The sequence below is a fragment of the Camelus bactrianus genome, chromosome 12 (genome assembly GCF_048773025.1).
Source record: "Camelus bactrianus isolate YW-2024 breed Bactrian camel chromosome 12, ASM4877302v1, whole genome shotgun sequence".
Lineage (NCBI taxonomy): Eukaryota > Metazoa > Chordata > Mammalia > Artiodactyla > Camelidae > Camelus > Camelus bactrianus.
This window is the reverse complement of record NC_133550.1, coordinates 6821170-6893258: the sequence shown is the minus strand read 5'-3', so window position 1 is coordinate 6893258 and position 72089 is coordinate 6821170. Positions and strand designations below refer to the sequence as shown.

The 72089-nt window shown below is 40.7% G+C and overlaps 1 protein-coding gene across 1 annotated transcript; it reads right to left on the bottom strand.

Moving 5' to 3' along the window:
- Positions 1–29409: 29409 nt before the first annotated feature.
- LOC123614432 (17-beta-hydroxysteroid dehydrogenase type 6-like) lies at positions 29410–60963 on the bottom strand. Its single transcript, XM_074374569.1, has 5 exons — positions 60847–60963; positions 48462–48794; positions 44208–44466; positions 40843–41006; positions 29410–38522 (listed from the first exon to the last, which is right to left on the bottom strand). Exons 1-5 carry the CDS (start codon positions 60938–60940, stop codon positions 38419–38421), a joined length of 954 nt encoding a protein of 317 aa, XP_074230670.1. The 5' UTR covers positions 60941–60963; the 3' UTR covers positions 29410–38418.
- Positions 60964–72089: the final 11126 nt, after the last annotated feature.

The following is a 72089-nucleotide window of genomic DNA, read 5'->3' as shown; positions in this document are numbered from 1 at the left end:
TGTTCCAGAATTAGTGGTAATGGTTACACAACCTAAAAACCACTGAACTGTACAGTTTTAAAGGGTGAATTTTGTGGTATGTGAATTAAATCTCAATTAAAAAGTAAACAATAAGTAAATTTCACCAGTTTACTTTAGAAATAAAAACAGAAAAATCATGAATCAAGATCTATGCCTATAAGAGAGAACCCAAAATTGCACGTGGAAATAGCAGGTGGAAGTTTCTCAACTATATACTGTGCAAATAAATTTGATAATCAAATAGAGAAGGTCAATTACCTACCCTAACCAGTACTTAGCAGTGGCATTGGGTATGCGAGACTAGATTGGGTTGTAAAAGAGGTGTCTAAAGTATTAATTTGTAGTTTAACTCAGACAGTTATTTCTCTCTCTACAGTCATTTGGGCATAAGCAGTTCAGGGTGGTACGGCACCTTCAGGATGTCGGAAATCCTGGCTCCTTAGACCTTGTTGCATCTCTAAGTGTTGCCCTTGTTAAGTGGTCCAGTTTGACTCATCATCAAGTCTTCACTCCAACCAACTGAAAGGGAAAAACTGGAAGTTGTTCCCTGTTGTTCCCTAACTCTCTCACTGAGACGGTCTGGGAGCAGCAACGTTTCAATATCAATGAGAACCACTAGCATCCAGATCTTGGCTTTTAAATACCATCATCCACTAAAAAGAAACAAGATAGTGATTTCAGGGTTGATGCAGGGAAAGTAAAAAAATGAGTCTGGAACACATTTTTATGCCAGGAAGTAAGAAAATGCTCAGAGATGATGGGAACATGACACTTAGCCAACAGAAAGTGGTTTGAAGGGGGTCCCACTTGTTACATGGATGACAAATTGAGCATCAATAAATATTAAAGTTAGTAGAAAATAACCAATTGAATAAAATAGGAAACCATGACCTCATGTTGATATTAATTAGCTAATAAGTAATAGAATGTTTTCATAGTTTCACAGTTCTCTCACTACAAAACCCTTGCTAATTACAAAGAGAAATAACGCAACTTTATAGTAGAGAAGACAGACAACACCTGAATCAAGTGATGAACGTGAACCTTGTCAGTAACGGGACAGGTAGAAATCATGCACCACCTGAGGGGATGCAACGACAGGAACGTAGCTGCACCTGTGTGATATTCCTGCCAAAGATAACATATGAATCCAACCTTGAGGAAATCGCAGACACAACCAAATTGAGGGATGTTCTACAACATAACTTGTCTGTAATCTTCAAAATGTTTAGGTCATGAAAGTCAAGAAAAGACTGAGGAACTGTTCCAGACTGAAGGAGATTAAGGGACATGACAACTAAATAAACAACATGTGATTCTTAACTGGATTTTGCCTGCCAAGAACAGTATTAGGACAATGGGCAAAACGTAAACAGGGCCTAAGATTAGATGGTAGTAAAGTAACACTGTTAATCTCATTATGATATTGTGGTTGTGTAGAATGATCCTGTGAGTAGGAAACACAACTAAAGATTTTTAAAGAAATTTTAAAATTTTCCTTTTCTGATTTTTCACTGTTAGTGTAAAGAAATGCAGCAGATTTCTGTGTATTAATCTTGTAACCTGCTACATTGCTGAATTCATATATCAGCTCTAGTAGTTTTTGTGTGGAGTCTGTAGGGTTTTCTATATACAGTATCATGTCATCTCTGTTTTTCAGGGCTGTGAAATCATATATCTCATACATTTGACTCTTAGCTTACTATTTAAATGGTAGTGATATTCATGTGTATAGGAAATCTCCAGCTTAGGAGGACCCTAACATATGACCATCTATTTATGATGGCTTGATTTGTTGGATACCCCATTTTAGACCTAGTCTTATTGAAAAGAAAGGCACAACAGTGGTGACAAAAGCTTGCTTTGTAACTGTTGACTTTATTAGGACCAGGCCAGTGCAATCAAAGATAGCAAGAAATCATATACTCTCATTTGTATAGTGGAGTAATTTGATAGGATGAAGGTATTATCCAAGAAAGCAAATTCCCATGTCTCCAAACATTGCAATAATTCCAGCACAGACGTTATTTTCTCTTTGAAATACCTAAGATCATGCCTGGATGAGGCATCAGATGAATAAGTTGTCACTGTGAGAAAAGTGTGGTTTTATCACTACAGAAACAGAAACGTTGGCAAAACACCAGAGTTCTATTAATCCATTTAGGCAGCCACGGATGGGACTTGGGGTCAGGAGACCTGCCCTACCCTTAGCTAGGGATCCTCAGAACTCAGAGAAGTGAGCCTCTCTCAGTTTCAGTTTTCATACTGGTAAAGGAGGGATAATAAGGGAATGCCCGCCTCAGAGCATTATCACATGAGCTAAGTGTTTTTAAATGTGGGCATGGTGTGATGAGTACCAGGCATGAAGCAATTAGAAATTGCTAAGAGAGACACAAGGAGAAACAGTTAGTTTTAGACTAGTTGAAGCATAGCTTCCCAGAAGATCCTCCAGTGGGAAAAGAAGGACCCATTTCCAGGCACCTTGGCCTACTGTCTCTTTGAACTCTTGACATTGACCTATGGGACAATATTATTCTCATTTAAGAGATGAGGAAACAAACTCAGAGCAGTACCTTTGCCTAGAGTTACACTGTTGAAGGTGGCAGAGCTGGGTTCTGACCACAACCCTTTTTGACTCGAAAGCCAGATTTCTTAACACTCAACCGTCTCTCCCCAAAGCTGGGGAGGAAGCAGGCAGAGCTGAGAGGAAGGGGAGGAGAGTGATGTTGATCTGGGGCAGAGCAGGAGTCAAAAAACAAAGCATGGACTAGGGGAACACTTTCACTGAAAGAGGTATCCACTGCCAGAGAGTCTGGGCAGAGGTAGTTAAGTCCGGGTATTTCAAAAGTTTAGAGGAAGAGGACTAAATTATTTAATTTAATAATTTATTTGATAAACTGATTTAGTGATTAGCTTATTTAATTTTTGGAAGACTAAGGTTTTGGTTTTTTTTAAAAACACTGCTAGAAAAAACCTGTACATCTAAAATAGACCACCACTAACAATGTGTGATTCTCATTAGTAGCTGTGACCTTGCCCACATCTTTTACACCAGGTTGTTAAGAGACCCTGCAACCCTTTACATTTTAATAATTTTCTCAGTGCAGTCATCCCACACTGTGCGATCCAGCTAGAATGTGAGTACCATGAGGAAGGGGCCCTGTTTGGTGTACAGATGAATCTTTAGCACCCAGAACTCTGCCTGGAGTATGGGAGGTGCTCACCAAGCATTTTTTGAGAAAATGAATATGGAAATTTATGAACTAAAATATGGCATGCTCTCTGAGAACCTGTTGAAGTAGGGAGCTACACATTCCTCTGGTTCTTTCTCCTTTCAAGAGGAAAATCTGACTCATTGCCCCCATGTAGCATCAAGTGTTTAGATTGAAACTATAGACTACACAGCATCAGCAGGCCTTACTGAATTTGAAGTAAGACAAAGAACTAAGTCTGCCACTGGTGTCGGTAAATAAGACAGAGGGAGAGAAGCACTTGGCGTCCCAGCCAGCAGAGTAGTGGGTCCGAGGCTGAACAGTGGTCAGAGCGTGCTCCATGCAGTTGGTGACCAGGCTCAGATTCTTCTGTCCTTTAGAAACAAGTTTATTAAAATACTGGCAATCTGTTATAGAGGGACAATGTTAGAGCTGTAAAAACACATTAACATGAAAAGAAGCAGGATAAAATACAAGGTACAAACAGTATTGGAGGGGTGGGAGAGTGCAGGACACGAAGAGGAGGGCTCTGTGTTCCAGGTCTGATGGCTGGGTGGTGGCTGCTGGAGGGCTCTGTGAGAGAAGGCAGGCACAGGGCTCGGGGCACAGGCTTTGCGGCTGTGTTATCCTGTACAGCAGCCCCAAGCCACACGTAGCAATTTAAAATAAGAAATGAGGCCAGTCTGATTGAGATGTTCAGCAAGTGTAAGATTCACATTGTGTCTCAAAGACTTAGTACAAAGAAAGAATGTAAAATATCTCAATTGCAATTTTCACGTTGATTATTTGTTGAAATGACAGTATTCTGGAAATGGTCTGCTCTGGATTAAATTCATGTGTCCATTGGTTTTTGGTTTTTTTTTTAAATGTGGCTTATGTTTGTGGCTGGCATTCTATTTCTATTGGGCTAACATCTATAGCAACATTGCCAGGGTTCAGTTCATCACTTTGCACTGTTTTGCTGAGTGATCTTGGGAAATCACTCAACATTTCAGGCCTCAATTTCCTTATCTGTAAATGAGGACTAGCAGCAGCACTTTCCTTCTAGGGTTATGAGGACTGACTGAGTTAGTCCTTCCACAATGCCTCGTGTGTGTTGAGTATGTGTTGGGGCTCAGGGGAAGCCGGCAGCCTGGGCGAGGCAGGAGGGGCAGCAGCAAGTGAGCATAGCCTCGTGCTGGCATGGAGCAAGCAGTCAAGAAGTTTTCTCAAGTTAATAACTTTGCCGTCCCTGCGCTGTGGGGACCGAGGAACTTACAGCCTTTGAAGTGCTTGTCTCCGTGACTCTCCTTCACCTCTGGGGACGCTTGGCCCCAGATCCCCTTGAGTACACCCTGTCTATTGTCATGGCAAATGGATGTTTTAAACTTCCCAGGTGCTGTGTTAGCGACGTGAACAGCAAAAGAACAGAGCTCCCTTCTGAAACACAAGGCAAGGGACTGTTAACCAAGGAAACAGCATCATTCTGTGACCTTATCAGTCCCACCCCTTCTTAAACTAGAATGCTGCAGGCAGTGTTTCAAGAAAGGCATTTAGGCCAAGGAAGAAAATGAAAGAGTACACCCAAGTATCTGGGGAAGATGTTCAAATAAAATTCAAAAGGACAACGCCCATAGACTGCTTTCTGAGAAGCTTCAGATCTGGGCCGGAGGCACTGGTGCTGCCTCTTCCTGCCCACCTCACACCTCTCTCCCACAGAGCCACCCTCTGTGACAGCTCCCTGAGCCCTCACGCCCCGGCCTCCTCCTCCTTACCTACTTGCTCAGTTCCTTTGTGAGGCTTAGGCCTCCTTTGGCCTCTGCTGCACAAAAAGGTAAGTCACCCCCTCATCATTGCCTCTATGTACCTGCACACACCCGTGTTCATATTTGCTGAATACCCACTACAGAAGATTTTCTCCCACAGAACTGAGTTCAGATTCTTGTTTGACCTCACACTTAACTGTAGAGAATCACATTTAACACGCAGGCTTTCTGTAAGGAGTAAATGGAACACTTGGCACAGAGCTTTACCTTTAAATTAACCCGCCAGTGTTCATTCTCCCCTCCTGAGAACCATCAGTCAGGTTTAGTGACTTAAAGCACCTAACTAATAAGGCAAATAATGTGTTAGTAACAAACTCTTAACATTCCCATGTGGGATATACATTATATACATAATATTCATATATATATATATGAATGTTATATATATATGTCTTACAGAAATACATTAAATTTGTTTGAAACATATAGACATCTTATAGGAACAGCAATAAAACAAAGTAAGTCAAAAGAATATGAAAAGGAATATATATGAATATATATGTATAAATGAATCACTCTGCTGTACACCAGAAGTTAACACAGCATTGTAAGTCAACTATATTTCAATTAAAAAAAAAGGCCTAATACATTTTTCACATTCCGTAATGTATGACCTTATATTATCGAAAGATTTAGACATTCCATTCCCAAAGTCCTTCATTTCAGTCAGCACCAATAGATCTGGAGCCCAGGCCCATCACTCGCAGATACACTCCCAGCCACAGTCAGGTCTTCCTCAGAGGCTGGTCCTTGCCTCAGGCTGTCAGAAGAAGCTTCTACACTGTATTTAGAAATGCAGTCCACCACCCAACACAGACATTCTCCCATTTGGGCTAGAATCATTGACTGTTCTTCCTCTGGCCTTTCTGACCAGGGGAAGAAAGCTCAAGGTCACCTCGACGAGGCTAATCAAGTTCACATTCAAGATCTTTAAGAAGTCGTCTTTGGTCAGCCATTGATTTGGGACAATAGGCGGGGCAATGCCGGCATTGTTCACCAAACCCAAGAGGCCTGGTAAAAGCCAAAGAGTATTAGTTAGAAATAGGAAACTCATTTAAGAATCATTTCAGTGTTCAAATTACATTCTCTTGAGGAAGATAAACAATGAATTCAATAAACTGGTAAGTTAGTTATAAAGTATGTTAGAAAGTGGAAAGTAGTAATGGATTAAAAAAACAAATGAGCAGGTGAGGAATGTGTGCCATCATATTGAGTCAGGTGGTCAGGACAAGCTTCCTTGAAAAGTTGAGAACTGAGCAAACTTGCAGAAGGAAAATGGGTCAAAGGGACAATCTGGAGCAGGTAGTTCCAGGGGAAGAACAGCTGCAATAAATACCTTAAGGCCGGGGGATGCCTGGCCTGTTGGAGGAGCAGTAGGAAGACCAGTGTGTCTGGGGCAGTAGCAATAGTTGAGAAATAGTAGAGAACTGGTCAGGGGAGCCATGGGATGCCAGGTCATGCAATGCTTTGTACGCCATTTTAGAGTTTAGCTTTTACTTCAGGTGAAAAGGGAAACCACTGCAGGGTTTTGAGTAGAATTGCGAATGATCTAATTTATTTTTTAAAAGGTCATCTGTGTCTGCTCTGTTAAACTGACTGAGGGTAGACAAGAGTAGGTACAGGGGCAGCTAGTAGGAAGTTACTGCAGTGATCCAAGCATGAAATGATGACTGTTAGAACTGGATTGGTGGCAACAGCAGTAGCAAAAAGAACTCAAACTCTCAACAAATTTTAAAGACACAGTATAAATTTCTGACTTTTTGAATATGGTGAGGGAGAGGAAGAGTGATTTTGCTGAAATGAGCAACAGAATAGAGTTACCACTAACTGAGATGGGAAAGGTTTGGAGACGGGCAACAGTCAGGAGTTCAGTTCACTAAGATTAAATCTGAGACGTCTCCCAGATATTCAACTGGAAATATGGAGGAAGCTTTTGTATATTTGAGTCTGAAGCTAAGGAGAGAGTTCTGGGTTGGGGTTGGAGATATAAGTATAGATACCTTGGATATCCAAAAATTGAGGCCTGAGGGCATTCTACATTAAGGATCTGGGGGAAGTGGAGAAACCAGCAAAGGAAGCTGAGTGGGAACATTGAGGGAAGAGGAAATACATTCTAAGAGAGTGGTGTCCTGGAAGCCATAGAAAGGAGGTATATCAAGAAGGAGAGAGAGAGAAAGTGGTCAAATGTTGCTATGGCAAGTAGGGTGAGGCCTGAGAATTGACCTTTAGATGTAGAAGTTGAAAGTCATTGGACACGTTGTTAAAAGCAGTTTGGGAAGAGTGTTGGGTGTTGGAGCATGATTGGAAATGCTCCGGTAGGAAATAGGAAGAGGGGCTGGAGGCAGTGAATATAGACAGATCCATAGAGGAATTTTGTGGCAACAAGAAAAAGATTTCATGGTGGTGATGGAGGTGACAGTTAAGGGATGGGAAGATGGGAGAAATAAATAGTAGAGAGTAAAAAATTAATGATTTAAAAAAAGAAAGAGAATAGAATTGCGGGGTGGGGGGTGCTGAACAGGCTGAGAGGAGTATGCTCTAGAGCACAAGTAAATGGCCTGGGTTTACACAAGGGGAAGGTAGGACAGGCTGTGCTGGTGCAGGTGATGGTAGGCAGATGGAGGCGGTAGGAAGAGTCCTGGGGAAGTTATCTTCCAGTTGCTTCAGTTTTTCTCAGTCAAGTTGGTCATCAGCTCAGAGCTAGGATAGGAGAGAACAAGTTGGAGGTATGAAGAGAGGAAAGATTTGAAATGGTTGTTTGGAAATTAGGACAATGAATGGAGTATAACCATATGACAATAGCATAAAAGCCCACTAAAGGTTTGTGGTCATGAATTTTTCATAAGACTAATCACGTGTGGATTCAGGTTTCTCCATCCACAGTCAACTCCGCAAGGTCAGGCATGGGGAAGTGAGAGGTGGTGGTTGCAAGAATGAGTTGCCGCATGCTTCTAGGAGTGAGACCAGTAGGCCTCAGCCCCGCTGCCCTGTATGTGCCTTGAAAAACTTGCAGAGTTCAAAAAGTATTTATTTTTATAATTATTAAGCTTTGGGTGCAATATCCTGAAGCAGGGTGGAAACATGTCTCAGATATTACCTTTCTCACTCTCCCATACCTGAGAGATAATGGTACTACCCTTCCCTTCCTTTTAAAAACCGATTGGGATGTGATTGGCCAAAAGAGAGTGAGGTCATAGATAATTTCAACTCCTTTCCAATCTGTCTTGAACCCCATACATCCTTTGTAATTCAGATGTTAAGTGTTAATAAATTGCTGCACTGTTCCCATGAATTTTGACCCAGCCTGGTAATTTCACACACCCTGACTAAGAATTGCTAATGTTAGGCAGTGTGCAGAGTGAACTGGCCCAGACAACAGGGTCCTGGCAAAGGGACAGTGACTCAGGGAAAACAGATAAACATATTGCAGTTTGCAAAAATAAACATTCGTTCATTATCTCACAATTCCTGGTCTTCTTCCCACTACCCTCATAACCCAAAACGACTGGAAGGAGAGGGATTTTCTCTCTTGCTTGGTGAAGATGGCCCTCGGGTGCTGACTTTCCAATATCAGTATTACTTTTTCTTTGACAATTACTGTATTTCCTATTTTCATTTTTTAGAACTTTGTGGGGTTGTGGGGAGGTGTGAATAGAAAAGAAGTGACATCTACCACAATTTATACCCTTGGCTTAAAATCCCAACAGAAGCCACTTTCCGCTAGAGAGAGCCTATGCTCAAAAGGGAGAGGGTGAGGGATCTGTGCTGTGTCTGCACTGGCAGACACCACACAGGGAGGGTTGACTGATTCTCACGTGCTGGTGTCATCCAGTCTTACAGGAGACCATATGCGTAAATAGGGCATCCGTAAATGTTTTTTAAGCCATCAGTCCTTCTCTCAAAGGATTTAAAACTGCTTGTGATAAAAGTTATGTTGGGAAAGGGGAATACATGAATAATTATTACAATCAAGATTAAATACCGTAAGAGTCAGAAAAGTATATGTAACTAGATTTACAAAGAAGGCTTTATGCTGGGGTGGGGGTGGGGGGTGGCCTTTAAAGGAAAGGCTCCAATTCAGCATTGCAGAAAGAAGAAACCGTGGACATCAGCAGTCCCCAGATGCATCAGATTTAGCTCCTTAAGTGTAAGAGGCTTATTTCTGAACTGTTGACCTTGTGAGGTCTTGTGGCTTCAAACTTTCATTAACACGTGCAGACTTGTCTCTGGAAGAGCCAAGCCCCTTTTTCATTTTTCTCTCATTACCACTTCACAGGAGACACGCCTCCTGGGGCCTAAGGAATGTTTAGGTGTTTTTGGAAATGCTGGAGGCAGTAAAAGGTCTTTATTCACACTAGGATCTTGAAGTAAAATGGCCAAATAGAGCCTTTATTGAACTAAATGATTAAAAAATGTGCGCCAACCTCATTGATGCTTCACTGTTCTGTAAACAATTCAGGAGTTAAAATTCCTCACATCAACAGATTTCTGAGTGTGTGTGATGATTGCTATAGAGTCACAGCCAATCACCAATTAAAATGAATTATGAGTAGTGCTGATGGTTAGTTTTACTTTTAGCACTAGTTTATTTTCAAATAAAACTTTATTTTAAAATTTACTACTATCTAAGAGAAAATCTTTTTTTTTCCTATGTGGGTATGGGCACATTTCCATGCATTTGACTTGGTGTGTGATGCGAGACCTCCATGGTAAATTGCTGGGCATCCAGGCTGAAGCGAGGCAATATCTTACCCTCTTTTATTCGGCCTCAGTAGCTCCGCAGCTGAGACAGGAAATTTAACCAGTTTTCATGTCATGAATTTAAACCAGAAAATAATGCTGCTGTCAGCAATTGTGAACAAGCATTGTTGTAAAAGTCCCAAAGGAAGACATTTAACTCCCCCACCCCAAAATTGTCCCAGTGCCTTATACAAAAAATGGTAATAAAGTGTTGTCTTCCTGCACTGCCAGGACTGGAGCCCTTGGGAGTGGGAGGACCACACAGCGTGGGCAGAGGGGATTAATTCTTGATCTCCTTCTCAGAACTGGGAGTGGGAGGGCTCTGCAAGGAAGGAACATGCAGGAGAATTTGAGAGTGAATTACAGAGAAAGCAGCAGTTCCTTTATGGTTAGCGCAGCACAGGAGGAGGGGCCAACAGCATGCCTTTCCTTGGCACAGCCTCTCCTTCGGGGATTCCCTGTGCTCCCACTCAAAGTTTTTGCCCAGGATGCATTTGGGCCAAGGCCAAGTGAGTGCAGGAAAGGGAGAAAGAGTCAACACCTACAGCTGCTAGTCTACTAGATGCTCACTCAGTTGTCCTTGGTGGGTTCTCTGCTTCCAGTTCCCAAATGGTCTGCCATGGACTTTCTTCTTGAAGACTGGGAAGTTTGTCTGCTCCCTTGCCAGAGGTCAGGCACCTGCTTAGGCTCACAGGAAACCCTCTCTGTTCCTTGTCTGGGTTTCCTCAGAATCTCATCCCAGGACTGATAAGAGGGAATAAAACACAGGAAGATGTTGCTCTGGTCTTGTGATCAGAGTTTCGGTATAACTTGATCTAACTTATTTTCTCAAAATTGCCTCATCATAAACTCACCTGTGGGCACTGGTGAGCAGTAAAGACATTCCCAGAACCCCTCCTGGATGCAGTAGGTTATTCTGATTTTCACCATCTGCTGAGTTTGAGAAAGACAGGTATATACTGTTTTCAGGAAAAGACATATACAGTGACATGTAGGGAGCATGAATGGCAGCCTGCACTAAAGGAACCAGAGTTAACATTTTTGCTTCGGATTTTCAGAGGATACTACACCTGCAAATTAAAGTTTCTACACCACAGTCACTCTTTCTTTTCCTTCATTGCCCTTCTACACTAGAAGGAATCAGTAGAACATATTTGAAGATGTAATAGCCAAAAACTTACCTAACCTGGGAAAGGAAACAGACTTCCCAGTCCAGAAAGCACAGAGAATTCCAAACAGGATCAACCCAAAGGGGAACACACCAAGACACACTGTAATTAAAATGGCAAAAAAATTAAAGAGAATATTAAAAGCAGCACAAGGGGAAAGCAACAAGTTATGTACAAGGGAACTCTCATAAAGCAATTATCTGGCTTTTCAGCAGAAATTCTGCAGGCCAGAAGGGAGTGACATGATACAGTCAAAGTGACAGAAGGGTGAAACCTACAACCAAGAATACTCTACCTATCAAGGCTGTCATTCAAATTTGATAGAGAGATGAAAAGTTTTATAGATAAGCAAAAACTTAGAGTTCAGAACCACCAAACCATCTTTACAAGAATGGTTAAAGGGACTTCGTGAAGTGAAAAAGAAAGGCCACAACTAGAAACATGGAATTACAAAAGGAAAAAGGCAAATATACAATAAAGGAAGTAAATGAACCATATCAAAGCTAGTAGTAAGGTTAAAAGACAAAAGGAGTAAAATCATTTATATCTACAATAAACAGTTAAGAGGTACACAAAACAATTAGATGTAAAAATGATGTCAAAAACAATAATCATGAGGGAAGGAGAGTACAAATTCAGGGTTGCTAAAATGCATTTGAAATTAAAAGACACAGTGCCAGAGAGATATGAGCAATATGAAGAAGCAGAATAACCACTCCCAATTAAAAGATCAAGAGAAATCCCCTGAAAGTACGAGCAAGGAAATAGACACTGATGGTCTACTAGATCAAAACTTCAAAAAAGAGCTGATCAAAGTACTGAAGGAACTAAAACAGATAGTGTTTAGAGATATAAAATATGTCAAAAATGAAATAGAAGCTGTAAAGAAGAACCAAGCAGAATTAGTAAACTCATTTGCTGAGATGAGAGCTGACCTAAAGGCTGTGCAAAGCAGGCTAAATAATGCAGAGGAACGAATAAGTGACCTAGAAGACAGGACAACAGAAAGCACCCAATCAGAACAGCTGAGAGAAAAACAAATAAAAAACAATGAAAACAATATAAGGGACCGATGGGATAATATAAAGCATGCCAATCTACACATAATAGGGGTTCCAGAAGGGGAAGAAACAACGAAGGGAATTGAAAAGGTCTTTGAAGAAATCATGACTGAAAACTTCCCAAACCTAAAGAAGGAATCAGATATCCAAGTACAGGAGGCTCAGAGGGTCCCAAACAGGAAGAACCCAAACAGACCCACACCAAGACATACCATAATCAAGATGGCCAGAGTCAAGGATAAAGAAATGATCCTAAAGGCAGCAAGAGAAAAACAAATTGTGAGTTACAAGGGAACCCCCATCAGGCTCTCAGCTGATTTTCGACACAAACTCTACAGGCCAGAAGGGAGAGGCAAGATACATTCAAAGTCCTGAATGAAAAGAAGATGCAGCCGAGGATACTCTATCCAGCAAGGCTGTCCTTCAGAATAGAAGGAGAGATAAAGAACTTCACAGAGACAAGCAAAAACTAAAAGAGTTTAGCAACACTAAACCCATGCTAAAAGAAATATTGACAGGTCTACTCTAAATAGAAAAGAAGCAGGATGCTACAAAAATGAGAAACTCATAACTGGAAAGGAGATGACTGCCATGAATTCTGAATAGAATAAACACAGAATTGTAAAAGAAGACATCTAAATCACTGAGAGTAAGAGAGGAAAGCAAGGAAAGCCACTGTGGAAAACAGTATGGAGATTCCTCAAGAGACTAGGAATAGACTTACCATGTGACCCAGGAATCCCGCTCCTGGGCGTATATCCAGAAGGAACCCTACTTCAAAATGACACCTGCACCCCAATGTTCATAGCAGCACTATTTACAATAGCCAAGACATGGAAACAACTTAAATGTCCATCAACAGATGACTGGATGAAGAAGAAGTGGTATATTTATACAATGGAATACTATTCAGCCATAAAAACTTGACAACATTAATGCCATTTGCAGCTACATGGGTGTTCCTAGAGAATGTCATTCTAAGTGAAGTAAGCCAGAAAGAGAAAGAAAAATAGCATATAAGATCACTCATGTGGAATCTAAAAAACAAACAAACAAACAAAACAGAAACAGACTCATAGACATAGAATACAAACTTGTGGTTGCCAAGGGGGCGGGGGATGGGAAGGGACAGACTGGGATTTCAAAATGTGGAATAAATAAACAAGATTATACTGTATAGCACAGGGAAATATATACAAGATCTTGTGGTGGCTCACAGTGAAAAAAATGTGACAATGAATATATATATGTTCAAGTATAACTGAAAAATTGTGCTCTACACTGGAATTTGACAGAACATTGTAAAATGACTAGTACTCAATAAAAAATGTTAAAAAAAAAAAAAGAAAAAGAAAAAGAAAATATAGTGTATACGAGAAAGTTTTCCTAAACTTTAGCAGCCTTACTTTTAAAAGTTGTTTCTAGATGGCTTGTATCATGCTGCCATCCTGTTATTAAAGTTTAAAAGGCACAGGGAAAGCTGGGACACAGGAAGCACAGCATGTAATAACTTTGAGAACATGAGCTGCAGAAGTAAAGCTGGTTGCACCCTCACCCATCATTACTCAGCGTCTGGGTGTACCTTTATAATAGCAGCTTTGTTTGTCTCATGCAGTGGGTCTCAAGGGGGCTGCAGGGGACGTCAAAAGAGATTGTTCCTTGAACATAATAGTTGCTTCATAAATAGTCATTAAGTGAGAAAGCAGAGACAGGTGCTTCAGAGCTTTGCAGATATGAAGAGTTGTTCACTGAGACGTGCTGCAGGTTTTTGGCATGGGTGGAAGAGATAATAAGATGGTGGGTTTATGTGGAATATGCAGGACACAGAGGCAATTTGATGGAAAATAGTGCCATGAAAAACTTCTATGTGCTTATGTAACAAAGTTACCCAGAGCTGACGTCTCTTTATTTAGTCTACACGCAAGGAAATATTGTGCCCCCTAAATTTTTCTTACATTCCTTTTGCTTTTATTTTTTTGAAGTAGTGTCCATTTAACAATACTAAGCTTCTTGGAGCCAGGCACTGGGACCACAGAGCCAAGGAGGCAGGATCCCTCCTTTGGGAGAACATATTGTTAAGACTACAGCAAGCAACTATAACCCTGGGTGGGGTGACAATGGCTGGTACTGGGACAGTGGGGCTCAGAGAAAGGAGCCGTTACTTAGAGGGGTAGGAGGAAAGAAAAGAACTTTGGGGAAGGTTTCTTAGCAAATGTAACAGAGAGATGAGCTAGGCCATGGAAGTGAAGCAGAAATTTGCTACCAAAGAAATTGTATGTGTTTATAAGCAGCTACTTGTGTGTGCTTATAAGTAGCAATTGACAAAGTATGAAGCAGGCGATGAATCAAATATGAAGTTGCCAAAGACCATTTTCAAGGATTTTAAATCAGTTAAAAGTTATGCTGAATCACCCTCCTTGTGGCTGGAGGTTCTTCAGGCTGGTCTTTTTCTGAAGGAGTTGTGAGAAAATAAAGGAGAACGAGTCTCCATACGGAAAGAGGAGTAAGGAAGAGGACTTCCTACTCTCATTTGAAAGAGTAGAAAATGATGACTAACAGATGATGGACAGAAGGGAGAAGGCCTAAGTCCACACATAATTTTTCAAGAGGGCCTTTACTTGCTGAGCCCCCTTGTCCCGTTTGCCACCCCCTGTCCCTTTCCTCTGGGAGGCCCTGCCAGACCCCGGCTCCTACCCTCTTCTGAGTTCTCACAGTACTTGTTCCTGGATTCACCCTGTGGTGCTTTGCACTGTACATCTTCTTGTGCACACTTGCTTTGCTGCCCTTGAGGGCTAAGACCTGTTTTCATTTCTCAAGGTCTCTCCCAGAGCTCCCAAGGCACTGGGAAGGCAGCCAGGGCACAGATAATTACACTGGCCTCTGAAGTGGCCCTCTACATTTAGCTTCCTCTGCCCCAATTTTCTTTTCAGAATGCTTTTTCATGACAACCTCAGTTGTCTTCCTCAAAAATTTTAGGTGTCCATCAACTATTAGAGAGTAAAAAATAGTCATTAAAAATCAAGTTGTAGAAGGATGAAGCTTACTGAATAGGGAGATATTCATGCAATATTGTTAAGTAAAATGTGGATTGTGTTCAGTATGATCCACATTTTGTTAAAAAATGGGCTAAAATGACTGAAAACATATAAATCAAGATGCTGACAGTAGTGAGATTTCAAACAATTTTTATCATCTTTTGTATCTTCCAATTATCTACAACAAATATATCTTACTTTTGTAATCTCACAATAAATTTTTTCAAAGACAAAAAGTGACCATCAGTAGAAAAACGGAGAAATACATTGCAGTATAGTCATAAAATGGAAACTATTTAGTAGTGAAAATGAATGAACTGTCCTGTCTAACATCAGTGGATTAATGTTAGAAATACAAGGTTAAGTGACAAAAGCAAGTTTAGAAGACAGTAGTATGAAAAGATTTTTATAAAGTTTAAACACAAGAAAACAGAAAGAATATGTTGTTTAGGAATGTGTGTATATATATATGTATATATGTGTGTGTGTGTGTGTGTGTGTGTGTGTATGGTAAGTACACAAAGAAAAAGGGGAAAAGACAAAGTTCAGGATGATGGTTACCTCTGGGAGAGGAAGGAGCTTGGGATGGGAAGGAGTCATGTGGAACTTCAATAATACTGGTAATATTCTAGTTCTCAGATTGGTGGAGGCCTCATGGCTGTTTAGTTATTTTGCTTCTGAACTTACCTATGCACACTACACATATTCTCTTGCATATGCAAATAATTATAATTAAAAAGTGGGGGGATACATAGCTTGAAAAGGATTTTGACCTGCTGCTTCTTTGGCCCCCTGCCTGAGACTTTCACCTCAGCTGCCATGCAGCACCGCCAGCGGCCAGGGGTAGCTGAGGGTTAAGAGGGTGAAGCCAAGCTACAGAACATGAAAGCCTCAGGGAATCTCAGGCTCTGGAGCACTCTGGAACGGAGGAGCTGCGTCCTGGCCATGAAAGGAGGCACTGTGGCATTTGGGGAACAGGCTGTAGCAGGTGTTTTTTCCTTCTCTAACTCTGCTGACTGAAGATCCTGAAGCCTTCATCCAGCTTCCTTCACATGGCTCCCCACTCCTTAGCAGAAAAGACTGGCCTCCTCGCTTTCCCTGTATATGCCAGCTCACTCTTATCCCCATCTTTGTTCACGCCATCCCCTCTGGATCGTCTTCCCTTCCCTTTTCTCTCATGGGCCTCTAGGAAGCCTGTTCTGACTCTTCTCACCCCAACTCCTTCCTCCCTAGTTTGCTCCCTGTGGAACTCACAGTCTACACCATGCACTTCGGCACTGTGCAAGGATTGAAGCTTGTTTAAAGATGAAAAACAAAAAATGTGTATAAAGGGCCTAGTGTTTAAAACATAAGATAAACTCAAAAAGAGTTGCTTTAGTTGATTGATCTAGCTCTGTACCCTAGCTCTGGTAGGCATGTCTGGTTTTGCCCCCACATAAACCCCAAAGCAGAACTCAGAATCTCACTACTTTCCCCCCAAAGAATCCACTTACAAAAGAGTAGAGTGGGCAACACAGCTTTTACTGAGGATTTTGTAGGGGGGAAGATGGAAGTTGTTTACATGCCTTGAAGCAAGCAATTTAAAATCCAGAATAGGCTGGTTTGACTCCCCCAAACCTCTCCTCTGCTATCTTCATCACAGGGGCTTCTCGGCCTGAAGCTCTTCCCCCTGCTTCCAGCCTTTTGACTTCTTCCCATTGCTCTTGGTGTCTCCCTGGAAACATCAGCTTCTCCATCATGTAGATTAACTTAGTTTGGTCCCATTTCCTGCCCCAGGTGGCAAACCCAGGTCCCTCTGGGTGCTCAGCAAACAAAGGGTCCTTCAGTTACCCAGATCTGATCTCCTTATGGGGTCCGTATGCCCTTTTTTGCCCAGTTTACTCCTATTGCCCCAGCATAACTATTAATACCCTCCTTCATACTCTCAAAAATGGATTGGTTTGGACGATAAATTATATATTCCAAGTTGTAGATAACTTTTCTCCCTTAAGCAGATAGTTTTTAGAGTCTACCTGGTTTCTCAGATGAGACTGACAACTCTTTTAGGCAAGGAACTCAATCTTTATATGTTCGTATCATGTTTCTTGGCGGCTGTTCGATAGGTACTTGTTAGATTGGACAACACGTGTCAAAGTGTTTGAGCAGGACTGTGCAGCTAGCTGTGTGCGGGCTGAAGGAACCTTCCCTGAAGAGAAAGTTTATGCTGGGGAACCCTGGGGAGACAGCAGGTTGAATGGAAAAGATGGGGCCTGCAAGGGGCAGGAACAGAATGAAGATAAATGAGACTGTGTGTTTGTGTGCATGCGTGTGTGCATGTGCGTGAATGCAGACAGCTCCTAGCACAGTGGCATGTAGTAGGTCTCTACATTTGCCTTTTGTTGGGCAGTTTCCAAAACGCTGGTTAAAAAAAAAAAAGTCTAACTTTAAGCCTCAACATCTCTGTGAGGTGTGTATTGTTTTTATCCCTATTTTACAGAAGGTAAAATAACAAAATAACTTTGTTTTAAATAATCAATAGCTAGATTCTTCAAAAAAAAAAAAGCAGTTTAGAATTTTGCATGAACAGCCTTCATGGAAATGAAAATAAAAGAAAGAGAAGAAGACACTTTAACACCCCAAAAATCAGAGTCTGAGCTTTTCCACATTTCCTTCTAATTCTTGTCACTTCATAGACAGAATTTTAATGTTTTAATTATAGTGTCAAATAATGTTTTATTTTCACTTAATAATCTATCATTCTACACAATCTTTATATATTTTAATAAACTGTATTATAATTCATAGTCCATGGAACTTCTAGTAATTGGACATTAGGACATAACAAATATCTGTGATTGTAAATAATGTTGCAGTAAGAAACACTGGGACTATAGATCTGTTGTCTTTTGTATTATTTTCTTGGGAGGAGGTCAGGGAGCATAAATATTTTTATAGCTTCTCAACAGGTAGCTGAAGAGAGAAAAGTTCCTTTAAATTATAGTAAAGGAGCCTGAGGTCTCCATAGATCCATGTATGTTCTGTCTCACGGTACGTAATTCTGTGGCCCTTTATCTAATGTTGTTTTAATGCTTTTGTCTACCAACATGCATGGATCTCTATATGATATAGCTGTTAAGTATTTGCTTGTCATATTTGCTACCACGTCCATGTCCCAGAGAAGAGATACACTTGTGACCAAGATACTTAAGGTCTTTCACGTCAAATTAGTGGGAACAAGAAGAGGGTAAGACTGGAGAAAGGGGAATCAGAAGGGTACACAGACCTAAAGAGAAGGTAATGATGTTAATGTTCTAGAGAAAGGAGACTATAGTGGGAATAATAATATCTTGCATTTGTGTAGTATTTTCCAGTTTATAGAAAACATGAAGAAAGTCTATGATCTTATTTTGAAATGGAGAGGAAAAATGCATCCTAGAGGCACTGCAAAGAAAGAATGAGTGGGTTTTGGTGATGTTATACAAAGCGGTGAGGAAGGACTCCAGTGATTTAAAATGGACCAAGTGTAAGTATCTTGAGCACTTACCATATAGTTTTCTATGAAAAGGTGAAAAGGTGTTTCTTTTTACCAGTGTCATCATTCTCATCTATAAGATATGACTTGTGAACTTTTGTAAATTGCTTAGTGTGTATATGTGAAAACAAGTTTCTTTGCTTCTATTTCTTAAAAGATAAAGTAATTTGGAGTTAGGTTAGAATATAAACTATCTGACAAAATTCAATAACGCCAGCTAGGAAAACACCTAGCTCAACTTATATAACACTTACATAACACTGACACCTTTTTACAAACATGGTATGTTGACAAATGTATTGAAATATGTGGTTCTGATAACGTAGGTCATGGGTCACATGGCTCTGGGCAGAGATATCACAAGGCACTATTTGAACTAAAAAGACTTAAAATATCAAGATGTTTATCTTGAGTGAGCAGGTTAATGTTCAGAATTAATGTTTTCACAGATTAATGTTTTCACATTATTTCAGAATAATGTACTTTAGGAACAGAAAAGGAGTGGATTTGAGAAGAAACATTCCAAAGCATCAATGTGATTAAGACTAACATAGCCACAAGCTGTATATTAAATTCATCCACTAAGTTTTCTAACCCACGTTGGCTGAGGTGGAGCTGCCTTTAAGGGCTTCTCACGACTGGGTTCTTTCTCTGTACCTTTTCCCTCCCGGTGAAGCCAAACTCCTGTCTTAGATGTCTAGTTACTTCCGCCTATGGTTTCTCAAGGGGAAAGTCTTTTCTGTCTTTAATCCATGTCATTTTAAGTCCAAAATCTCATATCCCATTTGAAGATTTGGAACCTAAAATGAAAAAGTCAGAAGAAGGAAGTCTCCCCTGGGATGGGAAGAGTGGCCAAGATAGCAGAGTAGGAAGACCCTGAGCTCACTTCCTCACATTCACTGAGACCACGAGTATTTACAGGTAACTATTGATGAGAATAACATGAAGACTAGCAGAAAAGATTTCCCACAACTGCAGTTATAAAGAAGGAACCATACTGAGATGGGTAGGAGGGGTAGAGACCTGTAATAGTCAAGAGCCACACTATCCGGTAGGTGACTGAGGAATGGGAGGGTAATCACAACTGCAGAGGTGTTCCCAAAGGAGCGGGCTCTGAGCCCCACACTGGGCTCCATAGACTGGGAGCTCTGCACCGTGAAGATAAGCCCCTAGAACGTATGACTTTTAAGGTCAGTGGGGCTTGAATACTATCCGCAACTAGAGGGACAACTAGAGGGCTTAGGAAACAGAGCCCTTAAAGGACACATGCAAAATCTCACATACTCTGTGACCTAGTAGAGAGGCAGTAATTTGAAAGGAGCCTGGGTCAGACTCACTTGTTGATCTTGGAGTGCCTCCCAGAGAGGCAGGAGGCAACTGGGACGCCCCTGGGACCATGGATGCTGGTGGCAGCCATTCTGGGGAGCTTGTTCTACTATGAGGACACTGGTGCTGGCAAGTGCCATTCTGGAATCCTCTCTCTAGCACACTCGTGCTGTGGGCTTACCCCTCCCCCCACCAGCCAGTCGGCACTAGTCCCAGGACTCCTCAGGCCAAGTCGCCAGCCATGTGGGAACCAGCCCCAACCACAGTGGACCAGCACCATCCCCAGGACTCCCTGGGCAGTGTAGTCTGCGATGCCAGGACCCAGCCCTACCCACCAGTGGGCCAGGAAACCGTAAACAAAATGGAAAGGCCACCTACTGAATGGGAGAAGTTTATTATTTACAAATGATATATCTGACAAGAGTTTAATATCCAAAAAATACAGCGAACACATACAACTCAAGGTCAAACAAATAAACAATCTGATTTAAAAAATGGGCAGAGGACCTGAATAGGTGTTTTTCTAAAGACATACAGATGGCCAATAGACACGTGAAAAGATGCTCAACATCACTAATAATCAGGGAAATGCAAATCAAAGCCACAATGAGATATATTCTCACACCTATCAGAATGGCTATTATCAAAAAGACAATAAATAACAAGTGTTGGGGAGGATGTGGAGAAAGGAGAACCCTTGTGCACTACTGGTGGGAATGGAAATTGGTACAACCACTGGGAAAATGGCATGAAGTTTCCTAAAAAAACTAAAAATAGAACTACCATATGATACAGCAATTCTACTTCTGGGTGTTTTTCTAAAGGAAATAAAAACATTAATTTGAAAAGATACATGCACCACTGTGTTCACTGAAGCATTATTTAACAATAACCAAGAGATAGAAGCAATCTAAGTGTCCATCAGTAGATGAATGGATAAAGAGGAGGAATATAACTCAGCCATTAAAAAGAATGAAATCTTGCCATTTGTGGCAACATGGATGTACCCAGAGGGTATTATGCTAAATGAAATAAGTCAGACAGAGAAAGAATGTATGTATGATTTCACTTGTGTGTGGAATCTAAAAAACAAAACGAATAAACATAACAAAACAGAAACAGACCCATAGATACAGTGAACAAACTGGTAGTTGCCAGAAGGAAAGATGGTGGGGAGATGAGAGAAGTATGTGAGGCAGATTGAGAGGTACAAACTTCAAGGTACAACATAAAGGAGTCACGGGCATAAAATGTACAGCATGGGGGTTACAGTCAATAATATTTGTTTAATTTTTTTAATGGGGATGCTGGGGAGTGAACCCAGGACCTCATGCATGCTGGGCATGCGCTCTGCCCCTGAGCTACACCCTCCCCACTACAGTCAATAATGTGATAACTTTGTATGGTGACAGATGGTGACCAGACTTGCTGTGGTGATCACTTTGTAACCTATAAAAACATCAAGTCACTATGTTGTGCACCCGGAGTGAACACAGTGTCCAGGTCAATTATACTTTGTGTGTGTGTGTGTGTGTGTGTGTGTGTGTGTGTGTGTATATATATATATATATAAAATACAAAAGTAGAAATGTATTTTTCTTTTTTCCTCTACATGATTTTTTTTTGATAATTAACATTTTTTATTGAGTACTAGTCATTTTGTAATGTTGTGTCAAATTCCAGTGTAGAGCACGATTTTTCAGTTATACATGAATATATATATATTCATTGTCACATTTTTCGCTGTGCACTACCACAAGATCTTGTATATATTTCTCTGTGCTATACAGTATAATCTTGTTTATCTATTCTACATTTTGAAATCCCAGTCTGTCCCTTCCCATCCCCCGCCCCCTTGGCAACCACAAGTTTGTATTCTATGAGTCTGTTTCTGTTTTGCATTTGTTTTTGCTTTTTTTTTTTTTTTTTTTTTGTCTGTTTGTTTTAGATTCCACATATGAGTGATCTCATATGGTATTTTGCTTTCTCTGTCTGGCTTACTTCACTTAGAATGACATTCTCCAGGAACATCCATGTAGCTGCAAAAGGCATTATGTTGTCGGTTTTTGTGGCTGAATAGTATTCCATTGTATAAATATACCACTTCTTCTTCATCCAGTCATCTGTTGATGGACATTTAAGTTGTTTCCATGTCTTGGCTATTGTAAATAGTGCTGCTATGAACATTGGGGTGCAGGTGTCATTTTGAAGTAGGGTTCCTTCTGGATATATGGCCAGGAGCGGGATTCCTGGGTCACATGGTAAGTCTATTCCTAGTCTCCTGAGGAGTCTCCGTACTGTTTTCCACAGTGGCTTTCCTTGCTTTCCTCTCTTACTCTCAGTGATTTAGATGTCTTCTTTTACAATTCTGTGTTTATTCTATTCAGAATTCATGGCAGTTATCGCCTTTCCAGTTATGAGTTTCTCATTTTTGTAGCATCCTGCTTCTTTTCTATTTAGAGTAGACCTGTCAATATTTCTTTTAGCATGGGTTTAGTGTTGCTAAACTCTTTTAGTTTTTGCTTGTCTCTGTGAAGTTCTTTATCTCTCCTTCTATTCTGAAGGACAGCCTTGCTGGATAGAGTATCCTCGGCTGCATCTTCTTTTCATTCAGGACTTTGAATGTATCTTGCCTCTCCCTTCTGGCCTGTAGAGTTTGTGTCGAAAATCAGCTGAGAGCCTGATGGGGGTTCCCTTGTAACTCACAATTTGTTTTTCTCTTGCTGCCTTTAGGATCATTTCTTTATCCTTGACTCTGGCCATCTTGATTATGGTATGTCTTGGTGTGGGTCTGTTTGGGTTCTTCCTGTTTGGGACCCTCTGAGCCTCCTGTACTTGGATATCTGATTCCTTCTTTAGGTTTGGGAAGTTTTCAGTCATGATTTCTTCCAATACCTTTACAATCCCCTTTGTTCTTTCTTCCCCTTCTGGAACCCCTATTATGCATAGATGGGCACGCTTTATATTATCCCATCGGTCCCTTATATTGTTTTCATTGTTTTTTATTTGTTTTTCTCTCAGCTGTTCTGATTGGGTGCTTTCTGTTGTCCTGTCTTCTAGGTCACTTATTCGTTCCTCTGCATTATTTAGCCTGCTTTGCACAGCCTTTAGGTCAGCTCTCATCTCAGCAAATGAGTTTACTAATTCTGCTTGGTTCTTCTTTACAGCTTCTATTTCATTTTTGACATATTTTATATCTCTAAACACTATCTGTTTTAGTTCCTTCAGTACTTTGATCAGCTCTTTTTTGAAGTTTTGATCTAGTAGACCATCAGTGTCTATTTCCTTGATCGTTCTTTCAGGGGATTTCTCTTGATCTTTTAATTGGGAGTGGTTCCTCTGTTTCTTCATATTGCTCATACCTCTCTGGCACTGTGTCTGTTGGGTGGGAGGGTCAATCCCCCTCCTGATGCCACAGTCAGATGCTGTGCTTGAGGGGAGGGAGGTGGGCGGATTATGCCCCCTCCCAGCACCGTGGTCAGGTGCTGCATTCCTACGTGGCAGGTGGGTGGCCACCCACCCTCTCCTGGCCCAGGTCGCTCCACTGCTCTGTGCAGCTGCCCGCTCCACCTCGAGTCAGCGCTCCGCAGGCGGGCTCAGGGAAGACCATGGAATGGCCCCACCCCTGCTCTGGGCCAAATCTCAGCTCCTTGTTTTTCTTGGCAGCGTGAGTTCTCTGAGGTGCCAGGGCAGAAAGATCCTATCTGCCTTGGGCTGTAAACAAGTCTCAATCCTGCCTAGGAGATTGTGGAGCCCCTGGGTGTGGATTCAGGTCTCACCCCCGCCCCCGCGCTGAGCACAGGAGGAGATGGCAGCTGTGGATGCGCCCGCCTTTCTTCTCACGAGAAGCGCCAGTAATGGCGCCACGGGTCTTAGGAGACAAAGGCTACGGCACCCCTCCCCCCAGGGCACACCAGCCTTGTTGCATGCTTTTTTCACAATTTATGAGAGACCGAGGTCCTTCTGCTACATATCACCTCCCAGCCATGGCGCGCAGCACCCAGCAGTCCCCCGGGGCTGCCTCAGTGCAGCTGCCCTAGTCCTCCGCCCGGCTCGGGTGGCCAGTCCTGGCCCCCAGCTGCCAGCTCGCATCCCAGGGTGGGTGTCGCAGGGTCCTTTTGGGCCCATTTAATTTAGTTCTGTCAGTCAAGGGGTGCTTGGGGCAGATCTGAGCCTCAGAGGCTCCCCCTCCATCCCACTGGCCTCTCCGTTGGAGGGGGGAGACCCAGCAGATGAGCACTAGTCCTCCTTTGCCGCTCCCTCCCCGTAGGACTGGTCCCACACTGTTTCGTTTTTTCTTCTTTCTTTTTTCCTTTTCTCCTACCAGATTCGTGGCTTCTTTGTCTTTCGAAGAGGGCGATGTTCTGTCAGAATTCGGTAGGTGCTCTGGTTGGCTAAGTGGGTCCGAAAATGTGAGTCTTGGTGTATTTGTGGGAGAGGGTGAGCTACGAGTGTCCTTCTACTCTGCCATCTTGCTTCTCTATACACTATATTTTCATTTCAGCTCCTATAGCTACTGAGAAGTGACTAGAATACATAAGAAGTAAAGTATGTCCTCAGACCAGCACAACTAAAGAAATTGTCTGCTCTAACAAAATGCATCACTCTTCCTCCTAAAATGAAATTGCACAGAAATAGAAGTTCAGTTTCTAACTGAATAAAGAAGTTTACAAAGTTGGTTCTTTGTGGAGAACAAGGTTGGTGTGAGGTAATGGGAGCCTGGGGACACACAGAGGAAGGAGCTTTTCTCAAAAGAGACTTCTAAAGATGTGGTGTTAAGAAGATGTCTCAGGAAGGAGGGGCCAGTCAAGAGACAAATACTATAGCAAGGTCAGTTGAGGCCAAAGCTGATTAGCATCCATTAATTTTTTAATTTGGAAGTACCAGAGCAGCTGTGGTGCTGGCAAAGAAAAGAGCTGAATTAGACTAGACTGAGATGGGTATGAGGGTGAAAAATCAGAAAGGAGCGAAGAAACTTCTCCTTTTGAAGAATTTGAATTTGAAGGAAAGAGCAAGACAGGGCAGTGTCTAGAAAGAGACACCAGGGTACAAAGGGAGTGTTTTCAAGATGGCACAGATGGAAGTGTGTATCTAGACTTGGGGAAAGAACCAGTGACAGGAGTGGTTGAGAACAAGGCTAGGGAAGGAATAATTGCTAGAGAAAGGATGCAGGAAGGGACTGGATTCACAACACAGGAGAAGAAATTCTCCTTACTTAGGAGGAGAGACACTTACTGCATCAGACTGCAGGGGAGGAGATTATGTTGGTCAGCAGGGAACTCAGGAAATGGAGGGATTTCTCATTTGCTACCCTCACTTTTCTCTTAGTATGACAAGAAGATTGTGGGGTTCAGGGCATTGAGAACTATGGTGAATGTTTGAAAAAACTTCTAGGGAAGTGGGAGACAGCTGATTAGGGACACAGAAGCCTCTGCAATAAGCTTGGTATTAGACTTCAAACTCCATATTTTAGTAGCAAGAGACTGACTAAAACAGTGACCCAGGTGTCTGTTCTGTCCTGGGAAGAGGTGAAGGCAGCAGCAGGTTCACAGATTGGAGAATATGGAGAAAAGAGTCAAGGAACCTGCAGTCTACATGAGATCAAAGAACAAGAATTTGGAAGGATAGAAAGGAGAGTTCTGGGAACACAGGACCATATGATCAGAAAGTTGGTACTGAAGTTTAAGATTTCAGAGAAGAGGGAAAGGTATAACCCAAGTGGTAGAGCACATGGTTAGCACGCATGAGGTCCTGGGTTCAAACCCCAGTACCTCTTCTAAAAAAAATAAATAAACCTACCCCCTTCAAAAAAAAAAAAAGCTATGAAGAGAGGTTGGGGGAAAGTCTCTACCCCTCTTACAGCTCCTTTCAAAAAAAAAAAAAAAAAAACAGAGAAGAAATGATCCTGAGTGTTAAAAATCCAGAACAAGGTTATGACCTGTAGTTGCCTGAAATAGAAATGGCCACTGAAGTTAGGAAGATCAAGAAAGTGTTAAACTAAGATATCATCTTCATGAGCGCTGAAAGCACTGAGACTGATGGCAGACCTGAGGCAGAGAAGAGAACCATGTGATAGAATGTTCTGGAAATGGTGGGCATTTGGTTTTTGACTTACCAGTCTTCCTCTTTTAATACAGCACCTTGATTTCCTTCGGGGGAGTTACCTCTCCCATGGTCTGCAGACTTGGTGGGTGTGCACAACCCAGCTCCTTGCCCTCCTCTACCCGAGGGACTGGTGCAGCACCACAGTTAGACCAGCGGGAATCCCTCTCTCTCCGTCTTCTGTCTTTGTGTCTGTCTCTCTCTCGCTCGCTTGCTCGACTGTGAGCAGTACAGAGCAGTACAAATGCAAAGGACGGTTGGGACAAATTATTTCAGAGTGGTGCCCTGACAAAACTGACAAGGAGTTCTTGGGGCCGAGAATCCTTCTCCAAGGCTGGCTTTTTAGCTTTCAGTGCTGTACCCACCCACCCTGCAAATTCTTCCCATAAGTTGTCTTTCTGTTTAGTTAGCTGGTGTTGGTTGCTGTTGCTTACGTCTAGAGAAGCCTGTGAGACGCACTCAGTCCTGAGCTGTAAGTCTAGGGGGCAGTGAGGAATGCAGGTTAGTGTACCTGATGTATGTACAGGAAGCGAGCTGAGTGGTGCTGCTGGAGTCCGAATGCTCTTGCTCTCAGTGATTTTGTACGGTATAAATCTACAACTTTAAAATTTTTTTTTCACTTTTATTGAGATACAGTTTACATGCAACACTGTATAAGTTTAAAAATTTTTTTTCCTTGTGGTGAGAATTCGTAGGATTTACTCTCTTAACAATTTTCACATGTAATATACAGCAGTTAATTATATTCATTGTGTTGTACATTCTATCCCTAGTACTTATTTATCATATAATTAGGGCTCTGTACAGTTTGACTGCCTTCAGCTAATTCCCCCTTCACCCCCACCTCTGGTAACCATAAATCTGATTTCTTTTTCTACAGGTTGGTTGGTTTGTTTATTTGTTTGTTTTAAAAGTATAGTTGACAGGAACTATTACTGATTATATTCCCCACACTATACATTTCATACCCGTGACTCATTTATTTTGCACCTGGGAGTTTGTACCTCTTAATCTCCCTCACCAAATCTACAAATACTTATTTTACTGTTTGATGTTGCTTTTTTATTTTTCAATTAAACCTTTGGCAGCAGTGAGCTTTAAAATTTCATATTTCATTTAAAATTAAGAGGGGAGGGTATAGCTCAAGTGGTAGAGCGCATACTTAACATGTGGTCGGTCCTGGGTTCAATCCCCAGTATCTCCTCCATTTCATTAAACAGTTAATGTAACTTGCAAAGATTTGTTAACAACTGGGAGCCATACTAATACCACTGACCAAGCCAGGAAGGCAAAAGAAGCATCTGCTTCAAAAGTTAGTCTTGTTTTAAGAAGACTGCACCCAAAGACATAGATTTGCCACCTGCAGCTACAGGTGATACATTTACATTTCACCCTATGAAGAGTCACTTTTCATTTTGAACAAATGACAATTTTGATTTCAAATTTTTTCTTGTGCACATGTGATGAAGCCAAAGTTGTTAATGTGTCAACTCCTTTAGCAGAAAAACATTATAAACAGCTAATGTCATTTTATGCCAGTATTAACATGTGATTCAAGTAGAAAATGAGTTAATTCCAATAATGCTTTGTTTTTTATCCAGTTATTAAAATGAAAGTAAAGTTTTTGAGTTAATTCTGTCAAAGTTAAAAACCTTTGTGACATTGTAAATGTAACTGTAAATTCAACTTTAAAGTTCAACATTGAAGATAAAGTTAATTAGTTTGGGCAGCAATAGTTACAAATACAAAAGTTGATAGAACCCAGTGTCATGATGAGAGCAAAGTCCTCTCTGAATCAAAAATTACGGGAAAAAAATGTACTTGGCCTTGGTTGTAATACACATAATGTTAATGATTGCTTCCAAACAAACTGTGACCTTCTACCAATTCAAACTTGAAGTTGTATCTTTCAAAATTTATAAATATTTTAATTTATATAAAGAATAATTGAACTATAAAATTGTGTTGTGGCAAAACTGATATTAAAAAATAAATGCTTTGTATAAAAATTGACTACATAGGCCATAAAACAAATCTCAGCAAATATCAAAGTCCTCTGCTGATAAAGTTCTCTGACCTAAAGATCGTTGTTCTACAAATCAGTAAGTAAATGATTGTCAGAAAATCCTCATGTGTTTGAATACAAACTAATGAAAATGAACAAACTATTTCCATGTACAACACTACAGGCAAATCTTGTAAGCATAATGCTGATCAAAAAAACACAACATATAAGGAGCGAAATAGGCAAAATAAGACCATATTTTTTAGGAATACAGTCATGATCTCACTTGTATGTGGAACTTTTTTTAAAAAAATAGAACAAAATAAATGAGCTCATGAATACAGAGAACAGATTGGTGGTAGCCAGAGGTAGTGGGTGGAGATGGGTGAAATGGGTGAAGGGGGTCAAAAGATACAAACATCCAATTATAAAATAAGTTATGGAGATGTAATATACAGTATGGTGACCATTGTTAATAATACCGTATCGTATATTTGAAAGTTGCTAAAGATTACATCTTGTGGGGGTGGGTATAGCTCAAGTGGTAGAGCGCACGCTTAGCATGCACAAGGTCCTGGGTTCAGTCCCCAGTACCTCCTCTAAAAATAAATAAATAAGTAAACCTCACAAAATATAAATAAATAAATGAATAGATCTTGAAGTTCTCATTGCAAGAAAAAAATTTTGTAGCTACGTATGGTGACAGATGTTAAACAGACTTATTGCCATATCATTTATCACTAGACCACCAAATGAGGAAGGTGTACACCCAGGTGGCCAGTGTTCCATACATTGATCAAAGTGGGAGTTACAAGCGTATTCACTTTATAATTATTTATTAAATTCTACGTGTATGATTATGCATTTCTTTGTGCATTGTATTTCACAGTAAAAAATAATGTTAAAAATTAAAGGAAATAAATAACTTTGAATGGGTACAGGTTTTCTTTTTAGGGTGATGATAATGTTCTGAAATTAGGCACTGGAAATAGTTACATAGCTCTGTGAATATACTAAACTGTACACTCGGAGTGAATTTTATGGTATGTAAATTATATCTCAATAAGGCAGTTTTTAAAAAATACTTTAGTACAGCAAGACACCCTTCTTCTCTTTCCTGCCTGCCACTAATTAGATTTGAGAGATGTGTGAGCTTTTGAAGAATTACCTTGTAAAAAAAAAAAAAAAAAAGGAATTACCTTGTAAATCAATCTGTGCCCTAAATTTTTTGCTTTTTTAAAAATGAGTCTTTTCAATTTTATTGAATTTTGTTCAAAAAACAGTTGGAAATCTGTATTCAATATTCAACAAATGGAAGAGTGTTATTAAAGCATTTAGTAAACTGCAGCTATTGAAAACACTGTAAAGAGCAAGACTTTTTTTGTATATATATGTTTTTATTGAAGTATAGTCAGTTTTCAATGTTGTGTCAGTTTCTGGTGTACAGCACAATGCTTCGGTCATACATGAACATACATATATTCGTTTTCATATTCAAAAGCAAAACATTTAAACTCATCCCTGCAAAACAATAGAGGAACAGAACAAGGTAAAAGTAAGAATCCAAACAGTATATAAGGTTTACTTTTGAAAATCTATATTCCATAATTATATTTTGGACTCTATGGATTTATGGGATGAATCTTTTATGGAACTCCAATTTTAATGGATGAACTTATATTCTGCACTGGAATGGAAAAAATTGAGAAGGTTATGATTTTGCAGCATCTAGATTTGGTGGAACCATAGAGGCAAGTTTTTTGTCAAAAATAGTTTTTGAATGTAGCCCAAAAGAAGTATATATGAAAATATTTAGGCTGAAATACATATACTTTTCAATACAAAAAAAAATTGAAAATAGATTCCATTTAGTAGAATTTCCTCCAAAGTTATTCAGCACCTATAGAGTGCTCAATATTATGAACTACACATCACTAATTATTAGAGAAATGCAAATCAGAACTACAATGAGGTATCAATCATCTCACGCTGGTTAGGATAGCCATCATCAAAAAGTCACAAATAATATGCTGGCGAGGCTATGGAGAAGAGGGAACCCTCCAACACTGTCAGGGGAATGTAAATTGATGCAGCCACTGTGGAAAACAGCATGGAGTTTCCTTAAAAAACTAAAAATAGAGCTGCCATATGATCCAGTAATCCCACTCCCGGGCATATATCCAGAAAAGATGAAAACTCTAATTTGAAAAGATGCACCCACCCCGATGTTCATATCAGCACTATTCATAATAGCCAAGACATGGAAACAACCTAAATGTCCATCAACAGATGACTGGATAAAGAAGATGTGGTGTGTGTGTGTGTGTGTGTGTGTGTGTGTGTGTGTGTCTTGCTTTTGAATTTGAATATGAAAGTGAATATATGTACGTTCATGTATGACTGAAGCATTATGCTGTACACCAGAAATTCACACACATGTGCGCGCACACACACACACACACACACAATGGACTATTACTCAGCCATAAAAAGGAATGAAATAATGCCATTTACAGGACCATGGATGAATATAGAAATTATTATATTAAGTGAAGTAAGTCAGGCAGAGAAAGACAAATATATGGTATCGCTTATATGTGGAATCTAAAAAAATGATACAAATGAACTTATTTACAAAACAGAAAGAGACTCACAGACATAGAAAACAAACCTATGGTTACCAAAGGGGAAGTGGGAAGGGGAGGGATTAATTAGGAATATAGGATTAACAGATACATACCACTATATATAAAATAGATAAACAACAAGGATTTACTGTCTAGCACATGGAACTATATTCAATATCTTATAATAACCTATAATGTAATGGAAAAGAATCTGAAGCTGTACACCTGAAATTATCAAAGTATTTTAAGTCAACTACAGCTAAATAAAGAAATTTAAAAAAAATATATTCTGGACTACAGAAGTCAATGTTTCTCAACTATTTCAAATTCATTGACCAATTATGTGCAATTTTATGAAAAGTTTAAAATAATAAGACCATATGGAAAAAATATATTCTTCAAAAACAATTCCGGTGATTCAGTAGAGGTAGATACAGCTGATATGCTGATTAAAGAATGTGAGTAAGTTCCAAAAATAAGAATTCTGGTTAGGCCATTTTAATGTTTAAATAATCAATATAAAGAATATTGTATGCTTTATTATTCACAGACCTATATTATTACATTTAGAAAAAATATTATTTTGAGAACAGATTTGACTACAACTGCTCATGACTGTATTTGCTCCTCTTGCAATAAGAAGCTGTACAGGTGGTAAGAGCATCAAGCTGGCCCTTAAATTACTATAATCTCCCCAACCACCACCCCATCGTCTACTCCAAGTGTCTTTCCCCTGTTCCCTAGGAACAAAACCCCACCACGCTGATTAGCAGACTGGCTTTCTGGCCTGCCAGGAATGTGTTAAATATAAATATCCTCCCACCATAAACACAATATAAGTTACAGAAAACTCAAACATTATAAACATGTACAATGCAGAAAGTGTAGGTCCAACCCCCTAACCCATCTCTGAGATAAACGTCAACATTTGGGATTATTTCTCACACACACACACACACACACCCCACAAGCTTGCATATAGCGTATGCACATATATTTATTTTTACATAGGTTTCATACTATTACAGGAGTTCAGAATAGACCTCCCCAAAATGGCATGTGGATTATTTTGAGCTAAAGGCAACGGAGGCCCTGTGAGCTCAAGATAAACTATTGCTCCTCCCTTAACTACCTAGAAGAATTTAAATTGGGGATTTTTTTCCCAGGAAGAAAAAAGAGTTATTGCCAGATACAACTTTTATCTAAGTGGCCCCACGTATATGGCAAAGAAAACATCTAATTACTAAACATCTGCTCTTCTTACCATCCTATGAATGACCGCTGTCCTTGGAAGCATGAGGCCCCTAGCTCATTCCTTAGGTCAGGATGGCATATCTGCCTCCTTTTACTTTCCTGTCTGACCCTCTCATGTCTCTGGGGTTTCCATACTTAAACGAAATTAAATCCAGTTCTCCCCAGTTAATCTGTCTCGTGTCATTTTAATTATTCGACCAGCCAAAAAGAACCAAAGAAGGGAGGGCATAAGAGAAATTTTCCCTTTCCCAACACTATATATGCTACTCTATATTTTTTGCTGAATTATGTATCTCAGATGCAGCCTTCCACGTAGATAAGAAGTTAATGATTTGGCGATTTTGCTCAAGTAATTCATTAACAGGAAGATCCACATTTCGTTTATCCTGTCCAGCAGATCTAAGTGAATGTTTAGAGGCTTCTAGCATTGCAAAACTGTCTAGTCTATGGAATAAAACTCCTAAATGTGCATAGAGCTCCCTCACTTTTTTGTGTTCCAGTCAGCAATTTAAATTCTGACTCTTGTTCCTAGGATTGCTAACTTCTCAAGGAAACCTCCCTCCCAAAGCATCAGAAAAACAGCATTTACATGTTACATAATTTTATATTTCCTGTATTTGCTGGATTCAGCAAATATTTATTTAATAACTACTACGTGCAAGGTCCTAGAGATTAAAATTTTACTGACACATTTATTGATGATTTCTTTCCCAAGGACTAAGCTATTTCATAATGCTGCTGCCCTCTAAACATTCTACACTTCATTTACATCATTTGACAGGATAAACAGGTCTTCTTGTTTGTGATCTACTTGAACAGATCTTTCAAAACAGTGTCTGGCTGCAATTAAATTTCCAGCAACATCCACTAAGAAGAATATAGCAAGACAGATGAAAATTACTACACTTTATTGAAAAACTATGGTTTATTTTTTACGTTTAACAAATGTTTTTTACTATTTACTATACATGAGGCATAGCAATAGGTGTTTAAAGAGGTCACTCCTACACTTTGAGATTACACAGATTATGGCTTTTTTAGATTTAATTTTTATTATTACAAAATAGTGTAAGCATTAATTAATACCTGCACCTATGTACCTAACACCCAACTTAAGAAATGCAACAGTATTATTTCAACTGACATCTCCAATATACTCTTCCTAAATCATCAAAGATTATTACCATCAGGAATTTGGTGTTTACTATTCTCATAAACTCTTTAGTACTTTTATTATGTAGATACATATCTGTAAACAATATATAGGACTTTCTGTAAGTTTTAATACTTTAAACAGAAGGTATCATACCACTATTCATATCTTCTGCAACTTATTTTTTTCAGTCATTGTGTTCTTAAAGTTTACCCACGTTAATACATGTAGCTTAATTTTGTTCACAGTAACCATCAAATGGACGGATGGATGGGTAGTTAGCTAGCTAGACAGATAGATATAGACATGCTGACTGACCATTACATGAACATACTACAGTTTATCCGTTCTCCTGTGAGTGGACAGAAAGGTTCTTTCCAATTTATCATGATTCAGACAGTAGGGTGATGAAGATTCTTGTACAGGTCTCCTTTTGTACATGTATGATATTAATGTTCTATATCTGGGAGTGGAATTGTTGGGTCATAGGGCAAATGTGTTTCAGCTTTATCAGCTATTTCCCAAATGGCTCACCAAAATGGTTGTACACATTTACTCTTGCACCAGAAGTGTATGGTCTCCCATTGATCTACAGCTTCACTCTTGGTGTTAGCTGACGTTTTAATTTTGGGCAGTATGATGAATGTGAAACTGTATCTCACTGTGGATTTACTTTGCATTTCTCCAATTACTAGTTAAAATGAGCACATTTTGCAGTCAAATGCTCTACCACTGAGATATACCCCCTAAGATGAGCATATTTTGTATGTTTATTGGTGATTTAGATTTTATTTTCCTCTATCCATTTTTTCTACCAAGGTTTCTTTTGCTTACAAATTTTGAGGAGTTATTTCTATTCTTATTAAAATTTGTGGTTGTCTCTGGTGTTAACATATCTCACAACTGGTGGCTTGTCTTTTGACCTACGTAAGGAGTGTATTTGATGTAGAGGAGTCCTTAATTTTACTGTAGTCAGACTTAATACTCTTCCTTTATGATTGTGTTTTTGTGTGTGTATCTTGTTTAAAGAGACTTGCTTATCCCAAAGACATAAGTAAGTATGTTCGCAACGTTTTATTTTCATAGGTTTAAAGTTTTGCTTTTCACATTTAGGTATTTGTTCCTCTGGAATCCATTTTCGTGTGTGGGATGGGGTAAGGGTCTAATTTTATTCTTCTCCATAGGAAAAAACAGTTGTCTCATCACCATTATTGAATTGTTTCCCCACTACATCCTTATGATACCACTGTTAGATCTAGTTCCACATGTCTCTCAGCTCTCCACTCTGTTCTTTCCATCTTTGTCTATCTTTACTTTCCATCTATTTGTTTATATTATTACAGTTTTATAGTAAGTCTTAATGCTTGAAGAGGCAAGTTTCTCTCATCCTGTTTATCAAAATTCTCTTGGTTCTGCATGCCCTTTTGCTCTTCCAATTAAATTTAAAAACCAGCTTCTCAATTTGAATAAAAATGCTGTTGGGATTTTGACTGGATTGGAATTATTCATAAAGTATTCGGGGGAAAGTTGATATATCTTTTTCTGATATTGAGAATACCTATTCATGAATACTGTATGTTTTTACATTAACTTAGGTCTTCTTTAATGCCTTGCAATAAAATTTTATAATTTTCTATGTGAAGGTATTACATATCTGTTGTTAGATTTATTCCTAGGTACCTTATTTTTTATAATTGCTCTTGCAAATGGTAACATTTGAAAAACTACAGTCCCTATATGATGCCTGAGATTTCTTCAAAATAATTTAGGTTGGACTTTAGAATCATGTTAATGTTTTATATATTCAAAGAATAAAATGAAATCAATAAGAATGTGGGAGCAGGGGAGGAGGCCAAATTAAATACTAACAAATAAAATGAACCAAACTATATTTCAAATAAATAATAAAAACACACTGAATGGGAAGAAAAGACCTAATTTTGGAAGTTCTATATATATTTTCAGTTTAAAGGCAAAAAGAACCACAAGTAAATATTGATCTTCAAATAGTAGATTGGATTTTTTTAGTGCAGTAGGTATAGGAATTATAAAAATATGAAGCATTTAATGATAGAAATAGTTTATAACCAATTGAATAAAATAAGAATCCATGACTCCATTCTTAATAATAATTTTTTAAAAGGAGATGGAAATTTCAACTTGTAAATGCAAATGAAGTGATGGAGTTAAAAATCACCATTTGGAACCATCACAGTAATAACTGATTTTAAAAAGAACTATTTAATAATTCTAAAGTTAGTAGGTAAAATTTAATGAGGAACAAGACATCCATTTAACATCAAAATATCCTCACAAGTTACTTCTTATTACAAAGGAAAACATATTAATTATACAGTAGAAAAACTTGGCAGACTCTACTTTAACCAAGGGTTCTAACTTAACATCACCAACAATGAGATAAACTTGCATTCTGTGCCTACTGATGTAATGCCCTGAGCGGGACACTCTATCACTTCTGTGGCATTTCTGCCAAAATGCGTAACCTGGATCTGATCATGAGAGCAGGTCATACAATCCAAATCGAAGGCCACTTTGCAGAATAACTGGCCTATATTCTTCAAAAATGTCCAAAGCATAAGAGATTTTTTAAGTTAAGAAACTATTATAGACTAAGTGGGAGTACAGGGACATGAAAAATCAGTGTGATCCTATATTGGATCAGTTGGCATGCAGTGGGTAATTCTATGCTCTATTTAACTATCAAGAAAATATTACTGATAGTGTTCTAACACCAGAGAGAACAGCTGAAAAAAAATAAGTAAAAATTATATGAATAAAAACTCAAAGTGATAACTCCAAGAAAAACAAAAAATAATTAGTACTAATAATTAACTAAACTGTAAACAATATTCTTATACTAACAATGCAAACACTATTTACTGAAATGTGATTAAAATTATATTAGAAATATAGGGATAGGAAATGGTCAGAAAAGTGGTGTAAAAAAGCTAAATTCTCATTTGCCCAAACAGGAAGTTAACTGAGAATGTCTGAAATTAGTAAACCAAGAATAAGTATGTTATTTAGAAATACAGTGGTAAATACCAGAAGAAATAGCCAGAAGTTGAAAGCATTCGCCTGTGAGGAGCAGCAGTGAAGGTGGGGGAGCTGCTGTTTTTTCCATTGTTAAGCTTTTAAGTCTTAATTGAATTTTTTTACTGTGTATGTGTATACTATTTTGATTTTTAAAACTAAAAATTATTTTTTATTGAAGTATAGTTGACTTACAATGTTTTGTTAGTTTCTAGTGTACAGCAGAGTGATTGAATTATACATAAAGAGAGAGATATTCTTTTTCATATTCTTTTCCATTATGGTTTATTATAAAAATACCATATGAGATCGCTCATATGTGGAATCTAAAAACAAACAAACAAACAAACAAACAAAGCATAAATACAAAACAGAAATAGACTCATAGACATAGAATACAAACTTGTGGTTGCCAAGGGGGCGGAGGGTGGGAAGGGATAGATGGGATTTCAAAATTGTAGAATAGATGAGCAAGATTATACTGTACAGCACAGGGAAATATACACAAGATCTCATGGTAGCTCACAGAGAAAAAAATGTGACAATGAATATATATATGTTCATGTATAACTGAAAAATTGTGCTCTACACTGGAATTTGACACAATATTGTAAAATGATTATAAATCAATAAAAAGTGTTAAAAAAAAAGATATTGAATATAGTTCCCTGTACTATACAGTAAATATTTGTTGTTTATCTATTTTATATACAGTAGTTTGTACCTGCTAGTGTCAAACTCCTAGTGTATCCCTCCCCACACCTTCCCCTTTTGGTAACCATAAATTTGTTTTCTATGACTGTGAGTCTTTCTGTTTTGTAAATACATTGATTTGTATCATATTTTAGATTCTATTATATAAGTGATATCATATAATATTTGTCTTTCTCTGTCTGACTTATTTCACTTAGTATGATAATCTCGAGGTCCATCCATGTTGCTGCAAATGGCAATATTTCATTTTTATGGCTGAGTAATATTCCATTGCGAGTGCGCACTTGCGCCTGCGTGCATGTGTGTATACTACACACACACACACACACACACACACACACACACCATGTCTTCTTTATCCATTCATTTGTCAATGGACATTTAGGTTGCTCCCATGTCTTGGTTATTGTGAATAGTGCTGCTATGAACATTGTGGTGCAAGTATCTTTTCGAATTAAACTTTTCATATTTTCTGGTTATATGCCCAGGACTAGAATCATACTGAAACTCTATTTCTAGTTTTTAAGGAACCTCCATATGTTTTCCATAGTGGCTGCACCAATTTGCATTCCTACCAACAGTGTAGGAGGACTGCCTTTTCTCCACACCATCTCTAGCATTTATCATTTGTGGAATTGTTAATGATGGCTATTCTGACTGGTGTAAGGTAATACCTCATTATAGTTTTGATTTACATTTCTCTGATAATTAGTGACATTGAGCATCTTTTCATGTGCCTATTGGCCATCTCTATGTCTTCTTTGGAGAAATGTCTGTTTAAGTCTTCTGCCCATTTTTAATTGGGTTGTTTGGTTTTTTGTTATTGAGTTGTATGTGCTGTTTGTATATTCTGGAAATTAAGTTCTTATTGGTTGCATCATTTGCAAATATTTTCTCCCAGTCCCTCGGTTGTCTTTTCATTTTGTTGATGGCTCCTTTGCTATGCAAAAGTGTGTACATTTGATTAGATACCATTTGTTTATCTTTGCTCTTATTTCTATTGCCTTGGAAGACAATTCTTTTTAAGTAAAAAAGAAATACATTCAAAAATAGTTGGCAAATAGGGAGGAGAATACAAAATTAAACATTTTTTGAAATTACCAAGGTACACCCATTTCAAGTAAAGATAAACAGACCCACATATTTCTTACTGGTCCCTATGCAATAATAGTTCATCACATCACAGAACAGCTATTAATTTACATAAATAAATTATATCAAAACAAATTAAATTGTTTTTGGTCTACTCTGTTTAATAAGACAAGGAAGAATGATGCATTTTGAAAATACTGTCATCAAAAAATGTTTAAAATATAAAGATTCATCACCTAAAGGAATAAACTTTGGATATAAATATAAACATGCTGGTTCTCTGATGATGCCAGATAAATGAGTTTAGGCAATAAAGCTTATTGTTGCCAAAAGTATAGATTATAAATAAGGATTATTGGAACACTAACAATCAATTTCAGATTTTTGCCTTCTTCATTTCAAGAGCCACCAAGCCAGTTTTCTTTAGACTTCCTGGGCTGGTTTGGGCCAGGGTCTAGTCAATATGTAGTCTGCCAGTGATGTAGGTAAATAAGATAGAGGGATGAAGAAAAATTGAGCATCCCAGCCAGCTGAATATCAAGTGCGGGGATGCACAGATGTCAGAGCGTGTTCCATGCAGTCTGTGACCAGGCTCATGTTTGGGCTAATTTGCGACAGCCCTTTACTTGTGGTTTCAAAATCTGTATACAAAAAGATAAATTGCAGTCAGCAATTTTATTCCTTGTATTTTAAGATCCTATTGGACTCAGCCACAGAAGTCTAACTACATGTAATTTCCACAAGGATTAGGATGTACTTCCCAATATAACAGCCACTAGCCACATGGAGGTGTTGAGCACTTAAAATACAACTAGTATGACTGAAAATTGAACTTTTAAATTTTAATTAATTTTAATTTTAAAACTCAATTCTGTTATTGGAAAACTCTGAAGTATCTTTGGAACAATATAGGTATGTTAATCTACTTTTTCAATTGGAAATTTTTTAACATCTCTATTGAGACATAATTCATACATCATAAAAATCATCCATTTAAAGTGTACAAATCAATGTCTTTAAGTATAATCAGAGTTTTGCAGCCATCACCACAAACTAGAGAACATTTTCATCATCCCAAAAGGAAACCCTGTACCCATGAATAGTCACTCCCATTTCCGGCCAACCCACCCAGCCCTAGGCAACCACTAATCTATTTTCTGTCTCTATGGATTGCCTTTTATGGACATTTCATAGAAATAGAATCATACATTGTGGACTTTAATGACTGGCTTCTTTCACAGAGCAAACTGTTCTCAAGGTTCATCCATGTTGCAGTGTATATCAGTACTTCACTTCTTTTTATTGCCGAGTAATATTCCATTGTACAGCTATACCACACTTTGTTCACCCATTCAACATTTAATGAACATTTGAGCTGTTTCCACTTTGGGGCTATTATGAAATAATGCTGCTGGCAACTATAAATTTTATTAATCTAAATATAGATGAAGTATGTCCTGGGAAAGTTTAGCATCCAAGTTGAGGTGTGCTGTAAGCGTAAAACACATACCAATTTTCAAAGACCAAAGGGAAAAAATACATTAAATATCTTATTAATAAATTTTATGTTGATAATAAATGAAGAAATGGCAGTATTTGAGGGTATATTCGTTTAAAATTAAATGTATTATTACAATTAATTTTACCTGTTTCTTTTCCTCTTTTTAAAAGTAGCTATTAGAAAATTTATTATATATATAGCTCTTAGATATCTATTGGACAGTACTGACCTACTGACCTAGATTATTCTGATCCATGGACAAATAAATGAATAATGTCAACTCCTTTTAAATCATGAAATAAATACATCCCTCCTCTTACATATAGTCACTTCTTAGTAAATTCTATTTTGCTTTGATTTCTGTTGTAAACTATATGTACCCATAAGGGGAAACAAATTCCCTCTTAGTTTAAAACTTTAGATGGGGAATAGCTTAGAACAATGACTGGCCTCCTGGCATGATAGGAACCGTAGTTCCCTAGCTTGAGTTCTGAGAAGCTCAGACAGTTTTTTGTCAGACTTTCCTTGATCCAATTTCCCTCCCCCTGTTGGTGGTGACCCTCTTAGGCCTGATGAACCCAGAAGACAGGGTTGTAGGTCAGAAATCTTCTCTCTGTGCATTGCCCTTCACCTTTCCTCTGTACTAAGGCATCATCCAATGCCAGGGACAGGGCTACTGCTACCCACCCCACGGCCTTTTTGTGAAATGGAAAGGAGAGCTGCTCCCTTTGGCCTTGGCAAGCTGCTGACTTCTTTGTGTGGGGAAAAAAGCATCCCTTCCCCAGGAAGGTGCCCCACACCGGTATGCATGACTTACTTCTACTAGGAAGATTGCCTTCCATCCACCCCCAAAACTGCCTCCTCCTCCAGGTCATCAGAATGATATTCTTACACAAAATTGAACCATCTCACTCCTACAAGCCTGCTGTGGCCTGCACATGAGGTCCAGCCTCTGGGAATGGTCAATAGGGCCCTGCAAATCTGGTCCTCACTCACTCACCTCTGCCCACCTACATACACCCTGCGCCCCCTCACAATGAAACATGGAGTTTGTGGCCAGGCCCTGTTACCAAAAGGGTAGGTGACATTGAAGGCTGCACTTTACCTGAGCAGGCCTCCCACACCAGCCTGGCAAAACAATGAAGAGGCACGTCCCTCTCAAGACCCAGAGACTCCATGCCTCTAACCGTGTAGTACCTCCCTGTGCTAGGCGGCCAGGCCCACAGGTGACCAGGCAGGGCAGGCCCTGGCCCTAGGCTGCCTGTATAGTCTCTTCCCCAGCCACAGCAGCCATCACCAAGTCAACCATGAGGTCAGTGGGACATTTCTGAGCCCCTCCTATCTTGGGAAGGCTCTGTTTAAGGAGCTTTATTCTCAGAGGATCTGCCAATCAATCCCCACCAACCCTCTTTGCCCTTCTCATGCAAGGCTTTCCATGATCCCCTCAAAGAAAAGCTCACAGGCATCAAAAAACTTCTGTCCATAGGTCTCCTTGATATGAGGAGGGACTTCTTTCCAGACTTGCTTCATTGTCTCTGAGGCCTTCTGCAGATCTGTCATCTCTGTTCTGAAGCAGCCAGGTTCAACTATGCTGACTTTCACCCCAAAATGCTGAAGCTCACGCCTAGGGAAAAACCCTCAAGTTAATGCCTCTGATTGGAAGATACCATAATTTCAATGTTCTCAGGGTGGAAACAAAACAAAACATAGTTATGAAAAACACATTTACTGAATATTTTAAGGAGAGGAAAAAAAGAAATTTTAAATATCCCTAGATGCAACAGCCGGGACATGATTATACAAACTACCAGAACCATTCAACAGTTCTCAACACATCCACTCTTCTAACAGAGTTATTAAGTACCCACCATGTGCTAGACACTGCAAACATGAAGAATATGAGGAATAATAATGAAAATCAGCATTTTTATGGTATCTACTGTGCTACATGCACAATCTCAGTAAATTAAGACTCTGCTCCCCACCTCAAAAAGCTCACAGTGAGTGAGTGCGTCTAACAAGTAAGCAAATAATTGCAATATAATTCAAAAGAAGTCTAAAGGAGAGGTATTCAAAGGGCTACATAAGTAGAGCAGGGGACGCAGACTTTCTGAGGGAGTTAGAGTAGGCTTCAGTGAAGAGAAAATGTTTCAGTTGAGCCTTGAAGAATAAGGAAGGAATTTCCCCACAAAGAAAGAGGAGGAGTGGAATATCAGGCAATGGAAACTGCACACACAGAAGCAGGGGGCTGTGAAAAATTACAGTGTGTTCAAAGACTGCAAGAGACCATTAATGGAATAGGATGTGGGCCTTAAAAGTACAAGTCATTGGTCATTCCGGAATAGTCAAGGCAGTTCAAAAAACAGTTCCAAAAATACTTATCAGAGGTTGTGCATGTCCCAGGCACTGTGCTAAGTGCCGCCTTTGCCAAGTGAAGTAAGATGATCTTGTGCACCATGTTAGACGCATACTGTAGGCACTCCAGGGAAAGTGATGAGGCTCCCTAAACTAGAAGTTCAAGCAGCCTTGCTAGGGAAGACGAGCCCAAGCTGATGTCAAAGAGAAATGTTTGGAATAATGGTCCATAAGAATGTAAAACACAAAGCATCATGACCCTCTAAAGCAATGAATGGTTCTCAGAGTGTAGACCCAGAACAACGGTATTAGCATCTGGGGGCTTGTTAGAGATGCAAATTATTGGGCCCCAGTCCAAATCGGAAACACTCCAGATGAGAACCAACAGTCTGTTTGAACAAGCCCTCCAGGTGGCTGTGAGGCAGGCCAAAAGTAAAAAACCCCTGTTCCAAAGGAAAATCCTCCCTCATTGAACCAAAACATAAAACCTTCCAATTTAGAGCTTCAGAAAATGATTCTCCAGGTGCTTGAGTGTGCTGGGGAAGGGGAGGGGCTGTGCAAGCCAGGGGCGCTTCTGCCCTCTACATTCCCTTCCCCTTGCAGCTTGCTCACAGATTCCCAGCACATCACAACATCTCCATCCCCTGTCAAACTCCAACTCAGACGTGGGACAAAACTTCCTGTTCCTGTTGATTCCTAGCACAATTAAGGCAAATTGGAACTTTGTAAAGGAATCAGTGATTTGAATGCTGGAAGAGCATATCTTTGCTCTTGGTCTGGGAATGAGTCAAGGAGTCCAAGAGTCATGAGTGGTGGTAAATCAGCAGGGAGAAGCCCCGTGGAGGTAGACAGGATGTCGGGCAGACAGGAAGCCAGGCAAGGTGCCTGCCACATAGTAACAACTTATGCAGTGTCCTCGGTTATTTCCCTACTCCCTTCCTAAGCAGATAATGTACTTTGCACATTGTAATTGATACATACCAGTCATGGTATGTGGTAGTAAATAATGGCTCCCAAAGATATCAGGTCCTAATACCTGGAACCTGTAAATATTTGTTACTGTAGGTGGCAAAGACTGCAAGTGTGACTGAGTTAAGGATCCTGAGATAGGGAGATTGTGCTAGATTACCTGGGCATGCCTTGAATGCAATCACAACTATCTTTACAAGAGAGGCAGAGGTAGATTTGAAGGCCAGCAGAGGAAGAGAAGACAATGTGATCATGGAGGCAGAGATTAGAGTGATGCGGCCACAAGCCAAGGAATGCTGGTGGCCACCAGAAGCTGGAAGAGGCAAGTAACAAATTCTCTCCTAGAGCCTTCAGAAGGAACACGGCCCTGACAACAACTGACATTGGCCCAATGATACTGATTTCAGACTTCTAGCCTCCAGAGCTGCGAGAGAATAAATATGTGGTGTTTTAAGACACCATACACCAGACATAAATTACTTATGGTAATTTACTGTGGCAGCCATAGGAAGCTAATACGTGGTGCCTATAATATTTACAGCTCATTTCCAAATGGAATTGCCCTAAGGTCAGCCCTTGCTAAAGGGGGGTTTGTGCAGCACCCTAATGTCTACAGCTGACTGGACCAGGAAGGGTACTTGATGGGAGGGGTGCCCCTCTCAGGCCTGGACAGTGATTAATTACAGTGTTATTACCTATATGGCTGTGACAAATAACTGAACCTCTGTGCCTCGGTTTCCCTAGACATACAATAAGGATAAAAATAATTCCTTCCTCACTGGGTTACTATGAAAATTAAATGATTTAACAGATGCAAAGTACTCACAACAGTGCCTGACACATAGTAAGTGCAAAATATATCACATGATGTGGTATCACCTGGCATACACAAAAAAATGAACTCAGATAATAGGATTCTCTCTCTCAGAAACTGAAATATAAAGGGAAATAAAAAAAAAAAGTAGCTGATAGACATGAAGCTGAAATGATGTATTAAAAAAATCCAGGAGGCAGAGGCAGGGCCATTAAGGGTTGTGGCAAACTGAAGATATAAGAAAGAAAAGAAAGCTGTTAGATAAAGAAAAGATACAAAAAGTAAAGCAAAGGAATAAGTTAGTTGGAAGCAGATAAGCACCAGAAAGAGTCACCATGAAGAAACAAAGACAAGTGTGCTTTAAGGAGGAAAGAAGACAATCATCCTCTCTTCAGAAATGAAATTGTATCAAGGGTCAATCTTGAACTAAAGTGTGATGTGGTTACAGGAGACAAAGACTGCGGACAAAACACAGGTCTGCCAAGTCCTGATTGTGGCAGGTGAACGTTGATAAAGATACTAAAATCTGAGGCTCAGTTTCGTGTATAAAATAGACCAGTAACAATATCTACAGATCGGATTTTGAGAGTGATGAAATAAGATAATGTAGGTGAAAGTGACGAGCATGGTATCGGAGACATGTTTAAGTGCTCAGTTGTTGCTTCTGTTTTAACTTAAGAGTGTTACCTCAGAACATCTGAAAAGGCTTCCACTCCATAATTGGAGCAACAGTAGACTGTTCCAAAGAGAGCAAGTCTTCCCGGAATGCTGGAGACATTGACGATTCTCCCCTGTGCGCTCTTCACCAAGGGAAGCATACTCAAGGTCACCTCTATCAAACCAATGAGGTTGACTTGGAGGGTACTCATGTAGGTGTCAATCTTCAGCCAGTCAGTGTAGCCAAATGGGTGAAAAGTGCCTGCGTTGTTGACCAGACCCCAAAGTCCTAAAACAATAAAGGCAAAGCAGGAGTTTAGTTTCAGACAAAAATGAGAGACTTCTACCTTGATCAATCTTCCTGCTGAAAACAACTAAAAAATGCTAGACAAAAATACATTTTTTCAATCTTCTTAAACACATCTATCAGTAAGAAAGTATAGAAAGGTCAGGCTAAAAACTAAAAGAAGATAGGAATCCAGGGAGGGTAAACAGAACACTGATGCTAGCTTTTTGATTCAAGAAAATTTGCCAACCAGTGTGAAATTGAAGTTCAGTGCTTATAGCCTCAAAAAACATACACATTAAGAAGGTATGAAGTCCAGGGCCCACCTAAGGTAGGGAATCTAATAAAAGACACTTTCTTCATTAAACTGGGATGCTAACTGGCTACACTGTCACATAAGGGTGAGATAGAAAGTCCTTCCAAAGGACTGAAAGTATAACTGCCTGTCTTGAACTCTGGTGTTGGGAGAATTGGCCCTGAGGAATCATAACCACAGGTCATCCCTCATAAGAGTTTGCAGCTGAATTCACACTATCTGAGTGGCCAAAACAACAAAAAACAAAAAACTTCAAGCCAAGAATTAAGTTGAAGGTGGCCAAGTGCCCCCTGGCACCTGATGGAAGCAAATGTAGATCCTCTCTGAAGGAATCTTTATGTCAGGCCTTAAAGAGTCACCAAGAGAGAGTTACTAAGAAAAATAGGAGTTCACTGTCATCAGTCACTACATACACACAGTAACAAAGCATCATAGGCAAAAAAAGAGCAGAAACCATAGGCAGCAGAGACAGGCTCACAAGGACTTTAGATACCAAAATTTATAAGACACATAAAGTAAAATGTGTGTGCTAAATGTGATTTTTAAATAAAAGGGCTTGAAAATATTCATCCAGACAAGATACTATCAAATTGATCAAGAAGATTTAGAATGAACCAAATAGAAGTTCTAGAAATAAAAGGTATAATAGCTGACATTCAGTGGACAGATTTAATAGCAGACAGAAAGAGCAGAAAAGAGAAAATGGTAAGCTGCAACATAGAAAAAAGGAGACATTTAGAATACAGTGCAAAGAGAAAAAGAGATGGAAAAGAGTGAAATAAAAGAGACACAAGAGCAAATTAAAAACATCTAACATGTATCTAATCAGATTCAGGAAGAAAAGAGGGAAAATGGAATAAAGGCAATATCCGAAGTAACAACAGATGAGAATTTTCCAGACTCGACAAAGACACTAACCCATAGAGTCAAAAAGCCAAAGAAACCCCAAGCAGTATAAATAAAAAAATTCACATCTAGACAGACTAAAATAAAGCCTTAGTAAGATCAAAGAAAGAGAATATCCTTAAATAGTCAGAAAGAAAAGACAGATTTACAAAAGGTGAAACAGTTAGGCTGACAGCTGACTTCTCAATAGTAACAACAGAAACCAGGGGACAGTGGAATGGTATCTCCAATGGGCTGAGAAAATAACTGTAAACTTACAAATGCTTATCTAGGAATGAAGGTAAAGACATTTTAAGAAATGTAAAAAAACAAAGAAGAAGGAGGAGGAGAATGAAAAGGAGGAGGAGAAAAGGAAAGGAAAGGAGAGGAAAAGAAAGAGAAGTTTTACCCCTAACATATTCTGAATTCTAAAGAATATACTCAGTCAGGAGGAAAGTAATTTTAGATGAAAGATTCTAGAAGGAATGATGAACAAAGAAAACGGTAAGTAGGGGATAAGTCTAAACAAACATCATATATTGTAGGGCCAAAAACAGAACTAAAATACATGCTAGCAATAGCATATATGTCAGAGGAGGTGATTGAAGTTCAAAGTGTTCTGAAGGCCTTGGATTAATCAGGAGAAAAAAATAATAAAATGACAATTGGTAAAGATGCAGTTCAAATTTCTAGAGGAACCACTAAATACATAGGAATAGAATATGTTACTTTCAATTTAGTAATGGAAAAGGTGGAATAAAAATCCAATCAATTCACAAGAGGGAAAGAAACAGAAAATGTGGGACAAACAAGCACAAAATAAGGCGACAGAAATAAATTCAAACATACCCGTCCTTAAGTAAGTGTAGGTGAATGAAATGTTCTAGTCAGAAAGGCAAAAACTGTCCGGCTGAATTATTTTGTATATCTAGCTGTATGCTATTTACAAAAGACTCATATAAAATATGGAGATATAAAAAGTTTGAAAGTGTAAGGTCAGAAAAAGGCTCTGAGGCAACAATCTTTGTCACTGAAGGGATGGTAGCATACTCCCCTGAGAGAAGGGCCAAAGAGAAAAGCAGGTGTGGTGAAGAGAAGATAAAAAGACAGAGAGTCCTCCTTTAGATTTTATGAATCTGAGGTTCCAGCAGGATTTGCAGATGAGAAAGCCAGCAAGCGGTTGGGAATTCAGGTGTGAAGAACAAGAAATAACTTAGCAATCAAGGGCATAAAGGTAATGGATAAAACTGTAGGTAGGTGGGGTCCATTCAGCATTGGTTGAGCCCATATCACGTACCAGGCAAAATGTCAGAAACTGGAGATACAGCAATGGGTAAGAGAGGTCTGTGTCCTCAGGGAGCACACGCTCTAACTGATGGGAAAACAATGACAACAACAACACTGTAGAAATAAACTGCTCCGAACAGCACAGCACAGAGGCTGTGACTGCCTGTAACTCCTGGTTCTGCCTGGGGGAGTCAAGAACGTCCTCAGGTAGGAGTAATGGTTTAAAGTCAATTTTCAACTTTAAAGTACATTTAAAAGAAGTTAAACATTCTGCAACCCAAGCAAAACAATTTTATTGCCAGTTTGCAACTCCTAGGTTAAATAGACATTTAGGATGTCCAATTAATAAGATCTATTAAATCATAAAACAAGGGGGAGGAACAAGAAAGAGGTTAAAGAGGATTTGGATAATATCCAAAGAAAATGCAACTTAGAAAAGAGGATTTCTCATAATTGCCGAAAATTGGAAACAACCAAGATATCCTTCAATATGTGAATGAAGAAATAAACTGTGGTAACTACAGTAGAATATTATTGAGCAATAAAAAGAAATGAGCTGTTAAGCTACAGAAAGACATGGAGGGACCTTAAATGCATATTGTTAAATGAAAGAAGCCAGTCCAGAAGGCCATACCCAACATGATTCCAAGTATATGACATCTGGTAAAAAAAAAAACTACGGAAACAGTAAAAAGCTGAGGAGTTCCCAGGTTTGGGGGAAGGTGGTGACGGAGGAAGAGATGACTAGATGGCTCACAGAGGATTTTTAGGGCAGTGAAATTATTCTACATTATGCTATTAATGGTAGATATACAATAATTTCTATTTGGCAAAACCCATAGAACTGTGTAACACAGTGTGGATCCTAATGTAAACTACAGACTTCAGTTAATGATAATGCATCAATACTGGGTCATCAAATATAATAAATGTGGCACGCCAATGCAAGACGTTAATAATAGGAGAAACTATAAGGTGGGGGTTGTATATGGGAAATCTATACTTTCCAGTTTTTCTGTAAACCTGTAACTGCTCTAAGAAACGCTGTCTACTAATTAGAAAAAAAAAAAAAACTTTTTTTTTTTTTTTAAAAAAGAAGAGGACCAAAGGCTGACATTAGTGAATGTCTATATTTTAGATGGTAGCCAAGGGAAGAAGAATTGATTTCTAAAGAATACCTTGAAAATTCTTCAAGCAAAGAATTGTGGTTGTAAACATTCCAGTTGCAAGATGGGATAACAGCATCAAATTGACTGGGTTCATTTTTCGACGTGAAATTGTTAAGAAAATGAAACAGCACAAAAGATCAAGACTGCCCTTCAAATGACAAAGCCAGCATTTAAGCCCTGCTTTTGAGATTTTATATATATATAAAACGTGATATATTATATATATACATTATATATTTTATATATATATATACACACACACACACACACACACACACACACATATATAACTTTAACAGCTTCATGCCTAAGTAATGAAAGGAGAAAATAATTCTCTATACCTCTGTCCCCCACACGCTCTTTCACCCACTGGGTGGCCGCAGCGATGCTCTGTGTGTTGGTGACATCCAGGATCACCGTCTCCACCCTATCTGACGTCTGGCCCTTCAGCTTCTGGGCCCCCTTCTCGGTCAGACACGCAGCCAGCACCCTGAGTCCTCGCAGGTCCAGCTGCCTGGCCAGCAGGTTCCCGAAGCCCGAGTCACAGCCCGTGATGAAGACGTACTTGTCCCGGAGGTGGCTCACCACCTGCCTCTCCCGGTACCAGCGCAGGAGGTAGTACAGGCCCACCAGGGCCGCCAGGTACAGCCACATGGTGAGAAGATCTCCTTTCCCTTTCAAAAGAAAAAGAACAGTTTTATTTTATTCCTTCCTTTTTTTCTCTAACCAGTGTTGAGTATTTACTATGTGCCAGGCATTGCATGAGGTGCTGGGACTCTTTATTAACTAATATTTAGTCCAATCCTCTAGTCACAGTCCACGGAGGGAGTCAGGGAAGTAACCAAATAAATGCACTGCCTTGTGGTAGGTGCCAACAGAAGCGTACACACAGTCTAATGAGGCTGCAGAAGAGGGCCAGTGACCCACTGCCTGCAGAGTTAGAAACAGCTCCACAGAGGCGGTGATTTTGGAGCTACTTCCTACAAGATAGTTGAGTTCAAAAAGTGGACAAGGTTGAAAGGACACTCCAGGCAGCAATAATGTGCATGTGAGTGGAGTGGTGGGCAACATGAAACTTGCTGATACCGACAGGCAGCTCAGCACGGTGAGGCAGAGAGCACACAGAGGAAGACGTGGAAGGTATGGTAGGGAAGAGTCGGGCCAGAAGGGGCCCGTGGGCTGCACTAAGGCATCGGGATGCTGTCTTGCAGGCCACAAGGGTGTGCTACTAGAAGGTATTCAATGCAGGAGTAAGATGGCCAGACTTAGCTTTAGAAAGCTCTGCCTCACAGCGGGAAAGGAGGAAAGATTAAACAGGGGTGCGGTGAAGGCAAAGAGATTAGTTAAGAGACCCACAATTTCGGTAAGAGATTGCAGCCAAAGTAGTTTATAAATATAGACCAATCAGTTGCATTGTTCAGAGATGAGTGTTGGGTGTCCAGAGATGCCTACCTGTCTGTATGTAGTTCTGGAGAAACATCTACCACTTTGGGGCAATCTACAGTTGTTGGCTGAACTAACACATGATTCATAAAGTTACAGGTAGAGGTCAAAGGCGGGCTTGGGCCCACTAGGGCATCATAAGGCCCACACAGTGCCTGCCTTAGCTTGGCTTTAAGGCCTTCCCAGTGCTCTGGCCCTTGACTTCGTCCTTAGCCTTCTCTTTGACCACACTTCTTTTGCACCCTACTCTTCAGTCATAACAAACACCGTCCAGTACCCTACACACTACAGGCTTTTCATGCCTTGGTACACAATTCTGTGTACAGTTCCTTCTTTCCCAGCTCTCATCCCTTTGAGAAATAACATTCACCTGTTAAGACTCCACTGAGTCATCATTCTCATTCGGCAGACATCAGTTCAGCATCTACTATGAGCCAGACACAATGTCAGGCACCGATATGTGACAGTGAAGGAAACGAGGTTCCATTTTCACTGAATTCACAGTCTTAAGTGTAATGACTGGCAAGAAAGCAATGCGATACACAGTCGTCCCTTGGTATCCACAGGGAACTGATTCTAGGACCCTTCGCAGATACCAAAATCTGAGGATGTTCAAGTCCCTTATGTAAAATGGCATAGTAGTTGCATACAGCTTATGCCCATCCTCCCATATACTTTAAATCATCTCTAGATTACTTATAATACCTAATGCAATGTAAACGCTCTGTAAATAATTGCAAATACAATGTAAATGCTATGTAAGTAGTTGCTGGCCTGCAGCAAATTCAAGTTTTGCTTTTTCGGAATTTTTTCCTAATATCTTTGATCCACAGTTGGTTGAATCTGCAGGTGTGGAACCTGTGGATATGGAGAGCTGACTGTAACTGAAGTAAGGGAAGGATGCTGCTGGAGCACTCAGGAGAGGCTTCCAAGCCAGTCTAGGGAGATCTGAGAAGTTTCCTAGTGAGAAGTAAATATAACTTGAGATCTAAAGCACAATCAAATAGCAGTAAAGGCAGCTAACACTTGTGTAGCATTTGCTATGATCAGGCCCTGTTCTGAGCATTTCACATATATTAACAGTGAATTCTCACAACAGCCCTGTAAGGCAGGTCCTGTCATATCCCTGTGTGTCAGTTCAGACATCAAGACAGTCAAGGGCCTCACTGGGGGCAACATCTATAGAGAATAAAGGGGGAGAGTGCAGAAATAGGTGGCAACACAGGCCTGACACCTCTGAAAGAAGAGAGAGAAGGCAGGGGGATTTAAGAGAAAGAAACTTAAACTGCAGCCCAGGCCCCAAACACTCTCAGCTAGGCTGATGGGGGTCCTTGAGCAAAGACTGCCCGGCAGAGTCCCACACTGCGCTGAACACTGGGCTGTAGGAGCTTTCAGTCCTGCCTCCAGACCTTCAGGGAGGGGAGAGGGGATGGAGATTGAGTTTAATCACTAATGGCCAATTATTTAAATCAGTTATGCCTTTGTAATGAAGGCTCCATAGAAACTGAAAAGGATAGCATTCAGAGAGCTTCCGGTGAGCATGCGGAGATTCAGGGAAAGCGCTGTGCTCAGAGGGAGCGCAGAAGCTCTGCGCCACTTCCCCCTGCCTTGCCCCGAGCATGTCTTTCACCTGACTGTTCCTGAGCTGTATCTTTTTATAATAAACCAGTAATCTGGTAAGTAAAATGTTTCTGTGAGTTCTGTGAGCCACTCCAGCAAATGAATTGAACCCAAGGATGGGGTTGTTGGATTCCCCAACCTATAGTCAGTCTGTCAGAAGCACAAGTGATAATCTGTGTTTGCAACTGGCATCTGCAGGTGGGGTGGGGAGCAGGTAACCTTACAGGACTGAGTTGAATTGTGGGACACCTGGCCGGTGTCGCAGAGAATGGCTTGTTGTAAGTGGGTCCAGAGCTGTTAAGGATATAGGGGAATAAAATTGGAAGAGCCAGTGAAGGGGAGAAAATAGTGGACAGAGGCATTTAATGCTCCCTCCATCACTCCCTCTCTTTCTCTCCTTTCCCCTCTCCCCCACATCCCTGTTCTCTCCCCCTCCCCCCAGCTTTCAGCTCTCTCCATTCCAAGAGCTCTGTGTTCTCTAGCCAGCTACCTCTGTGCTGCCTGATTGGCGTTCTTTGCTGCACTGTAGTCACAGACAGAGCTTGTCCTGCCTGTCTATGGACTAAAAGGGCAGTTTCCCAACGCCAGTCACAGATGAAAATCCACCCCCCGCTGAGGAGGAGCTCGGACTGCACGGCCTCCGTGGGTGTTACTGTTAAACCATCACACAGCAAGAAGACTGGACTTGCAGAAGGGGCGTGCCAGGCCAGGCAGAGCCCCCAAACTGAGCCAAAGCTGAACATGAATCAGATATATATCCAACGATACCTTGACTATTGCAAACATCTACAGCCCTTGACCTGACCATTTTCTGAGGTTCTGTCCTGTGTTTCTAAATTCCGTAAGTACTCTGCAGCCAGATACTCAATATATCCAAGATAGAATGTATCGTACTTTCTCCTAAAACTTTCTCCTCCAGTACTCCCAATTTCTATCTCTATTGCTTTTTCAGTCTTGAGGCTCTGATGTTTCCTCCCCATTGCCCTGTGCATTACCTCAGGAGAGGAGGCTGCAGAGTCTTGCTCTGCAGTAGCTCTGGAGCTCCTGCCGCTCCTCTTCATTCCTGTGGCCACGTCCAGTGTTCAGGTCTTCAACATTCAATGCCCCTTGCTTGGCCAATCCTAGCAGCCTTCTCGCTATCCCCACAGCATCAGTCCCTTCCCCTCTCAGCCACACGGTGCTGTCTGATTAATTTTCCTGAAGCACAGTTCTGTTGATGTCTGTACCTGAAAAGCATTCAACCTACTCAGTAAAATCTAAGTCATCTAAATCCATGACTGGGCCTCAACCTTGTCTCCTGCTGCTCCCACTCACACAGCCTGTGTTCCATGCACACTGAGGAGATTGCTGCTCTCCATTTATTCGTGCGCTGCTCTTTTCGTGCTCCAGATCTGTGCTCTCACTACTCCTTTGCCTGTAATGCCCTTCTTGCTCATCTACGCACGTCACTTATTACCGATCCTGCAAAGCTCAGCAAATCACAGTTCCTCCATATAAAGCCTTCTCTGAATTATCAGCAGTAGATCTGCTCTCCCATAACAATATACTCAAACCGCTCCTGTGTAACTCATCACTCCAACTGGGCTGGTACCCCTGGGGCAGTTCTGTGACTGATTAATCTTTGCAACTGACGAAGTACCTACTTAGGGGCTTTGGTCCAGTATGTAACTAAATTGGATGATTACCACTTCTGAAAGAGCCTGTTTGTAACACATATTCAGCACATAAAGCTACTTTGCCCAATTGATGGACTGTAGTTAAATGTCACTGCTTTTTGGGGGGGAGCAATTAGGTTTATTTATTTATTTTTAATGGAAGCACTGGGGATTGAATCCACGACCTGATGCATGCGGTGCATGTGTTCCACTACTTAAGCTATACCCTCCCCCCGTATGTCACTCTTACTCCCTGCATTATTTTTCTTTTTCTTTTTTTTTTTTTAACTTTTTTTTATTGATTTATAATCATTTTACAACGTTGTGTCAAATTCCAGTGTTCAGCACAATTTTTCAGTCATACATGGACATATGCACACTCATTATCACATTTTTTCCTCTGTGATTCCCTGTATTTTTCTTTTTCTTGAAAGTAGCAACTACAATATAATACATAGTAAGTGTTTTTACAGATCTTTTCCTTTTCTATAGCTGTTTAGAAAGTGTCTAACTTCACAAAGACACACAGAAGTAAGTGTAAGCTAAGACTGTGGTTACTCAACCTGACCATTCCGCCGGTACCTGGGGACAAAAGCCTTTGACTAGTTTTTAGCATCTCCATCTTCCTCATTCTTCATATTCAGGCACATTCCAAACCCTGCAGATTCATTAATATTCTGTCTCACATCTCTGCCCTTCCTTATGTTCTACCTTGGTTTTTACCTTCACTCTGCTCACCTGGCCTAAAGCCTCCTACATTGTCCCCTCACCTCCCACTCATTCTGCACACCACTGCTGGATTAATGTTTCTCGGGCCCAGTCTTAGTCAGGCCATTCCCTCCAGCAGTCCCCACTGTCCACCAAACAAAGGGCAAACTCACTAGGTGATTCGAGGCCCTCCACCTACAGTCCACTCACAAATGTCCGCTTGCAGTCAAGTTGGGAAACTCGCCATTTCTCACACCTGCCAGCACATTTCAACTTTCGGAGCTTTGCTCTTGCTATTTCCTCTGCTTGTTCACTGAAACAAATATTTATCAAGTACCAACCATGAACCAAGTCCTGGGTGAGTGCTGCGAGTACAAAGATAAGTAGAACCCAGTGCCTACCGTTAAGGAGCTCACAGAACTAGTGGGGGATATAGGAATAGAATTTGACACAACATTGCAAAATGACTACAACTCAGTAAAAAATGTTTAAAAAAAAGATAAAAAACCATATTTCTTCTGTACAGCACAAGGAACTATTTACAATATCTTGTAATAACCTTTAATGAAAAAGAATATGAAAACAAATATATGTATGAATATGCATGACCGGGACATTGCGCTGAAACACTAGAAATTGACACATCATAACAGACTATACTTCAATAAAAAATAACAATAATTAAAAAAAAATTATTTTTAAAATGTGGAAGGGCAGAGGGTATAGCTCATTGGTAGAGTGCATACCTAGCATGCATGAGGTCCTGGAATAAATCCCCAGTACCTCCATTTAAATAAATAAAATAAATGCAATTACCTTCCCCCCAAAATTAAAAAAAAATTTTTTTTTAATGTGGAAAGGACAACAAAAGAAGGTGCTTATTTTTGCCTAAGGTGTCATGGAAGAGGTCGCATTAGAGGTGAACAGAAGTTCAGCAGCCTGAACAGAGTGAAGGGGAGCACAGCCCAGGCAGCAGGAGCAGGATGAGAGCTGGCGCACAGGTTATAAGGAAACATAGGCCATGGAGTAGCAAGAGGCAACGCTAGAAAGACAGGTAAGGGCCTGATCAGGAAAGCCCTTGGATGGCATGCTGAAGAATGTGGACTGTGTCCTGCATGTTGTCATTCATGCATTCAGTGAACATTTGTGAGCACCCCCATGTGGTAGGCACTGAGTTACACTGCTGGTGGGAAGGTAAAGTGGTATAGTTGCTTTGGAACCTTGACAACATGCTCACTTACAAAAGACCACATATTGTATGATTCAGCTTATATCAACTTTCTAAAATAGGCAAATCTATAGAGACAGAAAGTAGGTGACTGATTGCCTAGGGAAATCAGGGTTGGGGGAAATTAGGGAGGGTTACTGCTAAAGTGTAAGGAAATTCTTTTGGGGGTAACACAAATGTTCTAGAATTGATTGTGGCAAATGGTTACACAAGTCTGTGAATATGTTAAGATCTACCGAATTGTCTACTTTAAATGAGTGAATTGTATGTGTAAATTATATCTCAATAAAGCTTTTAAATAAAATAGATATAATAAATGTTAGAAGAGGGTATGCACTTTGGACAAAAGAAAAAGAGCAGGGTAAGGGGGATCAGGAGAAGGCCCCAACAAGAAAGCCAAGAAAGCCAAGAAAACCACATCTGAGTAAAAATATGGAGGATGTCAAACAGCTCAGCATACAACAGGTATGAGAAGAAGGGAAGAAATTGAAATATACAAAAAGCAGATGCCCTTGGACTTAGTGATTAGATGAGGGAGTCCTAGAGTAATTCCCAGTTTCAAATCCCTGAGATACAGGATGGTTCAGTATACATTCTTATGTATCAATAAATGTGATGCAGCACATCAATAGAATGAAAGATAAAAATCATATGATCATCTCAAAAGATGCAGAAAAATCATTTGACAAAATTCAACACCCTTTCAGGATGAAAACTCCCAACAAATTGGGTACAGAAGGATCAGATTTCAAAATAATAAAGCCATCTATACATTTGATACAATCCCTATCAAAATTCCAATGTCATTTTCCACCAAAATAGAAAAAACAATCCTAAAATCCTTATGGAACCACCCTGAACAACAATGCAATTCGGAGAAAGAAGAATAAGGCTGGAGGCATCGCATTTCCTGAATTTAAACTATACTACAAAGCTATCGTAATCAAAGCAGTATGGTAGTGGCATTAAAAACAGACACATGGACCAATGCACCAGAATCAAAAGCCCAGAAACAAACTGACACATAAGTGTTCAAAGCAATATTTGATAAAGGAGCCAAGAATACTCAATGGGTAAGAATAATCTTTTCAATAAATGTTGGAATGTTCACATGCAAAAGAAGGAAACTGGACCTTGTTTTCACCACTCACAGAAATTAATTCAAACTGGATTAAAGACTTAAATGTAACAACTGAAATTGTAAAACTCCTGAAAGAAAGCATAGGGAAAAATTCCTTGACATTGGTCTTGGCAACAAATTTTTGGATATAATACTAAGAGCAAAAGCAAAAATAAGCTTCTGCACAACAAATGAAACAATCAACAAAATGAAAAGGCAACCTATAGAATGAGAAAAAATATTTGAAAACCATGTATCTGATAAGGAGTCAAAATCCAAAATATATAAGGAACTCATACAACTTAATAGCAAAAAAACAAAACAAAACAAAACAAAAAACAAACAAACAAAAAAACCTAATAAAATCCAATTAAAAATGGACAGAGGATCTGAACAGACATTTTTCCAAAGAAGACATATAAATGGCCAGCAGGTATATGGAAAGATGCTCAACATCACTAGTCATAAGGGAAATGCAAATCAAAACCACAATGGATATCACTTTAGGCCTGTTAGAATGGCTGTTATCAAAAAGACAAGACATAGTAAGTATTTGCAAGGATGGGGGAAAAAATGCACCTGTGTCATCAGTCTCCAGGCAGAAAAACTAGAACAACCTGAAAGCGGTTAGGAGAAAGGAAGGGAAAGGCTGGGAGGAGCTTCAGGGAAGTGGGTAATACAGAGGGCTGGGCTCTGCTTAGCAGGCATCTTCAGTGAGCCACCTTCTTGGGCTGAAGGAGCTCAAATTCAAACATATCTCTGTAGGTGTTATCCTTGAGGCTTTTCTTCACCAACAGGGAAGTCATTGGTCCATTCCATCTTGGAGACTTCATCCTGGGACTGTCTACAATGAACTATCGAGGTCATTTGGCCATCCCCTAGCCTGAGATTCCCTTTCTGCTCTCCCCACTTAGCAGAGTGAGTGCTTCTCCAAGGGAAGATCATTTATTTTTGTGGATGGGGCAATGTAAGCATGGGGGGAAAGAAGGGAAAGGTAGGGGAAGAAGAGAAAAAAAAAGTGTGAGAAGTAGAAGGTGTCCAGGAGCTCCAGAAGGAAGGACAGATGGCTTAATCTGCCTAAGCACCCACCAGGTTGTCCCTTCTTTGTTCCTCCCTCCCCATCGTCAGTCTCCAGATCCCATCCTCACCAGCCCTGGTCCTGGAGAGTGACAGGGCCCCAGGGTGGAAGCAGGAAGGTTTGGGGCCCCATGAATTGTCCTCTCTGGATACCTTGGAACCTGCGGCAAACACAGGGTCCCAAGCCACTGGTGTGAGTATTAGAAATGTCAGTACTGACTACTACCCATAACTGTTTTCTCCACAACCAGGAAGCCCAATAGAAACTAACCATGATACCATGTCATCTGTCCCTCTGCAGAGCAACCATAAAAACCTGGCACAGGTGTGGGAGGAAAATGGGTAAACCAAGGGAAAATCCTAGGGAGACGGTCAATCCTTAGTGTGAGGCTCTCTGCTAACCTGGGCTTCCCCCTCCAGCCATTGTGCTTAACGTGTGCCAAAGACTCTCACACCCGAACCTGGAGGTGTTGCAGGCTTCTATGATTTTCCTCTTCAGCAACAGTGCAGAATGTATTCCATTTGTCAGAATGCTTTTTTTTTTTTTTGGAACCTGTTATGATACCAGTGAGACTACCTGCCTAGTTACCTGCCTACTCTGCCTTTTCTTCCTTCCAAGAGTCTCTCTGCATGAGTTCCTCTGCCCCCGACACCCTGATCTTGTGATAACACAGAATCATGAAAATGGATTCTAAGGCCAGATTACCTGGGTTCAAATTCTGGCTTTACCGTATACTAGTTGTGTGGCCTTAGGCAAGTGAATTAACCTCTCTGTCCCTGTATGCTCATCTTCAGCACAGGAAAAGGACACTTCCGTGATCTGGGGGGAGAGTTAGATGAGTTAACACATGTAAAGCACTACATAATTGTTAGATATTAGTATTATTTTGGTGGTGGTGGTTTTATTATTGCCATTCTAGGTCTGGAATCCCTGAGCCCTACCTCTTCTTGCAGGCTTTAACAGAAGGAAAGTGTCACCAAGGGAACTCACACTATCTGGTGCATTCAGCCACCACTTTTTCGCCATCTGTGTAACTGCAGGTACTGCAACATCCTTAGTCATGTCTGTGTGCCTTTCATCACTGCACTGGTCTGTGCTAGCTCACCCTGACTTCTTCAGTTTCAAGCAGAGGACCTCTCTCTCTGTAATACAGTGCTTGGCAAAGTAAGGAATAGCTTTTATTCCCTTCTTTTAAATCTTCAGACCTGGGCTTGTGTATAAGCTTCAGTCAGTCTAGTCACTGATCCTAAGAGTGAGTCTACAAACTGCAGATGGATTCATGGACTGATCAGCTGCGACATTCTTTGTTCTCACACTTGGCATACAAACTAGGTGTTACTTGTAAAACAAAGAATGTTGCCCATGGGCCAGTTCTACAGGGATCAAGTCATTAACCCCTGCAGTCGCTGGCCGACAGCACATCCTGAAAGGAATTCAGGAGAAAAATGGGATAAGGCACTCTGCACTTTGGAAAAAACAGACACCTTAGATAGTTAGAGATATCTCAGGGAAAAAATTAATGAACCCATATTCTCGCATCTTCCCATACATAGAAGAGCACTAAAATCATTACCTGAGATACCTGATCCTCATGACTAGTAGTAACCTTTTATTGAGATGTATGCTTTGACTTCACACACTCTCTAGCCAAGATCACATATGTACTGGCTTCTCCCCCTACCTCTTTGGAGCAGTTCCTCAGAGCTGCCTGAGAGGCTGCCTCCCAGGCTATAGCCCTCAGTAGGGCCTTGAATAAACTCAACTCACAGCTCTTACATTCCGTGCTTTTCTTTCAGTTGACATACTAAGCCAGCAATGGTTTATCACAATTAGATGCTATTATGCACCCATCATAATGTTTTAACTGAAAAAGGCTGACAGTGTCTGTTGTTGACAAGGATATGGAACAAGAAACATTAGTACTGAAAGAGTGAGTTGATGCAATCAATTTGGGGGCAAAAATGGTCGGTCCTTATCCACCTTCTCTATACTCAAGAGATTCCACTGTAGGTGTATAACCACCACAAATACCCACATGTGTACCGTAAGACGTATTTGCGGCAGCATTGCTTGTAATCGCCAAAAGCTGGAAACAACCAAGACATGCACCAACAGTAGAATGGATAAGATAGTTGAGATATGTTCATACAACGGAATGCTACACAGTGACAGAAATGAACAAACTGCAGCTACACACGATTACACAAATGAATCCCACAAACAGACTACTGGATACAAAAGAACACATACTGTATGATTTCATCTACGCAAAGCTTTAAAGAGACCAAACTAATCTGTGTTGCTACAAGTCAGACTGCTGGTTGCCTTTGTGGAGGAGGTAGGGCTTAACCACTGAGGAAGGTATTAGTGGGTTGTCTGTGGTGCTGGTAATGTTGTATTACTTGACATATGTGGCTGTACAGAAGTGCTAACTTGGTGAAAATGCATTGAACTGTCCACCTATGATCTGTATGTTTTCAACTCAAGTCAGAAAAAGTGAAGTAACTCTCTGATTAAAAAAGAAGAAGAAAAGAAACAGTTTGAGGAAAATCCCTTCTGTATTTATTTGTTATAAAATTCTTATCAAGAACACTGTGCATCTGTATAAATCCAGTCATGCGTTCAGTGCTAGGAAAGATTTTGTCTTTTCTAAGTAAATAGTATACTATGGATTATTTAAAAACTATCTAGTTTTTCATATTATCTTAGAAGTTCAAGGCCAAATTTAATGTTCAATCATAGTAATTCTGTTAGCCCTCGAAACAGCTTTTTTTCTTCTTTCTTTTCTTCTATTCACTTTGATTTTTCTATTTCTTTTTACATTTCCACTTGCATTTCAATAATCTTATTGTATATGTGTCATTTACTTCAGGTAACCTGAAACTTTGAGAAGATGCTACACTTGTCCAAGAATAAAACTTAGCAGATTCTCCAATCTCAGCCTTGTCCCAAAAGCTGACTCACTCAATCCCTCTGCCAAGTGAGAAAAAATGAAAAATTAGCAAATATGCTGGAAGTGGATGCTTTGTTCTAGCATTGAGATATGCATCTCTATCTCACTTCATGTCATATCAGTATACAAGATCCCACAAAGAGAAAGGAAAAATGTTACCTGAGGAATTCTTGTTTGGGAATATCTGTCAGATTTCAAACACTTCTTGTTTAACTGCCTTTGGAATTTTACTTCTCTGTTCTCCACAGGATTAGAAATGTTACAAGTGAGAGGGAATAACAGGACTATTTAAACTGTTACTTAGGGGTCACATGGGTTAAGACAAAAAATAGAAAAAAAATAAAATAAATCACCATTCCCACTGCAAGGACCTTGTTCACAGTGGGAGTTGGGGGTAGGGTTAGGGCAGGACCCAAACTGGACCATAGAATTTCAGCAACACAATTTTCATGGCTGAATTACATAAGTCGCCATTTGCTTACCCAAATTTTCACAAACTTACCCCACAGCTCTCAGCATTAACCATGAAAGAGCTAATTTTCCCCACTGTCAAGAATATCAGTTTACAGAGCATACCAAGGACGTCCTATTTGTAAATATAAAAATCACCCCCAACTTCTAAGCAATACTTTCCCAAACTCCAAAGAGTAAAGATCCAAAAAAGAAAAAGAGAGAGAGAGAGAAAAAACAATGGTGATGAAATTTCTTTCAGAAATCAAAGTTGAAGGATCTTTTAAGAAAATTGAAAACAATAATCAAGACCTCTCTCCAAACAGATCTTATCCCCAACCAAACACACACACACAAACACACACAGATTCATTTGCTCAGGAAGAGTCCAGTCCTGGAAACTGAAGAGGACTTCGTGAATCCGCACGGGGCAGCACCCCCTTCTTTTCCCCCCATGCTGCCCAGCCCCACCTTCCACACCGCTTTCACAACACCTTCCTCTTGCGGTCAGAGTCCAGGCTGCTCCCCTCCCTTGTGCTGAGTTGGCAGTTCTCACCAGGGTCATCCTTGCTCAGCTGGAGAATCATATCTGATATAGCCAAAGTAAAAAGCAAAAGAAATAAAAGAGCTACCTTAGCCAGCCAAAGAGTTTCACATGCCCTTCAGCCCCCGTCCTCCGAGTTGGAGCCTCTGCTGGAGTCAGGGAGCAGAGAAGCAGAGCCCACACTTAGACTGCCAACCTGAGACCAGCCTCTGCAAACTGGGACTCTCAGCCTTAATGCTGTCAGACACCTTTTCAAAAGAGCTGCAGCTGCTTCGTGTCCTAGTCCACTCTAGCAAATTAGTCAAACCCAAGGAGGGGGTTGTGGGAACCTTTGATTTATAGCCAGTCAGTCAGAAGCACAGGTAACAACCTGGGCTTACGACTGGCATCTGAAGCAAGAGGGGGAGGCTTGTGGTACTGAACCCTTAACCTGTGGACTCTGACACTAACTCTGGGTAGATAAGACCTCCAGTTGGTGTCCGAAGAACTGGTATGGATGTGCGAGGAAACACACCCATACCCAACATTGGAACTGACATCAGAATCCTTCAGCAGCCTTTCATAACTCTCTTCTCTGGGCTCCTGTGAAACTCTCTCCTAGTTCTCCTGCCTCTATTCCTATTCATTCTCATTGTCCTTTGCTGGCTTCTCTTCCTCTACTCAATTTTTTAAAAGTTATTTTCTTTTTTGGGAGGGGAGGGAGGTAATTAGGTTTGTTTGTTTAATTTAGAGGAGGTGCTGGGGATTGAACCAGGGACCTCGTGCGTGCTAATCATGCACTCCACCACTTGAGCTATATCCTCTCCCTCTACCCAATTTTTAGAGTCAGTATCCTGAGGAGTTCTATCCTGGCCCTTCTTCTCTTCTCACTGTACACACGCTCTTTGAGGATCTCAGTTATCATCAGCTTCAACCCTAATCTGAGTGGTGATAACTTGCAAATCTCTTCCTTCAGTCACGATCTCTCCTGATGGCTAGCTCCTCGTATCCAACTGCCTGCTGGACACCTTCCACCCGAATTCATCCATTCATTCCATAAACATAGGCCCCTTACTATGTGCTAGGTCCAGTACTGGTTACTAGAGATATTAGAGATGAGTAACGTAGACATGATACTTGAAATCTTAGAATTTACAGTTTTAGTGGGGAAAACAGACATTTTATAGTCTCACAAATAAATATATAATTATACACTATCATGAAGGCTATGAAAGAAAAGCATAGAGAGCTTAGAGTATCACAGCAGTAACTTGACCTCAACTTTTCAAACCTGAAATAATAATGATCCTCCTCCTTATTTTCACATTATTTCCTTGTGGGAACAGGGGGCGGCCGGTACGAGGCAGTGGGCGGGGCCGGAGCGCCCAGGGGCGGGACCGCGTGGGGCGCGGCCTTTTGCCAGCGGGTAGGTTGAGTCCCTTGGGCTGCGCGGTGGTCCCGGTGGCGACCTAGCGAGAGATTGGCGGCGGTCCCGGCGGGGACCTCGCCAGAGATTGGCGGCGGTCCCGGGCGGCGCTCCCGAAGGGCACCGTGCTCAGTCGGGGTCCCGGAGTTTGGGTTCGGTGCCGGCGGGACCGCGGCGCTAGGCAGCGCGGAGGCGAGGCGGCTGTGGCGGGGCCGCTGGTTCCTGGAGAGCGGGCTCCTTGCGCTCTCCCGCGGCCACGGCTCTGGGCCGGTACCAGGTTAGCCATTATGAATTCTCAAAAATAATGCTGGGAAATTGAGTATTTTGGAGAAATCATGTAATGCGAGGATTTGACGGGGCGGAGCTGAGATTACTTGCTTTCGGCAAACACGTGGAACTCCTAAGCGTGCCAGTGCGCAGTCCAGGACCCCGGATCGCGCGCAGGTTCCCAGGACAGGACAGGATGGGAGCTCTGCGGTGTGGGGCGTCCTGACCTCCCACAGGGTACCTCTGACCCGGAGCTGGGGGGTGTCCTGCAGTACCAGGTAGACGTGAGAGGACAGAGCACTGCGGTGTGGGGCGTCCTGACCTCCCACAGGTGACCTCTGTGACCTGTGACCTGGAGCTGGGGGCTGTCCAGCAGTACCTGGTGGACATGAGAGGACAGAGCACTGCGGTGTGGGGCGTCCTGACCTCCCACAGGGTGACCTCTGTGACCTCTGACCCGGAGCTAGTGGGGTGTCCAGCAGCAAAGACGGAAGAAGTGTGAAGCTGGAGGTGTCCGTGGACTTCCTTAAAGGGGGATGAGGATGTGGTGGGGATGGTGCAGGGTCAGCCGTTGTGCCCAACAGTTTGTTTTATCCCAGGTAACTCGGAGCTATTGTAAAGTTTTCTGGGTTTTTTGAGTAGTTTTTCCTCCAAAAATTTTGTTATGAAAAATTTCAAACCCAGCAAACCTTGAAAGTATGATATTGGTTCATTGCATTCTCATATATGGTTTTTCATTTCTTCATGGTATATGATAAACACTCTGAAAATCAATGTTTTAAAAGGCTAAAGTCAACTTACTCAAGGTACCTGCATAGGACATGGAAACGTTTTAACCATGGGCATGACGAGGTCAGTCATCTAGATTCCAAAATTCTACTATATTAGCTTCATCTATACTTGGGTGTATTTTTTCCCTGCAGCTTGTGAAAGTAGAATGCAGACATTAGGATACTCAGATACTTCAACATGCATCTCCTTAGAATAACACCATCTGCAACACGCCAACACAATCACAATGCCATTATCACAGCCAGGAAATTAGCAATAAATCCCTGATATCATCTGAAAATTAGTTCATATTTAAATTTTACCAGTTGTCAACAAAAAATTCTTTTCCTGATTTTTTTTTTCCAAACCAGGTTCCCCCTTTGCTTCACCACCAGATTGTATCAAACTTTGTATCACACACTAATGCTTTTGACTATGTCCACTTTGAGGGCTTCCAGTAAAAGCACGAGAGAATAATGAACAGCTGATTTGCATATATATACTTTTTTACATCTTAGATGCACATGGCACTCAATAAGCATTAAGATCAACATTTTAGATCTAACTCATTCTTTTTGATAGGTGCATATGACATAGCACATAAAAGGGCTTTAATTGGGGTCCTGTGACACGATTAGGACTGAGGTCCCCATTTCATTGCTTTCTTGATGGCTGTTAACCAGGGACCACTCAGCAACTAGAGATGGTCCTCAAGTCCTAACCACGTGGCCCTCTCACAACAGAGTAGCTTCTGCTTCAAAGCCAGTAGGAGGATTTCCCTTGCTTTTCCTTGAATCTCTGACTTCTTTTAAGAGGCTCCGTAATTAGTTCAAGCCCACCTAATTTAATCTCATTTTTTATGACTGAAAAGTCAGTTGACCAATAAGGTTATCATGGAAGTGAAATCTTCCATACTCACAGACCGGCCCACACTCAAGCAGAGGCATTTATACCAGGCACATTCATCAGGGCCTGGGAGTCTTGGGGCCATGTCAGAATTCTGCCGCTCCTCCCCACCCCTGCCCAGCCCCTAAACAGGTAAAATACAGGTAAAATACAGTCACCTCTTCCCAGTGTTCCCAAGGGTCTCATCCTAATACAGCATGAGCTTGAAGTCCAGAACCTCCTCTAAACCTAAATCTCATCAGCTCAAAGTCCAAAATCTCTTCTAAATCAGGTGAAGACGCGGCCCCTGATTATAATCCATTAACTCGCCTTCCTCTGTGGACCAAACTGAAGAACCAATTTACCTGCTCCCAAAGCTGAGGTGGGCCAGGCGAGAGGACAGCTGTAGGCGTTCTAGTGCCCAGCGCAGAGGAAGGAAGATGGGGTCACGGTTCTCAACCCACAGCCGCCTTCCACAGTGGTGAGAGTGCCCCTCTCTTCCCTGAGTACGGTAGTTGGATTGGGGGTTGGATTTTTTTTTTTTTAAGAAAAAGTCCCCTCTGTGTTACCCTTAACTAAGAGGAAACCAATAGGTAAATGAAATAGAAATCTATAAATAGATACAGATATAAATAGTAAATTTAATATACGATAAAGTTCACGTTTCAAATCACTGGCACAACTAGTTTTCCTCCAAAAGAACCCCAACCTAGTCTTCCTGTGTTACTTGTGTAGAAAAATATGTTTCAAATGTATTAAATTCACTAGATAATTAAAACACACGAACATGGAGATTATTTAGATAATTTTGGGGTGAAGGAATATTTGCTTGGCAAGGTGAGAAACCTAGATGACAAAGAAAAAGACTGACAGATACGACCACAGACAAATGTACAAGTTTCTGTCTGACCAGCGATACCATAAAACATCAAAACATGGGTGAGAGACTGCCAGAAATACCTGTTCCACAGCGTGACAAAGGTTTAATTTCCATATTTTACAAATATCACCTACAAATTGATAAAAAGATAATGGAAGAGAAAAGGGGCAAAGGCTAAAGAAAGCAGACATGGAAGAGACATCTAAAAATTCTGCAAAATTAAGAGAGAAACATCCAGTGGTAGTGGAAATAGGCACTTTTTTAACAAAGCTATTGGGAGTGTGAATTTCTTTATTTTTATTTGTATTTATTTTTCTAAATTGAAGTACAGTCGGTTACAATGTATCAATTTCTGGGGTACAGCATCATGTCCCAGTCACACATATACATACATATATTCGTTTTCATATTCTTTTTCATTAAAGATTATTACAAGATATTGAATATAGTTCCCTGTGCTATTTGGAAGAAATTTGTTTTTTATCTATTTTTATATATAGTGGTTAACATTTGCAAAGGGAATGTGAATTTCTTAAACTTCTGAAAAGTAATGCGGAATGTGGAAGATGGTCTACAAGCCTGCCAGCTTTAATTCCTCTCCTCCTTGTAAATGTTGTCAGGCCTTGAGCCTTGTTTTCACCAGGAACGTGGCAGAGAAGACAGCACACCTGTTCCTGGCCTTGCCTTTAAAAGGACTGACAGATTCTATTTCTTCCTTACTTGAAGCCAGCTCTTATGTAAGGGGTGTGACTATCCCGAGACTACAGTGTTGTGAGCATCCCAAGCCACCCCCGTGGAGAGGGGAGCCTTATGCAGGGGCACCAAGGCACCAGACACGTGAGTGAAGCTTCTTGGATCATCCGGGTGGCACGGTTGCCAGCAGAGGAAGTCAGGTGACTGACCCCCACTGGAGCCTCGTGGAGCCACCCAGCAGAACTCTGCTTGATTTCCTAGCCTCAAAATTGTGAGAAATTACAAAGCATTGTTGTTTTAGGCCACTAAGTTTTAGGGTGGCTTGTCACACAGAAACATATAACAAAGCACAGGAGCAACTGTTAAAATAAAATTAAAAAAACTTTTTGACCCAGCAAACCCACTTTTAGGAATCTATCCTTCAGAAATAACAACATGATTGGAAACCACCTCCAAGTCTATCAAGTGGAATATGGTTACATAGATTTTGGTACACCCGTATCATGGAATATTTGATATCATTAATAAGAATTCATTGATCTCTGCAGAAATATTCATGATTTACTGTTCAACTAAAAAAACATGTTGCAAAATAATATGTATATTATCACATTTTAAAAGATTAAAACTAATATCTATGCATACAAGCTCATTTATGTTTTTGTGATCTTAGAGAAAAGTATACGCTATTTGCCTAAAATGGTTAACAGTGGCTTTCTGGGAGGAGTGAGCACAGGGTGAATTCTGGAGGTAGACTGTAGGCCTAAGAACCTTTGTATGCTTGTGTTATTGGGTTGTTGCAAGGAAAAAAGCATTTTTTGTTGTTTGAAAGAAAAATCCAATAAACTATTTAAATAAAAAGAATCAAAGAAACCCAAACATATTCTTGTGAAAAGGAAAACATAGGTATAGAAATACCTAAACCAGAAAGAAAAATAATCAGGTAATCCTCTTAACTCAGGTCATGAAACCAAGTCCCCCTAAAACCGAGTTCCCTTACCAAGTTTACGATTCATCTCTTTAGCTAAAGCTTTATCTCCTTTCTTGTCCCCTCTGACCTCAGTTCTGTGGTCAGAATCAGAGTCAGATGACTACAACTGTTGTCAGTTGCACTGTTAGGTACTAAAATTGCTGTTATAGATGTCATCAGTAATGTACAAACTCAGGTTATTTCTTCAGGGCAAGATGAGCTCATAGACCCTCCAGTCATGGACCATCTGGCTGGAGAATCATAAACCAGAGACATCCTGACTCCCGAAAACATGATTAAGAAATGTCACAAGAAGATGTTTAACCCCAGCCTGTTCTTACCCTTTTAAAAAAAAACCCAAACCTTAACTCGAAGACCCCGGGGAAGTGGATCTGAGGCTTATAACTCCCACCCTTTTGCTTGGAGCCCTGCAATAAGCCTTACTTTGCTGCAGGCTCCTGCTGTCAGAGTTTGGCTTTCTGTGTCTCGGGCACAGGATCCCTTTGCTCTGTTACAGTTAGACTAACCTGCTTTATTCACTTAACAATAATACATCAAGGGCACCTTTCTGTGTCAATAAAAATCCTTCCCAACGACCCCTGTTAATGTTTTCGGGATACTCCATTGTTTGCTATATTGTAAAGTATTCAGTCAATTTCTTATTCTTAGACAGTTACATTACCTTTAGTTTTTCTGGTTATAAGCCACAATGGTTACCCTGTATATACATCTTTGCCCACTTGTCTTAGAAGTGAAATTGCTGTCAAGGATGTGCATGTTGCTAATATGCCTTCTGCAAAGACTACAGCAGTTTATGTTCCCATCAGCAGTTTATGGCAGGAGCCTAAAGAAGTATCTGACTAATCATTCTCCATGAAAGCAGCAAAAAAAGATTTACTTAGATGAGCAGTTGGCAACGTTTTCACGTTGCTTTGCTGTACAAAGGATGTGGGTAGAACTCCAGTTATTGTGCATTCAGACACCAGAATTCCTACTGACACACTGGGGGTGGGAAGAGTCACAGGAGGTTAGCCTAGAAGTCAGAAAATGAGGAAAACAAGTCTTTTGCACCAAGACTGAGGAGAGGAGATACACCAAAACCTGGTTGATGCCTGCTTGGTTGGATGACTTGCAGTGCCATCGTCTGGCAAAGAAGCCAAAAACGTTCAATTTCCACGCTAGCAATAAAATATTTCTTTTAAGGACGACTACAGCAAAGGCTGGCAGGAGAACCCAGAGAAGTCTTAGGTGTTGGTGTGTTGGGGAGGGGCACAAGGGGGAAGAGAGCGGACTTCTTTGAAGCAAAGATCTGATTCATTTACATCGAGGTCTCTGGCAAAACCTGCAGTGTCTCCACCAGGCTACATACAACACATACAACAGGTGCGACCTGGAGAGTAACTAAGGTGGATTCACCCACCACCCTCCTCCAGCTTCTCGCTGGGATTCTCCAGGATCTCGGGGTCACTCTAGGGGAGGCACTTTAGCCAGAGGGCTACTCAGGACGACACCGCACTTGATCCCTTATTACCGTAAAGTCTGTTTCTATCTTTCAGAGTTCTGCAGTGAAGAAATATACATAGACCACCAAACCTTTCCATATACCGGCAAGGAATGCTCACAGCCATTGGATATAAAGGTATAGAAAACCACATCATACCTTTAAAAAAAATTCAAGACAGAAATAGTTTATTGTTTTAATCATCCAAAATATGCTAGGAAAAGGCTTGCTTTTCAAAGCAAACTAGTTTTTAAAATGTGGCATCCCTAAGTAACAGGCCTCAAAGATTGAAAAAAAAAAGTCCATTGCTCTGTGCATTATGTGCAGGGCAAATTTATCACATCCTCTACCCCAATTCGCCTTGTATCTATGAGTTCTGGCCCCTGGGTGGGCCTCACTCCTGCAGCTTCAGACTACAGGCTCCTTTTCTTCTCTGCCGCTCCCTGCAGCCTCCTGCACCTGCAGAGCCCCGCCCCCGCCCCTGTCCCCGTCCCGGCCCCGGCCCCGGCCCCGCCCGGCCGCTCCTTCCCGGCCGCCCCCGCTCTGTGCAGGCTTCCGCGCGCTGACGTCACACACACGCGACCGGGACGTCCCGCGCTCTGCACTGGCTGCAGATTTGGGGCTCCTGCTGTGGAATGCAGAGTTGGGACCTCCGCGCGCTTCCCCGCGTGTCCCGGGACACAGCGCCCCACGGCGTGGCGAGGCGGGGGCACGAGCCGGCAGGTAGCGCCCAGTCCTCGTGCACCAGCCCCGCTGGGCCGCCTGCCGCCGCCTCTGAGAAGTTGGGGGTGGCGCCCGGGCACTCCCCACGCTGTGTTGCCAGGGGCTCGGAAACTGGTTTGTTTCGTCGGGCGGCGCGGACCGGTCCCCCGGGGCGTTGGCGGGCGGCGCGGACCGCAGCCGCAGGGCCGGCTGGGGCTGCTGTCGGCGCGAGGACCGTGCGTCCCGGGTGGCGGACCTGGCTGCTTCAGGATGAGCTTCTCAGAGCGCGGGAGGGGCCCCCTGCCTCGCTGAGTCCGGGGGGAACGGCTTCCCGAAAGTGCTTCCCGACCGCCGCCGTTACGCGGCCGACGCCCTGGGTCGCTGAGGTGGGTGCGCCGGGAAGGCGGTGATGTGCCGAACAGTGAAGTCATTCAGCAAGTTCGGGGACCTTGCCTAGACTTCCTTACGCAGAGGTTGCTGGGGTCCTCACCTTAAGTGCACGCGTCTCATTAAATTAAAATGTTGGTTCTAAGGAATGATATGTATTACTGAGCAGCCCTTGGACGTTCTTTAAAAAGCTGTAGCGATGATGAGATTAAAATAACATTACAAGTTTTATTGTTGATAAGAAGTTGTTTGCATTGCTTATGCATTGTCTCCGATCTTAAATTGCATATACGTTTTATTTAGAAAATGAATAGCAGGTAACTGGTTAGCTTGTAATCCTACATTCCAGTTTCCATAATTTGAAACAGTTTCAGTAAGTAAGGCATGAAAAGTTCTACTTTTGGAGTTCATCATAACTTTTTTTTATAGAGGCCTAATTTTTATTCTTAAATGTAAGATCCGCCCCCAAGAAGAAATTTTTTATTGCCGTGGTAAGTTGCATCAGAAATAATTACGAAGGATGAAAAGTGATACCCACTATATGCTAATGATAGCCTTTTCTTGTGATGCAGCAGGATTGTAGAGAGGATGGAGGAAAGCCAAAGGAGGAGTCGTTCTTTGTTTTTACTTTAGGTCTGTCTAATATTAATATTAGAGGATTCTCAGATGTGTTTGGTTTTAGATTGCCCATTGTTCTCAGTGAAAGCTAAGAAGCCTATTTTGTGGGAAAACAGGTTTTTACACAAGAGTCACCATTAGAAGTTTAGAAAAGATTATGGAACTTGGCCACAGGAGTTCTTTTGAGGTCATTTTAATAATGCATTGACATTGTGTTCCAGGTACATTTTACTCTGTCTAACCTTCTACCGTCTAATCTGAGTCTTGACATGACACCATTTCGGGAACATAAACTCTTTATTTACACTTTGATACTTTCCACCAGGGAAGCTGTTAGTTGTTGTCTGAGTAGTCTGACAGAGAGGAAAAGGCGTAACAGAAGAAAATCAAATATTTTGAAAAAAAGTCTAATAGGAATCCTGTTTTCGCTTTCTCAAATGATGAGAAATAAGGCAGGAACTTTCCTCACTGAGGAGGTAAGTTGACCCTCTCCCACAGTCCCAAATGGTGTTTATTATTTGGGGAGAACTGTATGTATGGACTGTAGTTGCAGGCAGTACCACAAGGACTTTTTGAAATCTGTTCTTTCCCAGTGTTTCCCTTCAGGACAACTTGCTTGTCCATCCGATAGCTGAAACAGCTGAGGAGGCTCACATCCCAGATTGGTGAGGTTACTGTTTTTCATCCATATCCTCTGACATTTTTCATCTGTGGTGTAGAAAATTTTATTATGTCAAACATTGCTTATGTGTGGCTTACGCACAGTCTTAGTAAAATGTGAGGAAGGGTATCTAACTTGACTAGAGGCTGAGACGTCTTTTCTGGAGCATAGTTGACATACTTGGATGATACTGTATAGAAAAATTTTGAATGTCAGGGTTAGAAGTTTGGAAATGGGGAACTGTTCAAGAATTTTAACCAAGGAATTGATGTAGCTAGCATCCTTCCTGCTTCTTTCTATCAGCGTTTATTATTGTTTTTAAATTTAAATTTTATTGTTTTGAATAGGTAATACATTCATATTGTTTACAATTCAGAAGGTACAAAAGATTGAAAAATCTTCTTGACCACTCAGTTCTCCTCCCTGAAGGCAGCCAGTATTACCAGTTTGTTGTGTGTCCCTGCAGGGATACTGCTCACATACACAGGCAGTTGCGTGTGTTTGTATAAGTGTAACGGTTACATACATGCGTGCACACGTAAGTAAAGGTAGGTGTAAATATACACGAATTTATTTCCTTTTATTATGGAAATAATAGTATGTCATTTTTTATTCTGAATGAAATGAATATAGAAATGAATCTATATCAATGTGAATGTTGCTTTTTTCTCTTTGACTTGTTTATGGATATTTAAATTTTGCCATTTCAAACAGTGCCGCAGAGGATAACTCTGCATAGGTATAATTTTCATGCATTTGGAAATTGTTAGAGACCTTAAGATGCTGGCAGGCTGGTATAGTGATTTCCCCTGATGTTAGAAGCAGAAGTGTGGAAAGGATATTTATTTATAATTGGAATTTCCTACAGTAATGAACTTAGAACAGCATTCACGTGTGTCTTCAGTTACATGTTATGATTTTGAATGTGTAAGCCTTTAGTACATTTTGTTGTTACCTTTTATTTCATTTGGTTCAAAAAATCTAAGATTGTAATTCAGTGGAGAAGTCTCATGACTAGGAAGTAAGTACCTTCCTAGTTAGAGATACTGCGAAACCCTGAAAGTAATTCGTCTTCTCATGTTTTCCCTTTCTCTTCCTCTGGTGTCCTGTACTAGTCTTGTGTAGACTCTGCAGAAAAGGAGGGATTGTTGGTTGCTCTGAAACTCACCTGCCACAGGTCTTTCATTGTTCAGAAAGGTGTCTGCACTGGACATTATTTGGTGACAATTAGGGTCATCTTTCTTTCCTACCAGGGCAGTGGATCCTCGCCCACTTCCCTGAGGCGATGGAACACACTGCTAGTAATGCGTAGATGGTAGAACTCAGTGTAGAGCCTCTGGTCTTGTTAGTGTGGCCCCTCAAAAGGAATTGGCAGCTAAATTTGGAGGGAGGGTCAAATGGACTACTTTTGTTTTTCTTTCTTGGCAAAC

Bases quoted from the DNA above. Each gene is read 5' to 3' on its own strand.
- LOC123614432 (XM_074374569.1), bottom strand. From the start codon at position 60,940: ATGACCCTGGTGAGAACTGCCAACTCAGCACAAGGGAGGGGAGCAGCC. The intron at 48,795-60,846 runs GTGGGGCTGGGC...TTCTTTTGAAAG, and splicing joins TTGTGAAAGCGGTGTGGAAG to GGAAAGGAGATCTTCTCACC. The intron at 38,523-40,842 runs GTGAGCTTTTCT...TTTTGTATACAG, and splicing joins ACAGAAGTTTTTTGATGCCT to ATTTTGAAACCACAAGTAAA.